Source organism: Triticum dicoccoides, chromosome 4A (assembly GCF_002162155.2).
Source record: "Triticum dicoccoides isolate Atlit2015 ecotype Zavitan chromosome 4A, WEW_v2.0, whole genome shotgun sequence".
Lineage (NCBI taxonomy): Eukaryota > Viridiplantae > Streptophyta > Magnoliopsida > Poales > Poaceae > Triticum > Triticum dicoccoides.
Genome location: NC_041386.1, coordinates 238,655,614 through 238,727,702, shown reverse-complemented (window position 1 = coordinate 238,727,702; position 72,089 = coordinate 238,655,614).

Here is a 72,089-nt window from a genome sequence, read left to right as displayed (position 1 = left end):
CAAGAATCAAGCCCACCAAAACTACCTTTAAAGGAGTAATACTTGGTGTAGAGGCCCGCTGCACGGGCTCAATAACATTGGAAGTCATCTTTGATTCGCCAGACAACTTCCGAAGCGAAGAGTTGATCTTTGCCATCGTCCCCTTCCGCAGTGGATACCACGCACTGCTCGGACGAACTGCTTTTGCCCGTTTTAATGCGGTCCCGCACTATGCTTATCTAAAGCTCAAAATGCCCGTCCCATGTGGCATCATTACAATCAATGGAGACACAAAACGCTCCCTCCATACTGAGGATGATACCGCGGCCATCGCGGCCAAAGTACAGAGAGGCCCTATCAAGCCGCACACCTCATCGGCCATCAAGCTGCCGGACTTTATTAAACAAGACCGGTCAGTTCCGCATGCTCACAACTCGATAATTCCAGAGCTGGACTGGCAGTTTAGCCTCCGTCGATCGCCACACACATCCGTGAAATTCGTATCGCGCGTGCATAATCATGCACTCGAAATACCTTGGGCATCAACGGAGGCACAATACGGACAGGCCCATAGTACGATTCAACCCTATATGGCCTTCCCCTTTTCCTTAATTATATTTTCTCTTTTACCACAGGTGAATTAAAACCTATTCCTCCTACAGACTTACAAAGACTCTTTCCGATCCCGGTTTCGTATAAATATCCGAAGACCATTCCTCTCAAGGAATCTCTCTCTCCAAGGCGAAAGCAGCGTAGACGTGTGGTAGGAGGTCCAAAGGATTTTGTAGACCGAAACTTTATTCAAGAACCTGCATAGAGCTTTTCCCCTTCTTCTTAGACCCCTGGCATATAAAATGGCCTTGGTGATTATGGTGCCCTCTATAAGATCACGTTTTGACGTATCAATCAGATTCTAGTGAAAACAATTTTTATTTGGTATCGCCTTTATTCATAGACTGTATGCCATCTCCTCAGTTGTCTCACTCACACACCTCGACACAAATTGCCAGGGGCATGGCCACACATGTGTCGCCGAACAAAAGTGCGAATAGTTTTATAGAACAATTCGGCGTCCCGAGCTTGGCATTATATGCATCGGCTCCGAATCATGTCTTTGGTCAATAGTTGGGTTGACCGGCTCTTGTGTTTGCTACCTTACGTTCCGTTTGTTCGGCTAGGGTAGTAAAGGGAGAACTATTGTGATCGTGTTTCTGGATCGTCGGGTCAAGCACCTCAGTAGAGAAAGCCAAAAACTGACTGTCATGATGAGGTGAGAGCTGGTCAGCCATTCGGCGACTTATTAAAATATTTAACGATTGTTTCCGTATTATACGAAGGATAATTTTTTCGGTCACATATGTAACGCATCCGCATCCGGATAGCCGCGTACATACCAGGGGCTATCCTCTAGCCCCATCATCAAACTCCTATGGCTAAGTGAGAGTGGTAAAGCCACATAGTCCGATTGCCTGGTTCGCCGCACTGACACCTCCTTCACGGACCAAGACGTTGGGTCAAGTGTGATCTTGTGCTATTCCGAACACCCCGGTAGTATCTACGTGGGGGCCGAAACCGACGACTGGGAAACTGCCAGGAACACAAAATGGCTGCACATGAGGGAAGAACTTTCAGACAAAGGCACAAATATGTTACAAAGCCTTGATATATAATAAAAACGCCTGGATAATTCGGGTACATTTATTCGATCATAATGTCCTCTGAGCATTGACCCTCTATCAAGCGGGCACCCTCTAGAACATCCTCTAAATAGCGCTCCGGCGTGCGGTGGTTCTTGTCTCCGGGAGGGCCCTCGACAGCCACTTCGGTAGCCTTCATCTTCGCCCAGTGCATATTGACGCGGGCGAAGGCCATCCGTGCACCTTCTATGCACATCGACTGCTTGATTGCGTCAATTCAGTGCACTGCATGGACAAGTCGCTGCGCCAGGCCGAAATAGCTGCTCGGAATGGGTTCACCTGGCCATAGCCGAACTACGACGTCCTTCATGGCCGCTTCGGACATCTTATGCAACTTGGCCCACTATGCCATTTGGTCGTTCAGCAGCGCCGAGCGCTCCCGCACCGCGAACTGTGACCAGAACAACTTCTCCGTCGCATGCCCCTCCTAAGCCTGGAAGAATTGTGCGGCATCAGCGCACTCTTCGGAAGATCCGCAAAAGCGTCTGGAGAACTCCACAGTAATTAAGCAAGGCATATCTTTGATCTCCAAACTTAGTCTGTAAAAGAACGGGCTTACGAGCCGCTATCTGTCCGGCCTGCCGGACCTCCTCACGAGCCGCCCTAGATTCGGACCGCGCATCTTTGGCATCCTCAAGGGCCTTGGTGAGCTCGGTTGCTTTGGCTTTATTCTCCTCCTCAAGGGACTTGCACTTGTGGGTGGCGTCCTTGAGCTCTTGCTCTACTATAGATACCCGCTCCTCGACCTGGCGCCGGGTGGCCTGTTTGGCCTTCAAATCTGCAGCCGCTTTATCAGCAGCCGCATTGCTCACTCTCGCCTCCTACTTGGCCCGGGGAAGTTCACCCCTGAGGGTCTCGACCTTAGTAGCGCCATCTGCAACTTCACACATAACAGAGTCTAAGTTTCAACTTTGCATTCGCACATTCATATAGGCACAAACGGGATGTTTGCAGCATACCGTGTGCATCGTTGAGCCATTTGCTAATAAGGACAATGTCCTCATCGGCCTGCTTCAGTTGGCATTTCAGTTCGAAAACCTCTGCGGCTTGGGCGGTTGACGCTAACAGTGAAGCCTGTTTTTTCAGCCAAATAAGTATGTTAGTTCCTGCAGATTTATATATATCCTCTGTTCACCCTTCTTCATGGGCCGACCAGAGTCTCAGGGGCTACTATCTATATACAGGCATATTTTCCACATGGAAAGTGGCTAAAGACATTACACCGCGTACCTCAAAGCCTGTTAGCAGGCTCGTAAAGGCTTCATTCAACCTGCTTTTAGCGGACTAAATCTTCTCAGCCACCGTACCCATCAAGGTACGGTGCTCCTCCAAGATGGACGCACTCTGCAGTTCGTCCCTCAGCATGTTTGGCACCTCCGGATTTATGGAGGTCATCACAAGAATAGGCGCTCCCCCTCCCTTGAAGGGGGCCGCTCACTTGACTCCGGATCCGCCTCTGGAGCGGTATTTGGCTAGGGTCTGAACAATCCAGGGCCCCCATCCCCAGTCTTCATGGGGGTCGCATCCCCTATGTCCTCAATGGCCGAGGTATTACCCTCCAGTGCCGTATTGATGGTCCCCTGCACCTCTCGATGATCCAAAGAAATCCTCTAGATGACACCTCGACGTCATCCACCCTAGGGGGCGAGGAAACTTGCGGAGGCATCTCGCTCTCCATCATCTCCGGCGGCAAATCCCCTGACGAGGAGGATTGTTGAGGGAGATCACGGGCCAGACTGAAACACATGATTTAATATTATTCTCACAATTCATAAAGGAGTGGATGTATGCAAAGCGTCCTCAGGCACTTACGATTCGGCAAGGGGCTTGGTCCGGGGGCGGGGCTTGGGGATATCCTCGGTGCCTGAATCTGAGTCATCCAAAAGGGATAACTTTCCCCTCTTAGACGCCCTCGCCTCCGGGTCTGCGGAGGCCTCCCTCCTTTTTCCTTTGAGAGGAGGGTTATCTTCTTCCTTCTCCTCCTCCTCCTCGTTTTGGTTTCCCTCGTGAGAGGAGGGAGCTTGGGTCCCTCCGGACATAGCGTCTGAAGTACCTTCATGGTGGGGGCCACTTTCGGCCTCCTCCTTCTTCTTCTTCTTGTCCTTCTTTACCGGCATCTGGTATGGCGGCGGGACTAGCATCCTCATTAGGATAGGATTGGCTGAGCCCTCGGGAAGGGGGGTCAGACACCTGATCCGCTCCGCCTTCTTTGTATAGACATGTTTAAAAGAAGGAATAGTTAGTGTATCCACTTGGATTAACAAACCAAGCAATAGGCAGAAGCTTAGCCCTTACCGGGGGGGATGGTTTCAGTCAAGACCAACGTCTTCGGACGTCTCCGTCCACGACTTTTGAGATTTAAAGAGCATTTGTAGATCTCTTTGTGCGTCGTGCCTAAGAATTGTTGTAGACTTCACGGCCTTTCCGGATTAAACTCCCACAGACGGAGAGGCCGTCGTTGGCAGGGAAAGGTTCGGCGGATGAGCATCACCTGAATCATGTCGGTGAGGCGGGTGTTCTTCTCTATGATACTTTTGATGCACTTTTGCAGCATCAGCACCTCATCGGTCGATCCCCAGTCTGGACCCTTGTTGGTCCATGACTCGAGTCGTAGAGGGGGTTCGGATCTAAATGCAAGAGTGGCCGCCCACTTGGTACCGCAGGGTTCGGTGATATAGAACCACTCATGCTGCCATGTCTTGACGGTATCCACAAAGGCCCCTTTAGGCCAGATAGCATGAGGAAGCTTGCTCAGCATGGCCCCGCCGCAATCCGCATGCTCCCCATCGACCAGCTTCGGCTTCACATTGAAAATCTTGAGCCATAGGCCGAAGTGTGGGGGATGCGGAGAAATGCCTCGCACATGACTATGAACATCGGGATATGGAGGAAGGAGTTCATGCTAGGTCGTGAAAATCTAGCCCATAGTAGAACATGAGGCCGCAAACAAAGGGGTGAAGGGGAAACCCTAACCCGCAGAGGAAGTGGGGGATGAACATGACCCTCTCACCAGAATCTGGAGTAGGGATGATTTTCCCCTTTGTTGGAAGCCTGTTGCGATTTCGGTGGTTAAGTACCTCGCCTCCTGGAGTCCCTGGATATACTTCTTCGTCACGGAAGAGGCCACCCACTTGCCTTGAGAGCCGGATCCAGACATGGTCGGGGGACGTGGTGGCAATGGAGAAAGATTGAGACTTGGGCACTGGAGCTCAAAGATGGGAGGGCTAAGGAAGGAGAAGGCATGGTGTAAAAGATGGGTTATTATCCCTTTAAAAGGTAACGAATATCAAACGACCTCGCGCAATCCTTAAAATTTGCCTATTCCCAAGGGGTCGAGCGGATGGCATGGTTGGATTACCCAAGCCCTCATTGATGAAAATCCCGCAATAAGGGGACACGATCTCTGCTTTGACAAGACGTCCACTGGGAGTTGCGTCTCGAAACATGAAATGGGAGGCTGGAAAAATGGTTCGAAATAATAATAAGGCCAGAACACAATACCTCGCCGAAAAAGTTGTCAAAAGACATAACCTATTTTTGTTTAAGTATTTTGCCCTCGCGGTTCAGGGTTGTAACTATTGTACCGAGCCGGATATAGTTCTTTTGATCAACTACTTTGGAGTATTCGGAGGAGGAACCCGCCTTGCAATGTCGAAGACAATCTGCGCACTAGACACGTCGTCATTGAAGCCTGGTTCAGGGGTTATTGAGAGAGTCCTGGATTAGGGGGTCCCCGGGCGTCCGAGCTATGTGACATGGGCCGGACTGCTGGGCCGTGAAGATACAAGATAGAAGGCTTCCCCCCGTGTCTAGATGGGACTCTCCTTCGAGTGGAAGGAAAGCTTGGCGTTCGGATATGAAGATTCCTTTCTCTGTAAACCGACTCTGTACAACCCTAGCCCCCTCCGGTGTCCACATAAACTAGATGGTTTAGTTGGTAGAGGCAATCATAATCATACAGGCTAGACATCTAGGGTTTAGCCATTATGATCTCAAGGTAGATCAACTCTTGTAACCCCTATACTCATCAAAGTCAATCAAGTAGGAAGTAGGGTATTACCTCCATTAAGAGGGCCCAAACCTGGGTAAACATCGTATCCGCTGCTGCTACCTCTTGAGCACTGTGTTGGTTTTCCCGTGAAGAGGAAAGGGTGATGCAGCAAAGTAGCATAAGTATTTCCGTCAGTTTTGAGAACCAAGGTATCAATCCAGTAGGAGGCCACGCACGAGTCCCTCGCACCTACACAAACAAATGAAATCCTCCCAACCAACACAATAAAGGGGTTATCAATCCCTTCACGGTCACTTACGAAAGTGAGATCTGATAGATATGATAAGATAATATTTTTGGTATTTTTATGATAAAGATGCAAAGTAAATAAAGAAAAATAAAAACGGAAATAGAAATGGCTTGTTAACGGGAGATTAATATGATGGAAAATAGACCCGGGGGCCATAGGTTTCACTAGTAGCTTCTCTCAAGAGCATAAGTATTACGGTGGGTAAACAAATTACAGTTCAGCAATTGACATAATTGAGCATAGTTATGAGAATATCTAGGTATGATCATGTATATAGGCATCACGTCCGAGACAAGTAGACCGACTCCTGCCTGCATCTACTACTATTACTCCACACATCGACCGCTATCCAGCATGCATCTAGAGTATTAAGTCCAAAAGAACAAAGTAACACTTTAAGCAAGATGACATGATGTAGAGGGATAAACTCATGCAATATGATATAAACCCCATCTTGTTATCCTCGATGGCAACAATACAATATGTGCCTTGCTGCCCCTACTATCACTAGGAAAGGACACCGCAAGATTGAACCCAAAGCTAAGCACTTCTCCCATTGCAAGAAAGATCAATCTAGTAGGCCAAACCAAACTAATAATTCGAAGAGACTTGCAAAGATAACCAATCATACATAAAAGAATTCAGAGAAGATTCAAATATTGTTCATAGATAAACTTGATCATAAACCTACAATTCATCGGCCTCAACAAACACACCGCAAAAGAAGAATACATTGAATAGATCTCCACAAGAGAGGGGGAGAACATTGTATTGAGATCCAAAAAGAGAGAAGAAGCCATCTAGCTAATAACCAAGGACCCGAAGGTCTGAGGTAAACTACTCACACATCATCAGAGAGGTTATGGTGTTGATGTAGAAGCCCTCCGTGATCGATGCCCCCTCCGGCGGAGCTCCGGAAAAGGCCCCGAGATGGGATCTCATGGGTACAGAAGGTTGCGGCGGTGGAATTAGGTTTTTGGCTCCATATTTGGTAGTTTGGGGGTACGTAGGTATATACAGGAGGAAGAAGTACGTCGGTGGAGCAACGTGGGCCCCACGAGGGTGGAGGGCGCGCCTGGGGGGGGGGGTAGGCATGCCCCCTACCTCGTGCCTTCCTGGTTGTTTCGTGACATAGGGTCCAAGTCCTCTGGATCACGTTCGTTCCGGAAATCACGTTCTCGAAGGTTTCATTCCGTTTGGACTCCGTTTGATATTCTTTTTCTGCGAAACTCTGAAATAGGCAAAAAACAGCAATTCTGGGCTAGGCCTCCGGTTAATTGGTTAGTCCCAAAAATAATATAAAAGTCTATAATAAAGCCCAATAATGTACAAAATAGAATATAATATAGCATGGAACAATAAAAAATTATAGATATGTTGGAGACGTATCAAGGATCCCCAAGCTTAATTCCTGCTCGTCCTCGAGTAGGTAAATGATAAAAATAGAATTTTTGATGTGGAATGCTACTTGGCATAATTTTAATGTAATTCTCTTAATTTTGGTATGAATATTCAGATCCAAAAGATTCGAGACAAAAGTTTAATATTGACATAAAAATAATAATACTTCAAGCATACTAACTAAGCAATTATGTCTTCTCAAAATAACATGGCCAAAGAAAGTTATCCCTACAAAATCATATAGTCTGGGTATGCTCCATCTTCACCACACAAAGTATTTAAATCATGCACAACCCTGATGACAAGCCAAGCAATTGTTTCATACTTTTGGTGTTCTCTAACTTTTTCAATCTTCACGCAATACATGAGCATGAGCCATGGACATAGCACTATATGTGGAATAGAATGGTGGTTGTGGAGAAGACAACAAGGAGAAGATAATCTCACATCAACTAGGCGTATCAACGGGCTATGGAGATGCCCATTAATAGATATCAATGTGAGTGAGTAGGGATTGCCATGCAACGGATGCACTAGAGCTATAAGTATATGAAAGATCAACAGAAGGAACTAAGTGGGTGTGCATCCAACTCGCTTGCTCATGAAGACCTAGGGCATTTTGAGGAAGCCCATCATTGGAATATACAAACCAAGTTCTATAATGGAAAATTCCCACTAGTATATGAAAGTGATATCATAGGAGACTCTCTATCATGAAGATCATGGTGCTACTTTGAAGCACAAGTGTGGTAAAAGGATAGTAGCATTGTCCCTTCTCTCCTTTTCTCTCATTTTTTTATTTGGGCCTTTTCTCTTTTTTTATGGACTCTTTTTTTATTTAGTCCGGATTCTCATCCCGACTTGGCAGGGAATCATAGTCTCCATCATCCTTTCCTCACTTGGGACAATGCTCTAAAAATGATGACCATCACACTTTTATTTACTTACAACTCAACAATTACAACTCAATACTTAGAACAAAATATGACTCTATGTGAATGCCTTTGGCGGTGTACCCGGATATGCAATGAATCAAGAGTGACATGTATGAAATAATTATGAACGATGGCTTTGCCACAAATACAATGTCAACTACATGATCATGCAAAGCAATATGACAATGATGGAGCGTGTCATAGTAAACGAAACAGTGGAAAGTTGCATGTCAATATATCTCAGAATGGCTATGGAAATGCCATGATAGGTAGGTATGGTGGTTGTTTTTAGAAAGGTATATGGTGGATGTATGATATCAGCGAAAAGTGCATGGTATTAGAGAGGCTAGCAATGGTGGAAGGGTGAGAGTGCGTATAATCCATGGACTCGACATTAGTATAAAGAACTCACATACTTATTGCAAAAATCTGTTAGTTATCAAAGCAGAGTATTACGCGCATTCTCCTAGGGGGATAGATTGGTAGGAAAAGACCATCGCTCGTCCCCGTCCTACACTCATAAGGAAGACAATCAATAAATAAATCATGCTCCGACTTCATCACATAACGGTTCACCATACGTGCATGCTACGGGAATCACAAACTTCAACACAAGTATTTATAAAATTCACAACTACTCAACTAGCATGATTCTCATATCACCATCTCCATATCTCAAAACAATTATCAAGTATCAAACTCCTCATAGTATTCAACACACTCATATGATTTTTTACTAGTCTTGAATGCCTATCATAATTAAAGAAAATTACCACGCTGTTTTGTAGGACTCTCAAAATAATCTAAGTGAAGCATGAGAGAACAATTGTTTCTATAAAACAAATCCACCACCGTGCTCTAAAAGATATAAGTGAAGCACTAGAGCAAAAACTATATAACTCAAAAGATATAAGTGAAGCACATAGAGTATTCTAATAATTTTCAAATCATGTGAGTCTCTCTAAAAAGGTGTGTACAGCAAGGATGATTGTGGCAAACTAACAAATAAAGACTCAAATAATACAAGACGCTCCAAGCAAAACACATATCATGTGGTGAATAAAAATATAGCTCCAAGTAAAGTTACCGATGGAAGTAGACGAAAGAGGGGATGCCTTCCGGGGAATCCCCATGCTTTGGCTTTTAGGTGTTCTTAGATTATCTTGGGGTGCCATGGGAATCCCCAAGCTTAGGCTCTTGCCACTCCTTGTTCCATAATCCATCAAATCTTTTACCCAAAACTTGAAAACTTCACAACACAAAACTTAAAGTAGAAAATTTTGTGAGCTCCGTTAGCGAAAGAAAACAAAACACCACTTCAAGGTACTGTAATGAAATGATTCTTTATTTATACTGGTGTTAAACCTACTGTATTCCAACTTCTCTATGGTTTATAAACTATTTTACTAGCTATAGATTCATCAAAATAAGCAAACAACACAAGAAAAACAGAATCTGTCAAAAACAGAATAGTCTGTGGTAATCTGTAGCTAATGCAAACTTATGGAAACCCAAAAATTCTAAAATAAATTTCTGGACGTGAGGAACTTATCTATTAATCATCTTCAAAAATAATTAACTAAATATCACTTTCCAAATAAAAATGGCAGCAATTCTCGTGAGCGCTAAAGTTTCTGTTTTTTACAGCAAGATCAAAAAGACTTTCCCCAAGTCTTCCCAACGGTTCTACTTGGCACAAACACTAATTAAACACAAAAAACACAACCAAAACAGAGGCTAGATAAATTATTTATTACTAAACAGGATAAAAAAGCAAGGAATAAAAATAAAATTGGGTTGCCTCCCAACAAGCGCTATCGTTTAACGCCCCTAGCTAGGCATAAAAGCGAAGATAGATCTAGGTATTGCCATCTTTGGTAGACAATCCATAAGTGGCTCTCATAATAGATTCATATGGTAATTTTATTTTCTTTCTAGGGAAGTGTTCCATGCCTTTCCTTAACAGAAATTGGAATCTAATATTCCCTTCCTTCATATCAATAATTGCACCAATCGTTCTAAGGAAAGGTCTACCAAGAATAATAGGACATGAAGGATTGCAATCTATATCAAGAACAATAAAATCTACGGGCACATAATTCCTATTTTCAACAATAAGAACATCATTAATTCTTCCCATAGGTTTCTTAATGGTGGAATCCGCAAGGTGCAAGTTTAAAGAGCAATCATCAAAATCACGGAAACCTAGCAATACACACAAAGTCTTTGGAATCGTGGAAACACTAGCACACAAATCACACAAAGCATAGCATTCATGATATTAAATTTTAATTTTAATAGTAGGTTCCCACTCGTCATAAAGTTTTCTAGGAATAGAAACTTCCAGCTCAAGTTTTTCTTCATAAGATTGAATCAAAGGATCAACGATATGTTTAGTAAAAGCTTTATTTCGACTATAAGCATGTGGAGAATTTAGCACAGATTGTAACAAGGAAATACAATCTATCAAAGAGCAATTATCATAATTAAATTCCTTGAAATCCAAAATAGCGGGTTAATTGATATTTAAAGTTTTGATCTCTTCAATCCCACTTTTAACAATTTTAGCATCAAGATCTAAAGACTCCGAATTTTTGGAATGCCTTCTAGGTAAAGGTGGATCATATTCAGTCCCATCATTATCTAGATTCATATTGCAAAACAAGGATTTAATAGGGGGCACATCAATAACCTTTAGATCTTCATCTTTATTTTCATGGAAACTAGAAGAACACGCTTTCACAAAACAATCTTTCTTAGCACGCATCCTAGCGGTTCTTTCTTTGCACTCATCAATGGAAATTCTCATGGCTTTGAGAGACTCATTGATATCATGCTTAGGTGGAATAGATCTAAGTTTCAAAGAATCAACATCAAGAGAAATTCTATCAATATTACTAGCCAATTCATCAACTTTAAGCAATTTTTTCTTCAAGCAAAGCATTGAAATTCTTTTGGGAATTCATAAACTCCTTAACACTAGTCTCAAATTCAGAGGGCATCTTATTAAAATTTCCATAAGAATTGTTGTAGGAATTACCATAATTATTAGAGGAATTACTAGGATACAGTCTAGGATTAAAATTACCTCTATACGCGTTGTTACCAAAATTATTCCTACCAACACAATTCACATCCACAGATTCATTATTATTCTCAATTAAAGTAGAGAAAGGCATATCATTAGGATCAGTAGGAGCACTCTTATTAGCAAACAATTTCATAAGTTCATCCATCTTTCCACTCAAAACATTAATCTCTTCAATTGCATGCACTTTTTTATTAGTAGATCTTTCGGTGTTCCATTGAGAATAATTAACCATAATATTATCTAGGAGTTTGGTAGCTTCTCCTAAAGTGATTTCCACAAAAGTGCCTCCCGCAGCCGAATGTAAAAGATTTCTAGAAGCAATATTCAATCCGGCATAATTTTTTTGTATAATCATCCACAAATTCAAACCATGTGTAGGGAAATTACATATCATTAATTTCATCCTCTCCCAAGATTGTGCAACATGTTCATGATCAAGTTGCTTAAAATTCATAATACCGTTTCTAAGAGAGATGATCTTAGCGGGAGGTAAATACTTAGAGATAAAAGCATCTTTGCACTTATTCCATGAATCAATACTATTTTTAGGCAAAGACGAAAACCAAGCTTTAGCACGATCTCTAAGCAAAACAGGAATAGCTTCAATTTAACAATATCATTATCCACATCTTTCTTCTTTTGCATATCACACAAATCAACAAAGTTTTTTAGATGGGAAGCGGCATCTTCACTAGGAAGGCCGGAAAATGGATCTTTCATGATAAGATTCAGCAAAGTAGCATTAATTTCACAAGATTCAACATCGGTAAGAGGACCAATCGGAGTGCTGATAAAATCATTATTGTTGGTATTAGTAAAGTCCCACAATTTGGTATTATCTTGAGCCATCGTGACAGGCAAGCAATCCAACACACAAGCAAACAAGAAACGGGCAAAAAGAGGCAAATAGGGAAACAGAAGGAGGACGGAGAGAAAAACGAGAGGCAAATGGCAAATAGTGTAATGCGGGAGATAAGGGTTTGTGACGGGTACTTGGTATGTTGACTTTTGCGTAGACTCCCCGGCAACGGCGCCAGAAATCCTTCTTGCTACCTCTTGAGCACTGCGTTGGTTTTCCCTTGAAGAGGAAAGGGTGATGCAGCAAAGTAGCGTAAGTATTTCCCTCAGTTTTTGAGAACCAAGGCATCAATCCAGTAGGAGGCCACGCACGAGTCCCTCGCACCTACATAAACAAATAAAATCCTTGCAACCAACGCAATAAAGGGGTTGTCAATCCCTTCACGGCCACTTACGAAAGTGAGATCTGACAGATATGATAAGATAATATTTTTGGTATTTTTATGATAAAGATGCAAAGTAAATAAAGCAAAGTAAAAACGGCAATAGAAATAGCTTGTTAACGGGAGATTAATATGATGGAAAATAGACCTGGGGGCCATATGTTTCACTAGTGGCTTCTCTCGAGAGCATAAGTATTACGGTGGGTAAACAAATTATTGTTGAGCAATTGACATAATTGAGCATAGTTATGAGAATATCTAGGTATGATCATGTATATAGGCATCACGTCCGAGACAAGTAGACCGACTCCTGCCTGCATCTACTACTATTACTCCACACATCGACCGCTATCCAGCATGCAACTAGAGTATTAAGTTCAACAGAACAGAGTAACGCTTTAAGCAAGATGACATGATGTAGAGGGATAAACTCATGCAATATCATATAAACCCATCTTGTTATCCTCGATGGCAACAATACAATACGTGCCTTGCTGCCCCTACTGTCACTGGGAAAGGACACCGCAAGATTGAACCCAAAGCTAAGCACTTCTCCCATTGCAAGAAAGATCAATCTAGTAGGCCAAACCAAACTGATAATTCGAAGAGACTTGCAAAGATAATCAATCATACATAAAAGAATTCAGAGAAGATTCAAATATTGTTCATAGATAAACTTGATCATAAACCCACAATTCATCGGTCTCAACAAACACACCGCAAAAGAAGATTACATCGAATAGATCTCCACAAGAGAGGGGGAGAACATTGTATTGAGATCAATAAAGAGAGAAGAAGCCATCTAGCTAATAAATATGGACTCGAAGGTCTGAGGTAAACTACTCACACATCATCGGAGAGGCTATGGTGTTGATGTAGAAGCCCTCCGTGATCGATGCCCCCTCCGGCGGAGCTCCGGAAAAGGCCCCAAGATGGGATCTCATGGGTACAGAAGGTTGCGGCGGTGGAATTAGGTTTTTAGCTCCATATCTGGTAGTTTGGGGGTACGTAGGTATATATAGGAGGAATAAGTACGTCGGTGGAGCAACGTGGGCCCCACGAGGGTGGAGGGCGCGCCTGGGGGGTAGGCGCGCCCCTACCTCGTGCCTTCCTGGTTGATTTCTTGACGTAGGGTCCAAGTCCTCTGGATCACGTTCGTTCCGAAAATCACGTTCCCGAAGGTTTCATTCCGTTTGGACCCCATTTGATATTCTTTTTCTGCGAAACTCTGAAATAGGCAAAAAACAACAATTCTGGGCTAGTCCTCAGGTTAATAGGTTAGTCCCAAAAATAATATAAAAGTGTATAATAAAGCCCAATAATGTCCAAAACAGAATATAATATATCATGGAACAATCAAAAATTATAGTTACATTGGAGATGTATGACCTGCCTCATGTTACCTTCGATCCTTAGAAGCACAGTTCGGGACCCCCTACCTGAGATCTGCCGGTTTTGACACCGACAGCAGGTGCGCCTCACCGTCACCTTCTGCAGCCGCAAGAACTACCAGAGCGAGCTCATCGACTTCGACGTGGTGCACATTGGCGTGCCCCACAATGCAATCTTGTGCTACCCCGTGCTCGCCAAGTTCATGGCGGTGACCCAACATGCCTACAACACTGTCAAGAGGCCGAGCTGCAGCAGGACCATAACCATCTGCTGGGATGAGAAGGACGCGATGCGCAACCTCGAGCACGCCTACAAGGCTGCTTCCACCGCGTAGCCGACAGACGAAGATGAGGCGGGCCCCTTCGAGGTCGCCTCCGTGAAGAAGCCACACTTCTCCAGGGGCCGCACAGAAACGAAGAAGGTGTCACTAGAAGGCAGCACCTCGGGCCCGTCCCTCACCATCAGGGCCGGTCTCTCTCCCAAATAGGAAGACGTGCTTGTCGCCTTCCTCCGGGCAAATGCTGATATGTTTGCATCGACAACATCATACATCTCCGGTGTACCGAGGGAGGTGATCGAGCACCACTGATGTCTACTACACAACCTTTTTCTTGTAGACGTTGTTGGGCCTCCAAGTGCAGAGGTTTGTAGGACAGTAGCAATTTTCCCTCAAGTGGATGACCTAAGGTTTATCAATCTGTGGGAGGCATGGGATGAATATGGTCTCTCTCAAACAACCCTGCAACCAAATAGCAAAGAGTCTCTTGTGTCCCCAACACACCCAATACAATGGTAAATTGTATAGGTGCAATAGTTCAGCGAAGAGATGGTGATACAAGTGCAATATGGATGGTAGATATAGGTTTTTGTAATCTGAAAATATAAAAACTGCAAGGTAACTAATGATAAAGGTGAGCGAAAATGGTATTGCAATGCGTTGAAACACCTAGGATTCATACTTTCACTAGTGCAAGTTCTCTCAACAATAATAACATAATTGGATCATATAACTAACCCTAAACATGCAACAAAGAGTCACTCCAAAGTCACTAATAGCGGAGAACAAATGAAGAGATTATTGTAGGGTACGCAACCACCTCAAAGTTATTCTTTCTGATCGATCTATTCAAGAGTCCGTAGTAAAATAACACGAAGCTATTCTTTCTGTTCGATCTATCCTAGAGTTCGTACTAGAATAACACCTTAAGACACAAATCAACCAAAACCCTAATGCCACCTAGATACTCCAATGTCACCTCAAGTATCCGTGGGTATGATTATATGATATGCATCACACAATCTCAGATTCATCTATTCAACCAACACAAAGAACTTCAAAGAGTGCCCCAAAGTTTCTACCGAAGAGGCAAGACAAAAACGTGTGCCAACCCCTATGCATAAGTTCACAAGGTCACGGAACTCGCAAGTTGATCACGAAAACATACATCAAGTGGATCATGTGAATATCCCATTGTCACCACAGATAAGCACATGCAAGACATACATCAAGTGTTCTCAAATACTTAAAGACTCAATTCGATAAGATAACTTCAAAGGGAAAACACAATTCATCACAAGAGAGTAGAGGGGAGAAACATCATAAGATCCAACTATAATAGCAAAGCTCGTGATACATCAAGATCATGTCGAATCAAGAACACGAGAGAGAGAGATCAAACACATAGCTACTGGTACATACCCTCAACCCCGAGGGTGAACTACTCCCTCCTCATCATGGAGAGCGCCGGGATGATGAAGATGACCACCAGAGAGGGATTCCCCCCTCCAGCAGGGTGCCGGAACAGGTCTAGATTGGTTTTCGGTGGCTACAGAGGCTTGCGGCGGCGGAACTCCCGATCTAGGTTATTTTCTGTAGGTTTCAGTATTTATAGGAATTTTTGGCGCCAGTCTCACGCCAATGGGGTCCCCGAGTCGTCTATGAGATAGCGCGGCACGCCCAGGGGGTAGGGCGCGCCCCACCCTCATGGACAGCCCGGGACTCTTCTCGCCCAACTCTTTTACTTCAGGGGCTTCTTTTGGTCCATAAAAGATCATCAAAAATTGGCACGTCAATTGGACTCCGTTTGCTATTCCTTTTCTGTAAATCTCAAAAATAAGGAAGAAACAGAAACTGGCACTGGGCTCTAGGTTAATAGGTTAGTCCCAAAAATCATATAAAATAGCATATAAATGCATATAAAACATCCAAGATTGATAATATAATAGCATGGAACAATAAAAAAATTATAGATACGTTGGAGACGTATCAACCACTTAGATGTGTTTCCCAACGCACGCCCTGTGAAGCAGAAGGTGCGGCGCCAGGCGCCGGAGAATCAATAGTTTATCGTTAAGGAGGTCGAGAAATTGCAAGAGGTAGGAATCATTCGTGTGGTGCCCCACCCTGAGAGGATCACCCCTCCATTGTCGTCCCCAACCGCATCATCATTCATTGTGGTTCACAGTTCACCAGCAACCTCTTCAAGTCGTACTGCGCCAGCATCGTTTCGCTTGGTCCACCATGCCTCAGTGGTGCACTTGAGGAGCAGCAGCCAGGCAACGCATGCTAACCCTGAACTCCTCAAGGGCCTCAAGACAAGGAGCTTCAAGAAAAATCTCGCGACCTGTGGTGAGGGCTGGCTCGGTGAGCTCCGCCCATAATGTGGTCAATTCGCACGACCGTCACCAAGCCTGCCGGTGAGACACCATTCTTTCTCGCCTACGGGGATGAGTCGTGCACATCTCCCGGCCTGGCGTGGCGCGTCTTGGAACGGAGGAGGGTGTTCCGGTACAAAACACATGGAACATCCAACACCACCGCAAGTTCTATTCGTGTCTGCACGGATACGAGCAAAGTGGAGTTGTACACGCTCCAGAGCCTCCTGTGTGTTGCCACTAGCCGTAAGAGCTCCCGCCCATAGCCCAATGGAAGTCCCATGCACAGTCATGGCAGAGTGACTACCTGATAGGCCACCTGGCCATCACATCCTCAAGCTGCCCGTGCACATCATGACATCATGTATCTTCAATCATGTAATGACTTTTTCAGGCATCAGTAAAGCTCCGTTTCCCAAGTGCCACAAAATCTTGTCATAGATGCCCTTAGGTGGCATGCGCGCTCACAATCTTCCTTCTGGATACCACGCGAGTGGGGCTTTGGTATGGCACCTGTGCTTGGGCCAGACCCAACAACGCCACTAAACCCAAGCGACTGGGCTCTGGCTAGTGGGCCTACCCTCATGCACGTCACCTCACCAATGTCCTTAGTCCTTGTCTCGTCACATGGTACCCACAAGCAACCTCACGAGCACGTGCTGCCCCATTATTTGCAAAAGCTTAGTGGCAGTCTTACTAGTGTAGGGAGAGTGCCCCTGAGGCAACCCCGCAAGTGTCGCCTGACGAGGCGGCCGTCGCATCACCATCACTAGGTTCTGCGAGAGGCTTGGAGATGGATGCCTATCATGAGGCATAAACTGCAGATGACGATGCGACAAGAAGCGTACTCCAAAAAGCTAAGTCGAAATGCTCCGCGAGCCCTCTCTTAGCGTAGTCAGTGTTTTCCTCCCTTGTAGCCTTCTGAGTGCCAGCTTTCCCTCCCCACGCATGCTGCTTGTGCGTGAAAAGGGGGGCTTCGCGAGCATTGCGCCCCCGGAACCCTGGCCACCTAGCGGAGTCCTGCACCCTATGGCCTTTCTGGGCACACATCCTAGCATACCAGTGATGGCTGCAGTACGCTCGGGGCTGGGTCCTTATGACGTAGAGCATTAAAGAAGGCAAAAGGAAGAGAAACATGCCTCACAAGGAAACGTGCATGAAATAAAACACCACTAAGAAGTGAAATATAATAATACTTAGCATGAAACAAGGTGCCAGCAAAATGTCTTCACACCCAACGAGGCCGCTCCTACTCTATTATAGGGAATGGAAGGAAAAGACTCAAGCAGACGAGCCGTCGTCGCGGTTGTTGGCACCAACAATGACTCGATTTCACCAGGCTCCTCCCCAAAGGGTGGGAACCACTCCACCAAATTCGACAGGTTCTCTTCCATGTCCCTCGTGAGGCCATCTCGAAGCTCTTCCAGAATAGGGCGCAACACCCTACTGAAATTGAAGTCGGCGTCAACGCGCAGAACCTTGCTGAAGACATGGGTCGACGCCTGGCACAGGAGATCATGACACTCCCCGTCCAGAAACTCGTTCCATTGGGCGGTGCTGGCCTCCAGCCGATCCACGAGCTTGGTGAAGAATACCATGTAGCTAGCGTCGTCAGCCATGCAAGGATCCTCCACCCCCTTGTTTGAAAAGGCGGCCATGAGGGACGTGGATCCTCCAGCTCGCAAAGTCATCACCCGCCTTGCCTGGAAGCGATGGAAGCAATATCAACGCTGCAAGATGTTCTGGCCGGCCGTCGCTTTCGAGAGGTCTTGTCCCGGGCCTTGTCCACCATGCAGATAATGTCGCCAACCTTAGACTGAAGATCCTCCAACTCGTGGTGGGTCGAGGCCTAGAGCTCCACCGCACCCCACCTCTCAGCCTCTATCGCGCCAAGCTATCGCTTGAGGCTATCGATTTCGGCCTCTGATACGTCTCCAACGTATCTATAATTTTTGATTGCTCCATGCTATATTATCTACTCTTTTGAATGTTTATGGGCTTTATTATACACTTTTATATTATTTTTTGGACTAACGTATTAACCCAGAGCCCAGTGCCAGTTTTTGTTTTTAACATGTTTTAGGGTTTCGAAGAAAAGGAAAATCAAACGGACTCCAATTGACCTGAAACTTCACGGAACTCATTTTTGGAAGGAAAGAAGCCCAGAAGACTTGGAGTGCATGACGGGGGCTCTACGAGGAGTTCACGAGGCAGGGGGGCGCTCCCTCCACCCTCGTGAGCCCCTCATGGCCCCCCTGACGTACTTCTTCCGCCTATATATCTCCATATACCCTAAAAACATCCAGGAGCACAATAGATCAGGAGTTCTGCCGCCAGAAGCCTCCGTACCCACCGAAACCCAATCTAGACCCGTTCCGGCACCCTTCATCATCCCAGTGCTCTCCATGACGAGGAGGGAGTAGTTCTCCCTCGGGGCTGAGGGTATGTACCAATAGCTATGTGTTTTATCTCTCTCGCTCGTGTTCTTGATTTGGCACGATCTTGATGTATCGCGAGCTTTGCTATTATAGTTGGATCTTATGTTTCTCCTCCCCCTCTACTCTCTTGTAATGGATTGAGTTTCCCCTTTGAAGTTATATTATCGGATTGAGTCTTTAAAGATTTGAGAACACTTGATGTATGTCTTGCCGTGGATATCTGTGGTGACAATGGGATATCACGTGATTCACTTGATGTATGTTTTGGTGATCAACTTGCGGGTTCCGCCCATGAACCTATGCATAGGGGTTGGCACACGTTTTTGTCGTGATTCTCTGGTAGAACTTTGGGCACTCTTTGAGGTCCTTTGTGTTGGTTGAATAGATGAATCTGAGATTGTGTGATGCATATCGTATAATCATGCCCACGGATACTTGAGGTGACATTGGAGTATCTAGGTGACATTAGGGTTTTGGTTGATTTGTATCTTAAGGTGTTATTCTAGTACGAACTCTAGGGCTGTTTGTGACACTTATAGGAATAGCCCAACGGATTGATTGGAAAGAATAACTTTGAGGTGGTTTCGTACCCTACAACAATCTCTTCGTTCGTTCTCCGCTATTAGTGACTATGGAGTGACTCTTTGTTGCTTGTTGAGGGATAGTTTTATGATCCAATTATGTTAGTATTGTTGAGAGGACTTACACTAGTGAAAGTATGAACCGTAGGCCTTATTTCCACGCATTGCAATACCGTTTACGCTCACTTTTATCATTAGTTACCTTGCTGTTTTTATAATTTCAGATTACAAATACCTTTATCTACTATCCATATACCACTTGTATCACCATCTCTTCGCCGAACTAGTGCACCTATACAATTTACCATTGTATTGGGTGTGTTGGGGACATAAGAGACTCTTTGTTATTTGGTTGTAGGGTTGCTTGAGAGAGACCATCTTCATCCTACGCCTCCTACAGATTGATAAACCTTAGGTCATCCACTTGAGGGAAATTTGCTACTGTCCTACAAACCTCTGCACTTGGAGGCCCAACAACATCTATAAGAAGAAGGTTGTGTAGTAGACATCAAGCTCTTTTCTGGCGCCGTTACCGGGGAGGTGAGTGCTTGAAGGTATATCTTTAGATCTTGCAATCGAGTCTTTTAGTTTCTTGTTTTATCACTACTTTAGTTCATAAAAGAAAACTATAAAAAAATGGAATTGAGTTTGTCTCATACGCTTCACCTTTTTAATATCTTTCGTGAGTATGATGGAAATGATAATTGTGCTCAAGTGCTAGAAGAAGAAATCTATAAAATGTTTGGCACTAAATATTTGAATGATGAGCATGATTGCAATGTTGTTAGTATGAATTCCTTGAATATCCATGATGCTAATGATATGCAAAGCCACAAGCTTGGGGAAGCTATGTTTGATGAAGATGATATTTTTTGTCCCCCAAGTTTTGATGAGCAAATTTATTATGATGAAAGCATGCCTCCTATCTATGATAATTATTGTGATGACACGTATGCTTTAAAGTATAATGATAACAGTTAAACTTGTCATCTTGATTTCAATTTTCAATCCCATGATAACTATTTTGTTGAGTTTGCTCCCACTACTATTCAAGAGAAGAATTTTGCTTATGTGGAGAGTAATACATTTTCTATGCTTGTAAATCAAGAAAAGAATGCTTTAGGTGCTGGTTATATTGTTAAATTCATTCATGATGCTACTGAAAATTATTATGAGGGAGGAACATATGCTTGTAGGAATTGCAATAATATCAAGTTTCCTCTCTATGTGCTTAATTTTTTGAAGTTATGCTTGTTTTGCTCTCCTATGCTAGTTGACTATTGTTCCCATAAATTGTTTGCTCAAAAAATCCCTATGCATAGGAAGTATGTTAGACTTAATTGTGCTAGTCATATTCTTCATGATGCTCTATTTATGTTTCAATTCTTATCTTATATGTGAGCATCATTGAAATCATCATGCCTAGCTAGGGGCGTTAAACGATAGCGCTTGTTGGGAGGCAACCCAACTTTATTTTAGTTCCTTACTTTTTGTTCCTGTTTAATAAGAAATAATACATCTAGCCTCTGTTTAGATGTGGTTTTATGTGTTTAATTAGTGTTTGTGCCAAGTAGAACCGTTGGGAAGACTTGGGGAAAGTCTTTGCGATCATGCTGTAAAAAAACAGAAACTTTAGCGCTCACGAGAATTGCTACCATTTTTATTTGGAGAGTTCTATTTAGTTAATTCTTTTTGAAGATGATTAATACATAAATTACTCAGGTTCAGCAATTTATTTGAGGATTTTATGAGTTCCATAAGTATACGTTTGATCCAGATTACTACAGACTGTTCTGTTTTTGACAGATTCTGTTTTTCATGTGTTGTTTACTTATTTTGATGAATCTATGGCTAGTAAAAGAGTTTATAAACCATAGAGAAGTTGGAATACAGTAGGTTTAACACCAATATAAATAAATAATTAGTTCATTACAGTACCTTGAAGTGGTGATTTATTTCCTTATACTAACGGAGCTTACGAGTTTTCTATTAAGTTTTGTGTTGTGAAGTTTTCATGTTTTGGGTAAGGATTCGATGGACTATGGAATAAGGAGTGGCAAGAGCCTAAGCTTGGGGATGCCCCGGAAGGCATCCCCTCTTTCGTCTTCGTTCATCGCTAACTTTACTTGGAGCTATATTTTTATTCACCACATGATATGTGTTTTGCTTGGAGCGTCAATTTATTTTGTTAGAATTTGCTTACTGTTATTTAGAAAAATGTTTTTCATCTTTTATTTCAATAAAATTGTCATTGATAGTCTTTACTATGCCTATTTTAGAAGTCCACTTGTTGCTGTTTGAAAACAGAAAGTTTATCGCTGTTGCAATAATTCCCTAGAAAAGTCAGAATGTGATAAAATGTTGAAACCTTTTGCATATTAAGATCTGATAAATTTACTACAGTGGGAATTTTCTTTCATAATTTTGGAGCTAGGGAAGTATGGATGTTGCAGCATTCTTTACAGACTATCCTGTTTGGGCAGATTGCTGTTATGTTTGCATTGTCTGCATATGTTTGCTTCTTTAATGATTCTATTTGAGGATAGGACTATTAAATATGCAGAGGCATTTAGTATTCAATGTTGAATAATAATTTTAGTGATTTTCTACAGTAGAGTATGATAAGGTTTTTGCAATGGTTTATATTGACTTATCTCACGAGTCCTTGTTGAGTTTTGTGTGGATGAAGCTTTTGAGATTTAGGGAGACCGTGATATGAGAGGAATTAAGGAGACACAAAAGCTCAAGCTTGGGGATGCCCAAGGCACCCCAAGATAATATTTCAAGAAGTCTCAAGCATCTAAGCTTGGGGATGCCCCGGTTTGCATTCCACCTTTCTTCTTCAACAACTATCGGTTAGTTTCGGTTGATCCTAAGTTTTTGCTTCTTCACATGATGTTTGCTATTCTTAGATGTCATTTTATTTTGCTTTGCTTGCTGTTTGAATAGAGTACCAAGATCTGAAATTATTAAATGTTAAAGAGTCTTCACATAGTTGCATAATTATTCGACTACTCATTGATCTTCACTTATATCTTTCGGAGTAGTTTGTCATTTGCTCTAGTGCTTCACTTATATCTTTTAGAGCATGGTCGTCGTTTTATTTTGAAGAAATAGATGAACTCTCATGCTTCACTTAGATTATTTTGAGAGTCTTAAATAGCATGGTAATTTTCTTAAAATCCTAATATGCTAGGTATACAAGATTAATAATAAAATTCTCTTATGAGTGTGTTGAATACTAATAGAAGTTTGATACTTGATGATTGTTTTGAGATATGAGGATGGTAATATTAGAGTCATGCTAGTTGAGTAGTTGTGAATTTGAGAAATACTTGTGTTGAAGTTTGTGATTCCTGTAGCATGCACGTATGGTGAACTGTTATGTGATGAAGTCGGAGCATGATTTATTTATTGATTGCCTTCCTTATGAGTGGCGGTCGGGGACGAGCGATGGTCTTTTCCTACCAATCTATCCCCCTAGGAGCATGCGCGTAGTACTTTGTTTCGATAACTAATAGATTTTTGCAATAAATATGTGAGTTCTTTATGAGTAATGTTGAGACCATGGATTATACGCACTCTCACCCTTCCGCCATTGCTAGCCTCTCTAGTACCGCGCAACTTTCGCCGGTACCATAAACCCACCATATACCTTCCTCAAAACAGCCACCATACCTACCTATTATGGCATTTCCATAGCCATTCCGAGATATATTGCCATGCAACTTTCCACCGTTCCGTTTATGACACACTCCATCATTGTCATATCGCTTAGCATGATCATGTAGTTGACATCGTATTTGTGGCAAAGCCACCATTCACAATTCTTTCATACATGTCACTCTTGATTCATTGCATATCCCGGTACACCGCCGGAGGCATTCATATAGAGTCATATTTTGTTCTAAGTATCGACTCATAATTGTTGAGTTGTAAGAAAAATAAAAGTGTGATGATCATCATTTTTAGAGCATTGTCCCAAGTGAGGAAAGAATGATGGAGACTATGATTCCCCCATAAGTCGGGATGAGACTCCGGACGAAAATAAATAAATAAATAAAAGAGGCCAAAGAAGCCCAAATAAAAAAAGAGAAAAGAGGCCATAAAAAAGAGAAGGCCCAAATAAAAAAATAAAAAAATAAAAAAATGAGAGAAAAAGAGAGAAGGGACAATGCTACTATCCTTTTACCACACTTGTGCTTCAAAGTAGCACCATGATCTTCATGATAGAGAGTCTCCTATGTTGTCACTTTCATATACTAGTGGGAATCTTTCATTATAAAACTTGGCTTGTATATTCCAATGATGGGCTTCCTCAAAATGCCCTAGGTCTTCGTGAGCAAGCGAGTTGGATGCACACCCACTAGTTTCTTTTGTTGAGCTTTCATATACTTATAGCTCTAGTGCATCCGTTGCATGGCAATCCCTACTCACTCACATTGATATCTATTGATGGGCATCTCCATAGCCCATTGATATGCCTAGTCGATGTGAGACTATCTTCTCCCTTTTTGTCTTCTCCACAACCACCATTCTATTCCACCTATAGTGCTATATCCATGACTCACTCTCATGTATTGCGTGAAGATTGAAAAAGTTAGAGAACATCAAACGTATGAAACAATTGCTTGGCTTGTCATCGGGGTTGTGCATGATTTAAATATGTTGTGTGGTGAAGATGGAGCATAGCCAGACTATATTATTTTGTAGGGATAACTTTCTTTGGCCATGTTATTTTGAGAAGACATAATTGCTTAGTTAGTATGCTTGAAGTATTATTATTTTTATGTCAATATTAAACTTTTGTCTTGAATCTTATGGATCTGAATATTCATGCCACAATTAAGAAGAATTACATTGAAATTATGCCAAGTAGCACTCCGCATCAAAAATTTTGTTTTTATCATTTACCTACTCGAGGACGAGCAGGAATTAAGCTTGGGGATGCTGATACGTCTCCAATGTATCTATAATTTTTGATTGCTCCATGCTATATTATCTACTGTTTTGAATGTTTATGGGCTTTATTATACACTTTTATATTATTTTTGGGACTAACCAATTAACCCAGAGCCCAGTGCCAGTTTCTGTTTTTACCTGTTTTAGGGTTTCGAAGAAAAGGAAAATCAAATGGACTCCAATTGACCTGAAACTTCACGGAGCTCATTTTTGGAAGGAAAGAAGCCCAGAAGACTTCGAGTGCATGCCGGTGGCTCTGTGAGGAGGTAACGAGGCAGGGGGGCGCCCACCCCCTTGGGCATGCCCTCCACCCTCGTGAGCCCCTCGTGGCCCCCCTGACATACTTCTTCCTCCTATATATCTCCATATACCCTAAAAACATCCAAGAGCACAATAGATCGGGAGTTCCACCGCCAGAATCCTCCGTACCCACCGAAAACTAATCTAGACCCGTTCTGGCACCCTGCCGGAGGGGGAATCCATCTCCGATGGCATCTTCATCATCCCGGTGCTCTCCATGACAAGGAGGGAGTAGTTCTCCCTCGTGGCTGAGGGTATATGTACCAGTAGCTATGTGTTTGATCTCTCTCTCTCGTGTTCTTGATTTGGCACGATCTTGATGTATCGTGAGCTTTGCTATTATAGTTGCATCTTATGTTTCTCCTCCCCCTCTACTCTCTTGTAATGGATTGAGTTTCCCTTTTGAAGTTATATTATCGGATTGAGTCTTTAAAGATTTGAGAACACTTGATGTATGTCTTGCCGTGGATATATATAGTGACAATGTGATATCACGTGATTCACTTGATGTATGTTTTCGTGATCAACTTGCGGGTTCCGCCCATGAACCTATGCATAGGGGTTGTCACACGTTTTCGTCGTGATTCTCCGGTAGAACTTTGGGGCACTCCTTGAGGTCCTTTGTGTTGGTTGAATAGATGAATCTGAGATTGTGTGATGCATATCGTATAATCATGCCCACGGATACTTGAGGTGACATTGGAGTATCTAGGTGACATTAGGGTTTTGGTTGATTTGTATCTTAAGGTGTTATTATAGTACGAACTCTAGGGCTGTTTGTGACACTTATAGGAATAGCCCAATGGATTGATTGGAAAGAATAACTTTGAGGTGGTTTCGTACCCTACCATAATCTCTTCGTTCGTTCTCCACTATTAGGTACTTTGGAGTGACTCTTCGTTGCATGTTGAGGGATAGTTTTATGATCCAGTTATGTTAGTATTGTTGAGAGGACTTACACTAGTGAAAGTATGAACCCTGGGCCTTATTTCCACGCATTGCAATACCGTTTACGCTCACTTTTATCATTAGTTACCTTGCTATTTTTATAATTTCAGATTACAAATACCTTTATCTACTATCCATATACCACTTGTATCACCATCTCTTCGCCGAACTAGTGCACCTATACAATTTACCATTGTATTGGGTGTGTTGGGGACACAAGAGACTCTATGTTATTTGGTTGCAGGGTTGCTTGAGAGAGACCATCTTCATCCTACGCCTCCTACGGATTGATAAACCTTAGGTCATCCACTTGAAGGAAATTTGCTACTGTCCTACAAACCTCTGCACTTGGAGGCCCAACAACGTCTACAAGAAGAAGGTTGTGTAGTAGACATCAGCCTCGAGCTCGCCGGGCCTCTTCGCAAAACGGTCCTCCTGCTTCCTAGGCTCATGGAGTGGGTGGTGCTGAGTGCTTGGGTCTGTCGGTTGACCTCGTCTTGGGTCTTCTAGTCGGCCTCAGGCTTGTATCTCGTCTCCCATTCCTCAAGCTGGGCATTGGCCTTCACTATGGGGGCGACGCAGGAGGCCTCGTCGGCTGCCATAGTGCACTCCAGGTTCTCAAGGCGCTCTCACTCCTTCTCCAGCTCAGAGGCCGTCAGCAAGGGCTGACGCTCCCAAATCCCCTTGTCCAGCTCTAGGGCAGACACCATGTTCTCACGCCTGGAGAGTGTCTCCTCACGAGGGGCGAGCCGGGACTCATGAGCTGCTACATGTTCCATGAAGGCGTTCTCCTCGGGCTCCACATCAGCAAGCCATAGGGCAGCCTCGTCCGTGTGTCTGATCGCCCCATCAAGGAGCTCCTTTCCCTTCCGAGTAGCCTCTTCACGTTTCTCCTATGTGGCTCCTACGCACCAGTGCCCCAACTTGACGGCCACATTTAGCTGCCGTGAATCCGCCGCCAAGCGTGCCTGCTCCTATCGGAGGTTCACCTCCTCATCCACGAGGTCGGCCTCAAGGCTGGAGAGGGCTGATCTAGTGTGATGCAGAGTCCCACGCCGCAACAGGGTGCTGCCGCCTATGAGCGCCAGGGCCCAGGATGCACCCGACCCCTCTTGCCCCTTCATTTCTACCAGCTGCAATGGCCCGAGGGCTGTGGCCCCTCCTAGCCTAGTAGGATCGTTGCCTGTGGGAGCCTCCTCCCTCACTAGGGACGGGATGATCCCCTCAGTCCAGGCCTCCACCCCAGTGGAACCGGGGCTCGGTGTAGCCACCTCCGGCGCTTGCCGCTGCGGCGAGTGCTCGTGGTCTATCAGGAATGCTCCATCAGAGCCCGCCACCCTTCTTGGTGCAAGGTCCTTTGAGGGGCACGAGCTCCAGACGCTCCCTAGTGCATCGCCTTCCCCTGTGTTGGTCACCTCCGATGCTACCTCCCCACCATGGGCCACCACTAGGGGCCCGCTTGCTTCAATGGGCAGGGCTACTTGCTCGCACAGCTGTGGGGTCGCGGGCCACCCGCTCTCACCAACCGCCCAAGGACCCTCCATACTAGGCGAGGGTGCTAGCAACCCTTCAGCTCACGCCTCACACGGAGGCACAGTCGTGTTCTCGGCCTCATCTGCCCTGGAGTCCGTCTTCTTCTCTAAGGAGGGCCCCTGCGAGGCCAGGAAAATTCAGCCCGACTCTCTCTCTTGGGGGGGGGGAGTAATTACTAATGAAGGTACAGAGTGAGGAGAACTTACTCGTCTGGCGGAACTCACTTCCCCTTCTTCAGTGTCTGGGTGGAGTAGCTGCCGCTACCGTGCGTCCGTGGCCTGCTCGGGCTGGCCCTTGAAGCGCTACCGTGGGACCCGTCAGGGCCCCCTCCTGGGGCGCCAACTGGAACGTCGCCCTCACGAAGCATGTCGCCATGGTCCAGGACCTCCTCGTCCTCCGGAGGTGCAGCTCGGGAGGGCGCGATCCGAACCTCTCGAGGTTATTAACATCGTCATTGCTGGTGTCAAGTATGAGCCGGTGTGGCCGCCGTGGCACCGCCCCCACGCTCTCTGCACTGATGCCTAGTGCCGACGCCACCCCCAGGCCCAGGAGCACCTGGAAGGTGTTGTCGTGAGGCCCCATGAGACCCTCGGGTAATAACCCCCATTGGTCGAACCGTGACATGCCCGCTCACACATCTTCTTGGTTCCTCAAGTAGTATACCGGAGCCGCGATGACTGTGGGAAAGGTCTTCTCAATGGCGAAAAGGACACCCATCCACCCATCCACCACTTCGGGCGCAAGGCGATCAGCACACAGCCTCATCGGGTCCTCCAAGCCAGTGTGGGTCCACACGGGACGTGTGCACTTCTGGAGGGGGATGATGAGCTTGCGCACAAACTCTTAGCGATCATGCCCACGGTAAGCCTGCCGGCCCACAGTACCTGCATCCTCACTATGACCGGCTGCAACACAACATTATCAAAACTGGTGTGCTCCCACACGAAGCTCGGCACCATGGGCTCCTCCTGAGCCTGGAGAAGGGGGCTATATTGGCGCGCATCCATGAAGATCCTACGCTTCTGAAAGCCTTCCACCTCCTTGGGGATGCAGATGTCGATAATGTGCTCACCCACGCCGCTGAGCATGAGGAACGACACGCATGCGGATCACTGGTCTGCCACGGTCAGTTGAAAACTTAAGAATTTTCGAAGAATGCCACCGAGGGCATCACCAAATAAAGACCTCGCACAGGTAGGCAAATATGGAAAGGAGGAGGATGGAGTTCGGGTGCAAATGCAGCGTGTGGATCTGATAGTCGCTGAGTATGGCACTGAAGAAATCCAAAAAGGGCAGCAACAACTCAGCAAAGACAGAGTGGAAGCAAAAGGGGAAGGTCGTGCCCTCCGGCAGGGTGGATGGGCGTAATGCCAACCAGATCTTCACTGCCCCGCGCTCATTATGGGCGCTGGCTGTCATCGCCCACACCTTATCCAGGCCCTCTTCTTTGAGGATGACGGACTTCAACAGGGCCAAGCCCGGCCCCGATGGAATCGACAGCTGAGGAAAGATAGCGTAGAGCTTCCTCTTTGGGGCCATGGTGGCAGCAAAGATCAGAAGCAAAGGAGCAGTGTGCGGAAGGCGAAGAAGGAGTCGAGAAGCAATGATGCGCCCGCATCGCATGCAGGCAGGCTTTATGGCTAAAACGGTGGTTATCGAGGCATCATGGCGAGTGGGGGCATCCCTGTCCCATCGTGCTGCCACACATCCCTGTCTCATCGTGCTGCCAGGCATCCCTATCTGGGCCTAGGAGTATTAGGCCTCGTGTTGTTTCGCCCCTCCTCAACGGGTAGAGCATGGGCGCCGCGGGCCCAAGGGCTACTATTGTCCTAGTGGGAACCAGGGTACTACGGGCCACCTGCCTACAACCCAGGAAAGACAGCTTGGCCCAAATCATAAGGCAGCACGAGCCAGTAGCCTCACGAGGACCCTGCCTCACGAGCGGCTCCCTTCCATGGAGGACTTCACCGATTCCACTACCACTACAAGCGGCCTCGTGAGCCCCCCCTCACAAGGCACCCTATCTTGAGGCCTCCGAGGAGCCATCCAGGGTAGATGCTACCTGTCACGTGAGTGACATCGATAAAGTAGGCGCCAACCTGCACAGCTAGGATAGTTTCCCCTTTGGTGCTAAGGGAGAAACTGTGCCAACCTGCCCCCAAAGCAAGTCCCAAGAGTTTCCCCTTTGGTGATAGAGGACCAAGACAGTGGTGCGGCAGGATGGAGGTCATCATGGAGCCCCTAGCGCGTCATGGATAACACCTTTTGTATGCGAAGACCACCTTTTGTTGGGGGAAGCACCGACGCCTGTCCCCTTTCAAATGCCGCCCTGTGGTAGCCCTTTCCCGCTCATATTTTCGGGGAAGAGGCTCAAGGCATCTATTTAAGGGTCAATGCAGCTACCATAACAAGGGATCGGCTCATCACCTCTTGCCTAAACCCTAGTGCCATTGCTAGCACTCTCAAGCTTTGGCTCATCGTGTAGCTCCAGGAGCACTGTCCACAAGCAAATACAACCAAGCAACAGTAGGCTATTACACCACAAGGTGGCCCGAACCTGGGTTGCCCATTGTGTCCTCACCATGCCTAGATCGTAGCCTCGAAGATGGAAAGCCGGCCCCCGAGAGCTTGAACTAGGGTTTTTGGAGGATTTTTCGTGGCTCGGAATCAATCCCCCAACAGCAAATGGTCTAAAAAAATGTGTATATTAACATGGTGCACTTTATTTTTGTGATGTCCTGAGTCCGACGCACCAGGTGTCTTCCAGTTATTCGCCATCTTTGCCATGTCATTCGCTTGCGTGTTGCATCTTGCCATGTCATCATGTGCATTGCATCATCATGTTTTCAAACTTGCATCCGTCCGGGTCTCCCCGTTCCTTCCGTTGTCAGTTCTGAGCCCAACCACACTCGCTCGCGCCCGCGGCATGTCCGAAATATTATTTAATAAGTGTCAGAAAAATGTTCTCGGAATGGGATGAAAGCTAGCATGCGGTGTTGTTATGTTGTTAGTAGACCACCTTCCAAGTTTCATCGCATTCAGAGTCTGTTTGATAGCCCAACCGTTAAACTATAGCGGCAATATAGTCGGTCAAATCGTCGGACATTTTCGGTCTACGAAAACTGTTGCCGGACTTTCCCTCTCTTTCCTCCCTAGACCGTCTACACAATCCATTACTTACCTCCAGGCCCAATCTAACCACTCTCATCAGCCAGCGACCCTCCTCGCGCACGCGTCCGAAAGCTATCCCGAACCCGACCCGGACAGTCGTCACCCTTGGATTCGGTTCATCCCCAAACATCTACAAAGCATCTCCGTTTCCTTATTTGAGCTCACCTAGTCTATTTTTCTCAACCAACCGATTTCGATCGGAGGGTCCGAATCTACCCTAAACTTCACCTCTTTCCTTATATAAGAGAACCCTAGCCCTTTTAAACCAAACCCTAAAATCTAGGAAGTTTGTCCCTGCCGCCGCCGCACTCATCTCCCACCTCGGGATCCCCTTCGCTCGAACCCATTCCATCCCCTCCTCGTGTTCACCACCACACCAAACGGTAGCCTCCACCTCCTCCCTTGGGTTTTGCCACCGCCCAATCCGCCCCGCCTCCTTCTTCCCCGAGCCCATGCAGACCTCCCCGTCTCCCTTGTCGCGAGCCAGGGAGAGGAGCCCTGCTGCCGGCGACCTCGACCACCAGGCCGCCCCTCTGCTCCTTTCCGCCCTTCCATTTTTCCTCTCCTTCTCCCTCTCGTATCACATCTGTCTATCTTTTGCTCCCAGGGAACCGAATGAAGCTCCATCATGGAATGCCCTCTCCATCACCAGAGATCCTCGAGTTGACCGGAGCCATGGGTGAGCACCTCCACCGCATCTTCCTGCCTTTTTTCCCCTTGTGATGCTGCTGATTTTCCCCGCCCCGTCATCATTTTGTTGCACAGGAGAGCAGCCATGGTCGCGGGCAACGAGCTCCTCCACTCGCGTCTGTGGCTTCGTCAGCCCATGGGCCCCACCTCCGGCCACGTCCACAACCTGCCTCCGCACCGTCCCGGCGTCCCTGTCGACCCTCGCCGGAGTTGCGCCAAGTTCCCCTGCATCGCGCGTGCGTTGAATGCACCTCTGCCTCGCTCGCCGGCCTCGTCTGCTTCATCTATGAACCAGCTCCCTCGACCGATCCCCACGTTGACCCTGTCGAGTGCCCGTGTGGACCTCCTGCGCCAAGCCAACCAGGCTGACCCGGTCTAGCCGTTCCCGCCGCCAAGTGTCATCGTCGACCTCCATCTCACTGCATCGCGCCTCTGCTCGCACTGCTGCCAGATCAAGCGAGAGAGGAGAGCGCTCGCGTTGACCGCACCCACTCAAAGCCGCGGCCCAGCCCAACTCTCCTCTGCTCTGGCCCGAGGCCTTTGGTGAGCAGCCCAACGCCTTTCCTCTGTATCTCGCTGCGAGCGTGATATTGTAAGGTTGATCTTGCTTCTATTTCAGCCCAGTCCAGCTCAGATTCGGCCTAATAGTATATTTTTTCCCTACTGCGAATTTGTCTAATTTCCAGAGAAAGATAGTTTTATAGAATAGTCCCTCTAGTTCATGCATATCGTAACTCACAAACCGTGTATCACATGTAAAAACTTCATATATGAAAAATGCTTAAAATCTTGTCTAGTTTCATAATATGCCACTTTCTTCCATGTTAAAAATGTTTAAAATGATGTGTGAATATATTTTGCTTAAATGCCATGTTAAAATGATTTAATTCATAACTAAATAACTGTAGCTCCAAATTTAATAAACTTTATGTGTAAATGGGGTAGAATAATGCCTAGTTTAACATGGTGCACACATCTTGCATGTTTAACAACTCTAAAAATATGTTTTAGGGCAGAACAGTACCAAATCTAATATATGCTCATGAGGATTTTTCCGGACTTGTTGCTTGTTGTTCCGGCCTCATTTAAACTTGCCTAGATAGATAGTTTCATATGCTTCACCTCTTCCCATGCTAACCAACATTTAATATTGTTGAGTACATAAATGGGAGAGAACTAAATAAGTCACGTGGTGTTTCGTCAATATGCAACTCGTTGCATATTGAGCTCCGCTTAATTTGCACTTTGCCATGCCATGCCTCTTTAAACCAGACATGCATCATACTTGGTTGTGCATCATGCCATGTTTATGTGATGGTTGTTTACTATGTTGTTTGCTTCTTTCCGGGTTGCTTCTCTCGTTAGCTTCGATTTCGTTCTGGAGTTGTGAGGTTCCGTTCGACTACGTCCGTTTGTCTTCTTCATGGACTCGTTCTTCTTCCTTGCGGGATCTCAGGCAAGATGACCATATCCTGGAAATCACTTCTATCTTTGCTTGCTAGTTGTTCGTTCTATCGCTATGTCGCGCTACCTACCACTTGCTAAATCATGCCTCCCATATTGCCATGTCAAGCCTCTAACCCACCCTCCTAGCAAACCGTTGTTTGGCTATGTTACCGCTTTTGCTCAGCCCCTCTTATAGCGTTGCTAGTTGCAGGTGAAGTTGAAGTTTGTTCCATGTTGGAACATGGATATGTTGGGATATCACAATATCTCTTATTTTAATTAATGCATCTATATACTTGGTAAAGGGTGGAAGGCTCGGCCTTATGCCTGGTGTTTTGTTCCACTCTTGCCACCCTAGTTTCCGTCATACCAGTGTTATGTTCCTTGATTTTGCGTTCCGTACGAGGTTGGGTGTTATGGGAATCCCTTGACAGTTCGCTTTGAATAAAACTCCTTCAACAAGGCCCAACCTTGGTTTTACATTTGCCTAACAATCTATTACCCCTTCCCTTGGGTCGGCCAACCCGAGGGTCATCTTTATTTTAACCCCCCGGGCCAGTGCTTCTCTAAGTGTTGGTCCGAACCGAGCCGCCTGCGGGGCCACCTCAGGGAAACTCGAGGGCTGATTTTACATGTAGTCTATCTCATCCGATGTTGCCCTGAGAACGAGATACGTGCGACTGCTATCGAAATTGTTGGCACATCGGGTGGCTTTGCTGGTCTTGTTTTACCATTGTCGAAATGTGTTGTAACCGGGATTCCGAGACTGATCGGGTCTTCCCAGGAGAAGGAATATCCTTCATTGACCATGGGAGCTTGTGATGGGCTAAGTTGGGACACCCCTGCAGGGTTTGAACTTTCGAAAGCCGTGCCCGCATTTATGTGGCAGATGGGAATTTGTTAATATCCGGTTGTAGATAAATTGACACTTAACTTAATTAAAATGAATCAACCATATGTGTAGCGGTGATGGTCTCTTCTCGGCGGAGTCCGGGAAGTGAACATGGTTCTTGTGTTATGCTTGAACATAAGTAGTTTCAGGATCACTTCTTGATCACTTCTAGCTTCACGACCTTTGTGTTGCTTCTCTTCTCGCTCTTATTTGCGTAAGTTAGCCGCCATATATGCTTAGTGCTTGCTGCAGCTCCACCTCATTACCCTATCCTACCCGTAAGCTTAAATAGTCTTGATCTCACGGGTGTGAGATTGCTGAGTCCTCCTGACTCACAGATACATCCAAACAGTTGTAGGTGCCGATGATACCAGTGAAGGTGACACAACTGAGCTCAAGTGGGAGCTCGATGAAGATCGTGTTCATTGTGTTGTTTCATTTCCTATTGATCAGTAGTGGAGCCCAGTTGGGACGATCGAGGATCTAGAATTTGGGGTTGTCTTCTTTTATTTTGGTTCCGTAGTCGGACCTTGGTTGTATTCTGGATGATGTATGTTTTACTTTTATTTGTGTGAAGTGGCGATTGTAAGCCAACTCTTTATCCCTTTCTTATACAGTACATGTGATGTGTGAAGATTACCCCTCTTGCGACAAGCCTACCATGCAGCTATGCCTCTAAGTCGTGCCCCAACACGTGGGAGATATAGCCGCATTGTGGGTGTTACAAGTTGGTAATCACAGCCATCCCCGACTTAGGAGCCCCCTGCTTGATCGAATCGCTGATGTTGTTGAGTCTGGAACAAAATGTTTTGAGTCTTAGGATTATATATATCCAAGAGTAGGGTTCTTTTTACTCCTCAGTCCCTTCGTCGCTCTAGTGAGGCCTCCTAACGTAGAGTTTTGACTCTTCTCTCCTCAGATTTCACGATTTTTTTTAGGATCATGCGGGTATCTTGGAATTGTTCCGATAGTTTTGTGACGAGAACATTGTTCTTGGTGCCACCTGACATTTAGGGGTTGTGGTAGTGTCCTGGGGAGTTGAGCTCCGAGGTGTTGTCGTCACAATTTTTTCGTTGCAATTCCGGAATACCTGAGTTCGCCGACATTGAAAATCTCTTTTATGCAGTTGTTGGTGAGATAACCTCGACGCCACCTAGTACTGGGGCAGGAGTTTGGGAGTATTGCCATAACTCGTATAACGGATGCTTTTCGAAGGTTGAGGTAAATGATTTCGGAAGGTTTCTTGGTTATGTGTTGAAGGATGGATACAGCTGGATGTAGGAATTGTTAGTTTGGGTGAGATATTATGCTTCCCCCGTATCCCCAACACCTGATTGCATAACCGGAAAGTTTCGGGAGTTTATAAGTGGGAATTCAAGTATCACGTAGGATATCCTTCCAACAGACACATGATATGATATGGGGTCTATCATATGTTTGTTTCCGGCTTATTCTGCAAGCCAAATCCTTTGTTTTGTTTTGAGTTGTGGTATTCGAGTTGCTTCAATGTCAAGTGTTGATTCCATACCTTTTCTAAGTGGCGTTCTCACACTTCTGTGGCAATACTAATCCTTCATGATAATCAAGATTGTCATGTCAATCCTTTTCAACCGGCGTGTTTCTCTTCAAGTGGATCCAATCATTTCAACATCCGCAAGATCACCTCTCGGTTTTTCTCAACGGTGTTTATTTCATCCGTCCCAAGTTGCATTTGTTTTCCCGCCCTCCCACCCTTTTTGCTTCAAGGACTCAGATTTCTGAATCAGGTATCCATCTTATGGATGTGAAGTTTCTTCATTCTTTCCTCAATGTTCTTATCCGGTGATTCTCAGGAAGATACTAACAAAGCTTCAAGTTTATTATTCTTTGTTTTTTTCTTCTCCGATGGATTCAAGTCAAGCTTTTGGTGTCGATCATATCTTTTCCGCGTTTCAAATGCTTTCTCATGCCGGTGCACCTCTTACTCATTCACTTCTCGCTATTCATTGTTCCGGAGTGCTGAAGATATCTCAGGAGATTCGTGTTTTCATTCTTAATCCGTTCAACATATCTTGAGGTTGTTATCGTATTCAAGCCATTAATTCAAACCGGCGCAATCTCTATTTTAAATAGTTCAACGACGTTTCTTTTGAGTGGGCCCTAACCCATAGGTCTTTTCCCAGGATCTTACCTGACTCTTCTAATTTTCCCGGAGCTTCTCAAATTCTTTCAAAGTTGACGTAAGAATGAATTATCATCAGTCATATATTTCTCCAAGATCTGTCAAATTCTTTTCATTGTTGATTCAACATTTATATTATTCATTATTCCGGAGTGTCTCAACAATTCATGGTGGTGTTTCTCGTCGTCATTCTCTGATTTTGAAGACCGAAGAAGAGTTTTTCCTCCAAATCTTATCCGTCCTCTCAGTGATGCGTAGTTCAAGCTTGCTGCCATCCTCTCATATTTGTTTTCGATTGTGAGAATTCTTTTCACCCATCTGGAGCAATTCATGAGTCTTTTCAGTTTGATTCTCCGGAGGCCATCATTTCAGAAGATTTATTCGTTCTTTCCAATCTTACCGGCGAATCATTCAAATATCCTCTAATCAGTTCATGATCTCTCTGTTCTCATATATCTTTTTTTAGAAAAGGAGGATTACCCCCGGCCTCTGCATCTGGACAATGCATAGAGCCATTTTATTAATTATTCACAAAGACCTTACAAAGTAGTACATTAGGTAGTCTGAAGCCACCATCTTAGCAACAACTGTCGCTACTCCTATCCACCTGATGAAGGGGTGCCGATAGTCCGAGCCTAATACCAAACACACATCGCACAAATGCCTAACATCTAAAACAGAGGCCCCAGCCAAGCCACATACTGGGTTTGGGGCACAAACTGGTCCGACGCACTCTCTGTGTCGTTGCCGCCATCTTCCACCAATCCATCTTCAGAACAACAACTAATGCATCGACCTTGCCAGGCCTCTTCTGCCATCGACATAACCATGACGTCAGACAACATCCTCCTCCTATGCGAGTCCATCTCTGTGCATCGGACTCCGAATCTCCACAGCGCCACGCCGCCGAGATCCGCCGCCATCAATGTATAAGATGAAGTACCGCTCCACCAAAGAAGCCGTCCTCTGTTCCCCGAGCCCGTGTGTACCTCCATGAATGATGCCCCAAGGGGGAAACGACACCAGAACGCCGCCGTCATCCGATCAACTGATCTAGGATTTCCCCCGGAGGTAGCAGAGAGTGGACTTGAACTTCTCCACAACGATGCCTTCAAGAAGGGAACGACGCAGACAAAGCCGCCACCGCTGGCCTTTGCAGTAGTCAAAAGCAAGTTTTCACTTATATCTGTTTGAAGAAACTCCATCTCTCGTGCACGGGCCGCCACGTCCTGCAATGTCCCCGGGAGCGGGATCCCAAGATCCGCCGCCACCGGCGCGGCCACAAGGACCCACCACCCGGCCGTCATCCCTAAAGGGGACGGCGCCACCACCGTGCTCGAATCCGGCATCACACCAACGCCTTCAGCCGCCCCAATCACATCAGTGAAGGACGATAGCCAACGTGAGCGCCCACCACCGCTTAGGACCGCCGGACGGCGCCCGAGCGCGACCACTCGAAGGAGAGCCGATATGGGATGGGAAACCCCGGATCCGCTGCCGCCAGCCCCCGCAGCGCCGCCGGGATCCCATCGGGCCGCCGGCCGAGCGCGCCAACTCCGCCTCCATGCTGTACGCCCAGGGACGCCGACGCATCTCAGCCCGAGGATCCCCTCATGAGGAAAGGAGGAGGGCCTGCCGTCCACCGGGCGAGCTTCGCTCGCCGGCCTCCTTCGCTCGCCGGCCTCCTTAGGCGGCGGCTGGGAAGAAGAGGAGGAGGGAGGTCGAGGGCGGCGGCGGTTGGGGCGCCCGAGTCGCCCCCTGGGGGCGACGCGAGCGAGACCTGGGCTTCACCTGGAGGGTGATCTGAATCCCCTCAAGTATCTTCTTTCGTTTTTCCAATTCTTCCCAGTGAATTGTGCCTCTGCTACTTCCAATTCTTACGGTGGTTCGGTCAATATTTCTCTTCCTTCGTTTTCATATCAATTTATTCGTTGTTTCAATCCTACCGGTGGTTCGTTGAAGACCTTCTTAAGATTATGCTATATCTCTCTTAATCCTTTCTACGAGAATAAGTACTATGCCAAATCCATTGCTTATCATCATTTTAAATTGGTGAAGGATATGCATAACATAATTCTTATTCTTGCTTCATCCAAGTTATTGATTCATTCTTCCGGAGTTTATTCACGATGAGTAAATTCTCGGTTCAAGTGCTACATACTTTTCCCAGAGTTCCAAGCTCTCATCATCACGAAGATCGATCTAAATCACTGCAAGGCTTCACCTTTTGTTTTCAACTTCTCTTTCTTTCTATCATCCTTTTATTACCAGAGTTCTTTCAGCTTTCCGTCCTTTTGATCATTCTTTTATTACCGGAGTTCTTCATGGAGTTTCTACGTGGTGGTTCATAAAGGATTCTTTTCATTCTTCAATTGTTCTTCAAGATTTCTCTCGAAGTTACGATCCGCCAAGCGTTACTCAAAATTAAACATGGTGCTCAACACATGTTTGTTTTGAGGAGTTCAAGTGTTCTTCATTGTGCATTCCAAAGTGTGATTATTTCTACCTTATCTTTTGAGGTGGTGCTATATCTTTTCTTGAAAATCTCCATTCTTGTTTCGCGATTCACGTGTTGTCAAGAATGAGGTACTTTAAATCCATCAACCTCTTCATTGGAGTTATCTTGGGTTATATTACACCTAAAGCCTTCCCTAAGGAATGTTGCTATTGTGGTGCTTATCAATAATCCAAGTTTCCTCCTATTCTCGCGATGAAAGAAGTTTTCATCTCTTCGTTGCTCTCAAGCAAGCAATTGATTTCCGTTAGTGGCAGAATTTCACTTCATAATTTTGAGAATCTTCCCATAAGCCCACTACAAGCTTATTCATTTTGTTGTTGGTTCTCCAACAACTCCATTATAACCTTCTCGGAAGGGTGTTTTCCAAGCTCATTTGTGGCAGAAGTTGTCATTTTCTTCTCAATTCTTTCCTTTCCAACGATCCAACTTCTATTCTTTCAGTCCGGAGGCATTGTGATGTTGCTCTCTTCACTCATCATCTCGGATTGTGAGGACCATGTTCTTTTCGTGCTTATCCATTCAAGCGGAGTGTCGGGTCCTCTTTTCAAGTATCCTCTCATCTTGTCAAGATCATGTTCAATTCCTTCCATTTACAGTCGGAGTGCTGTCCAAATTATATCATTCTTATTCCTTCTCTATCTTGTTTTAACCGGAGTGTTGTGTCATCTCTTCAATTTCTTTTCATCTTATCAAGTTTTCTTCTCTTTTCTATCGGAGTGTTGTCCAAATTCTGGCATTCGTGCTCCTTGGCTATCTCATTATATCGGTGTGGTCATATTCTTTTGGTTCTTGAAGCTCTTATTTCATGTCTTTCAACCTATAAGGCTCTAGTAAGGTTCCTTGTTCCTCTTTTCTAACAGAGTGTTTTCAACTTTGTTCATCTTCGTTGTATTATTTCTTTCAATTTTTTCAACCTCGCAAGGTTCTTTGGTTTCACTCATTTGTCAAAGAAGCAACTTAGTTTTACCTCTTCTCTTCCTCTTCTGTTTCTCTCCGGTGCCATCCTAGATCTCGGGACGAGATCCTCTCGTAGTGGTGGAGTGTTGTGACGCCCCGAGTCCGACACGCCAGGTGTCTTCCAGTTATTCGCCGTCTTTGCCATGTCATTCGCTTGCATGTTGCATCTTGCCATGTCATCATGTGCATTGCATCATCATGTTTTCAAACTTGCATCCGTCCGGGTCTCCCAGTTCCTTCCATTGTCAGTTCTGAGCCCAACCACACTCGCACGCGCCCGCGGCATGTCCGAAATATTATTTTATAAGTTGCCGAAAAATGTTCTCGGAATGGGATGAAAGTTGGCGTGCGGTGTTGTTATGTTGTCTGTAGACCGCCTGCCAAGTTTCATCGCATTCGGAGTTCGTTTGATAGCCCAACCGTTAAACTATAGCTGCAATATAGTCGGTCAAATCGTCGGACGTTTTCGGTCTCCGAAAACTATTGCCGGGCTTTCCCTCTCTTTTCTCCCTAGACCGTCTACACAATCCATTACTTACCGCCAGGCACAATCTAACCTCTCTCGTCAGCCCGCGGCCCTCCTCGCGCACGCGTCCGAAAGCTGTCTCGGACCCGACCCGGACAGTCGTCACCGTTGGATTCGGTTCATCCCCAAACATCTACAAAGCATCTCCGTTTCCTTATTTGAGCTCACCTAGTCTATTTTTCTCAACCGACCGATTTCGATCGGAGGGTCCGAATCTACCCTAAACTTCCCCTCTTTCCTTATATAAGAGACCCCTAGCCCTTCTAAAGCAAACCCTAAAATCTAGGAAGTTTGTCCCTGCCGCCACCGCCGCACTCATCTCCCACCTCGGGATCCCCTTCGCTCGAACCCATTCCATCCCCTCCTCGTGTTCACCACCACACCAAACGGTAGCCTCCACCTCCTCCCTTGGGTTTTGCCACCGCCCAATCCGCCCCGCGTCCTTCTTCCCCGAGCCCACGCAGATCTCCCCGTCTCCCTCGTCGCGAGCTAGGGAGAGGAGCCCTGCTGCCGGCGACCTTGACCACCAGGTCGCCCCTCTACTCCCTTCTGCCCTTCCATTTTTCCTCTCCTTCTCCCTCTCGTATAACATCTGTCTCTCTTTTGCTCCCAGGGAACCGACTGAAGCTCCGTCATGGGATGCCCTCTCCATCACCGGAGATCCTCGAGCTGACCGGAGCCGTGGGTGAGCACCTCCACCGTGTCTTCCTGCCTTTTTCCCCCTCGTGTCGCTGCCGATTTTCCCCGCCCCGTCATCATTTTGTTGCACAGGAGAGCAGCCATGGTCGCGGGCAATGAGCTCCTCCACTCATGTCTGTGGCTTCGTCAGCCCATGGGCCCCACCTCTGGCCGCGTCCGCAACCTGCCTCCGCACCGTCCCCGCGTCCCTGCCGACCCTCGCCGGAGTTGCGCCAAGTCCCCCTGCATCGTGCGTGCGTTGAATGCACCTCTGCCTCACTTGCCAGCCTCGTCTGCTTCATCTACGAACCAGCTCCCTTGACCGATCCCCGCGTTGACCCTGTCGAGTGCCCGTGTGGACCTCCTACGCCAAGCCAACCAGGCCGATCCAGTCTAGCCGTCCCCGCCGCCAAGTGTTGTCGTCGACCTCCATCTCACTGCATCGCGCCTCTGCTCGCGAGCTGCCAGATCGAGCGAGCGAGGAGAGCGCTCGCGTTGACCGCGCCCACTCAAAGCTGCGGCCCACCCCAGATCTCCTCTGCTCTGGCCCGAGGCCTTTGGTGAACATCCCAACGCCTTTCCTCTGTATCTCGCCGCGAGCGTGATATTGTAAGGTTGATCTTGCTTTTGTTTCAGCCCAGTCCAGCTCAGATTCGGCTAGATAGTATTTTTTCCCCACTGCGAATTTGTCTAATTTCCAGAGAAAGATAGTTTTACAGAATAGTCCCTCTAGTTCATGCATATCGTAACTCACAAACCGTGCATCACATGTAAAAACTTCATATATGAAAAATGCTTAAAATCTTGTCTAGTTTCATAATATGCCACTTTCTTCCATGTTAAAAATGTTTAAAATGATGTGTGAATATATTTTTCTTAAATGCCATGTTAAAATGATTTAATTCATAACTAAATTACCGTAGCTCCAAATTTAATAAACTTTATGTGTAAATGGTGTAGAATAATGCCTAGTTTAACATGGTGCACTCATCTTGCATGTTTAACAACTCTAAAATATGTCTTAGAGCATAACAGTACCCAATCAAATATATGCTCATGAGGATTTTTCCGGACTTGTTGCTTGTTGTTCCGGCCTCATTTAAACTTGCCTAGATAGACAGTTTTCATATGCTTCACCACTTTCCATGCTAACCAACATTTAATATTTTTGAGTACATAAACGGAAGAGAACTAAATAAGTCACATGGTGTTTCGTCAATATGCAAATCGTTGCATATTGAGCTCCACTTAATTTGTAGCATTGTTTGTTGCACTTTGCCATGCCATGCCTCTTTAAACCGTACATGCATCATACTTGGTTGTGCATCATGCCATGTTTATGTGATGGTTGTTTACTATGTTGTTTGCTTCTTTCCAGGTTGCTTCTCTCGTTAGCTTCGGTTTCGTTCTGGAGTTGTGAGGTTCCGTTCGACTACGTCCGTTTGTCTTCTTCATGGACTCGTTCTTCATCCTTGTGGGATCTCAGGCAAGATGACCATACCCTTGAAATCACTTCTATCTTTGCTTGCTAGTTGTTCGTTCTATTGCTATGTCGCGCTACCTACCACTTGCTAAATCATGCCTCCCATATTGCCATGTCAAGCCTCTAACCCACCCTCCTGGCAAACCGTTGTTTGGCTATGTTATCGCTTTTGCTCAGCCCCTCTTATAGCATTGCTAGTTGCAGGTGACGCTGAAGTTTGTTCCATGTTGGAACATGGATATGTTGGGATATCAAAATATCTCTTATTTTAATTAATGCGTCTGTATACTTGGTAAAGGGTGGAAGTCTCGACCTTATACCTGGTGTTTTGTTGCACTCTTGCCGCCCTAGTTTCCTTCATACTGATGTTATGTTCCTTGATTTTGTGTTCCTTACGAGGTTGGGTGTTATGGGAACCCCTTGACAGTTCACTTTGAATAAAACTCCTGCAGCAAGGCCCAACCTTGGTTTTACATTTGCCTAACAATCTATTACCCCTTCCCTTGGGTCGGCCAACCCGAGGGTCATCTTTATTTTAACCCTCTCGGGCCAGTGCTTCTCTAAGTGTTGGTCCGAACCGAGCCACCTGGGGGGCCACCTCGGGGAAACTCGAGGGCTGGTTTTACTCGTAGCCTGTCTCATCCGGTGTTGCCCTGAGAACGAGATACGTGTGACTCCTATTGGGATTGTCGGCACATCGGGTGGTTTTGCTGGTCTTGTTTTACCATTGTCGAAATGTCTTGTAACCGGGATTCCGAGACTAATCGGGTCTTCCCGGGAGAAGGAATATCCTTTGTTGACCGTGAGAGCTTGTGATGGGCTAAGTTGGGACACCCCTGCAGGGTTTGAACTTTCGAAAGCCGTGCCCGCGGTTATGTGGCAGATGGGAATTTGTTAATATCCGGTTGTACAGAACTTGACACTTAACTTAATTAAAATGAATCAACCGCGTGTGTAGCCGTGATGGTCTCTTCTCGGCGGAGTCCGGGAAGTGAACACGGTTCTTGTGTTATGCTTGAACGTAAGTAGTTTCAGGATCACTTCTTGATCACTTCTAGCTTCACGACCATTACATTGCTTCTCTTCTCGCTCTTATTTGCGTAAGTTAGCCACCATATATGCTTAGTGCTTGCTGCAGCTCCACCTCATTACCCTATCCTACCCATAAGCTTAAATAGTCTTGATCTCGGGGGTGTGAGATTGCTGAGTCCTCTTGACTCACATATACTTCCAAACAGTTGCAGGTGCCGATGATACCAGTGCAGGTGACGCAACTGAGCGCAAGTGGGAGCTCGATGAAGATTGTGTTTGTTGTGTTGTTTCGTTTCCTGTTGATCAGTAGTGGAGCCCTTTGGGACGATCGGGGATCTAGCATTTGGGGTTGTCTTCTTTTATTTTGGTTCCATAGTCGGACCTTGATTGTATTCTGGATGATGTATGTTTTACTTGTATTTGTGTGAAGTGGCGATTGTAAGCCAACTCTTTATCCCTTTCTTATTCAGTACACGGGATGTGTGAAGATTACCCCTCTTGCGACAAGCCTACCATGCAGCTATGCCTCTAAGTCGTGCCCCGACACGTGGGAGATATAGCCGCATTGTGGGTGTTACAATTTTGCTGTCTAACAACATTAAAATTGTGTTTTAGGCAGAACAGTACCAAATTCAAAAAATGCATATGGGGACTTTTGGAATTGTTATTTGATGTTTTCGGCCTAATTTAAACTTGCCTAGATAGGTAGATTACATATGCTTCAACTCTTGCCATGTTAACAAACATTTAATCTTGTCATGTACAAAACGAAGTGAACTAAATAATTGAATGTGGTATTTTGTCAATATGCAACTCATTGCATATTGAGCTCCACTTAATATGTAGTATTCGGTTGTTGCATCTTGCCATGCTTCATTAAACCGGACATGCATCATACTTGCTTGTGCATCATGCCATGGTTATGATATGTGTGTTTACCGTGCCATTTGTTTGCTTCAGGATTTGCTTCTCCTCGCTAGATTTTCGAAATGTTTCGGTGTGTGAGGATTCCTTCGACTATGCCCGTTCGCCTACATTACAGACTCAGTCTTCTTCCTAGCAGAATTTTAGGCAAGAAGATCATTATCTTGGATATCACTACTACCTTTGCTTGCTAGTTGTCTCAATGCTATCGCTATGTCTCGCTACGTACTAGGTGTTTGTCAAAGCCTCCCAATATGCCATGATAAGCCTCTAACCTCCATCATCCTGGCAAACCGTTGTTTGGATATGTTACCGCTTTGCTCGGCCCCTCTTATAGCTTTACTAGTTGCAGGTGTATTTGAAGTTTGTTCCATGTTTGGACATGGATATCATGAGATATCATAATATCTCTTATTTGATTAATTCATCTATATACTTGGTTGTGGGTGGAAGACTCAGCCTTTTGCCTAGTGTTTTGTTACACTCATGCCACCCTAGTTTCCATCATACCGGTGTTATGTTCCTTTATGAGAATTTCTCACACATGTGGGGTATTATGTGCCCCCTCATCGTTTGATTAGGATAAAACTCTTCCAGCAAGGCCCAACTTTGGTTTTACATTTGTCTAGTAACAATTAAAACTTGCATTGGGACTTATTGGTACCCACGGATAATTAATCAACCACCCTAGGCCAGTGCTCCTCCTCATGAGTGTTTGTACAAACTGGACGTTCTCCGGTGCCCCTGGGCAACTAGGGTCTCAACCAACTAGACGTTTGTCCCATATGGTGTGCCCCGAGAACGAGATATGTGCGACTCCTATTAGGATTGTTGGTACACCAAGAGGTCTTGCTGGTTTAGTTTCAGCTTTGCTGAGTGGCTTGTCTATTGGGATTCCTTTTCATAAGCATCATGTAATCATGGTGTGTAACACCCTCGATGCGGCTATATCTCCCACGTGTCGAAGCACGACTTAGAGGCATAACCGCATTGAAAGCAATGTTGCAAGTGAGGTAATCTTCACACAACCCATGTAATACATAAGGTAAAGAGATACATAGCTGGCTTACACTCGCCACTTCACACAATACATGAATAAAGCATTACATTCATCCAAATACACTCAAGATCCGACTACGGAACCCAAAATACAAGAAGACTACCCCAAATGCTACACAGATCCCCGATCGTCCCGACTGGGCTCCACTACTGATCAACTAGAATGAAACAACATAGAGGACAAGATCTTCATAGAGCTCCTCCTTGAGCTTGGTTGCGTCATCTGCACGGTTCAATGGCCCCTGCAAACTGGTTTTGGAAGTATCTATCAGTCACAGGGACTCAGCAATCTCACACACTCGTGATCAAGACTATTTAAGCTTAAAGGTAAGGTAGTGGTATGAGGTGGAGCTGCAACAAGCGACTAGCATATATGGTGGCTAACATACGCAAAAGAGAGCGAGAAGAGAAGGCAAAGCGCGGTCGAGAAACTATGATCAAGAAGTGATCCTAGAACAACCTACGTCAAACATAACTCCAACACCGTGTTCACTTCGCGGACTTCGCCGAGAAGAGACCATCACGGTTACACATGCGGTTGATGCTTTTTAATTAAGATAAACTTCAGGTTTTCCACAACTGGACATTAACAAATTCCCATCTGCCCATAACCACGGGCACGACTTCCGAAAGTTCAAATCCCTGCAGGGGTGTCCCAACTTAGCCCATCACAAGCTCTCACGGTCAACGAAGGATATTCCTTCTCCCAAGACAATCCGATCAGACTCGGCATCCCGGTTACAAGACATCCTCGACAATGGTAAAACAAGTCTAGCAAAGCCACCCGAATGTGCCGACAAATCCCGATAGGAGCTGCACATATCTCATTCTCAGGGCACACCGGATTGTCCAAACTTCCGGTAGGCCAGCCCAGAGTTGCCCCTGGTGGCCACCGGCGGCTGACAAGGTGGACCAACACTCAGAGGAATACTGGCTCGGGGGGTTAAAATAATGATGACCCTTGAGAGGGCGACTCCCAAGGGAAAAGAAAAGGCTCGGTGGAGAATGGTAAAACCAAGGTTGGGCCTTGCTGGAGGAGTTTTATTCAAAGCGAACTATTAAGGGGTTCCTATTATAACCCAACCGCGTAAGGAATGCAAAATCCGGGAACATAGCACCGATATGACGGAAACTAGGGCGGCAAGAGTGGAACAAAACACCAGGCATAAGGCCGAGTCTTCCACCCTTTACCAAGTATATAGATGCATTAATTTAATAAGAGATATTGTGGTATCCCAACAAATATTCATGTTCCAAACATGGAACAAGCTCCCATCTTCACATGCAACTAACAACGCTATAGGAGGGGCTGAGCAAAGTGGTAATATAGCCAATCAACAGTTTGCTAGGACAAGGTGGGTTAAAGGTTTGGCTTAACAATATGGGAGGCATGATAAGCAAGTGGTAGGTATCACAGCATAGGCATAGCAAAAGAGTGAGCAACTAGCAAGCAAAGGCAGAAGTGATTTCGAGGGTATGGTCATCTTGCCTGAAATCCCGCAAGGAAGAAGAACGATCCCTTGAAGCAGAGAAACGGACGAAGTCGAATGAATCCTCACAACGCAACGTTATAGGAACTAACCTGAAGAAGAAACACCGGAAAGAAGCAAACAACATAGTAAACAACCACCACATAAACATGGCATGATGCACAACCAAATATGATGCAGGTCCGGTTTAAAGATACATGGCATGGCAAAAGTGCACAAGCAATCCTACAAATTAAGTGGAGCCCAATATGCAAAGGTGCATATTGACGAAACACCACGACAAGTTATTTAGTTTGATCTCGTTTATGTACCCAACAATATTAGCTGTTGATTAACATGGTAAGGGGGTGAAGCACAACAAAACTACCTATCTAGGCAAGTTTAAATGAGGCCAGAAACAACGAACAACGATTCCGGTAAAACCTTATATGCATATTTTAAGGTTTGGTACTGTTCTGCCCCAAACACAATTTTAGAGTTGTTAAACATTCAAAGTAAAGCCACCATGTTAAACTAGGCATTTTTCTACCCCATTTACATATAAAGTTTATTTAAAACGGAGCTACGATTATTTAGATATGAATTAAACCATTTTAGAATGTCATTTATGTGAATTAAAACAAACATCAAGTTAAACATCTTAAACATGGATGAGAACAGCATATTATGAAACTAGATGAAATTCTAAGCATTTTGCATAAATAGTTTGTTTAATTTGAATGCTTGCATGATTAGTTATTAGCAATACAAAACAGGGGCATTTTCTGTAAATAAGAATGCATTGGATAATGCTAAAATACAGACTGGGAAAAAAATGCACGGGCCCGAAGCATTACGGTGCAGCGGCCCAGAGGAGGATTCGGCCCAAGCAGCTGTGGGTGTGTGCAAAGAAATAAAAGAACAGAGCAAAAGAGGGGCGCCTGGGATTTGATCCCAGGACATCCTGGCTGTGAGCGCGAGGGTGGAACCACTGGGCTAGCTTACTGTTCTCGATACAAAGAGCTCCCATGCTCTTTTGAGCTCAATAACAGGTCGAGCTTGGCCATGGCTGCACGGCGACAACCGACAGTGATGGCAAGCACAAACGACGGCCATTGGGGTTAAGGACCTGCGGCGGGCGTGCGGAAACTGAAGTCAGTGCACGCGTGCTTGCGGAGAGCTGCAAGAGGGGCCGGGAAATGACATGAGCAAGGGCTCAAGAACAAGCTCAGGCAGGAGCTCCTCTCGGCCATGGCAGCGAGGCAGTGGCAATGTGCATGAGCACATGTGCTGACGGGTATGTGTGGATCATGCTAAAGAGGAAGCTCGGCTCTAAGAGAAGCAGAAGACGAACCGGAGAGAAAAACAAAGGCCGGACTTCCGGGTCGAGGCGCTCGGCCATGGCACGGCGGGCGTGCAGCGAGGCGGTGGAGGGGGGGTTGTGCTCGAGCACTAGCGTGGCTCGGCTCGGGCGTGCGGCTGCGGCGAAGCGCGTGGGCGCAGAACATATCATGTGTGGGCGGCGGCAGCATGTGGGTGTGGCGGAGGAAAACATCCTCTGTTGGCGCGTGGTAGGACAGAAGCAGGAGTAGGAAGCTTCACGAGCTTGTGCTCGGGACGGGCACAAGAGCACGAGTGCATGACGACCGTGGCCTCGACCTGATGCGTGCAGCGGATGTGGCGAGGTGAAGCGAATCACGGGCCCGAGCGAGACGAGCGGGGACAAGATCCGGACGGGTCACGGCAGCGTTTCTCTGAAAGTTTTCAGAGATTCGCCGGAGCAGCGAGGGCACGACGATGGCATGGATCTAGTAGTGACTCTGGTGACCTAAACGCGACAGGAATAAGAGGGAGGGAAGCAGGTATACCTAACTCACCCTAGGATACGGCTACAGCCAGGGAGACGAACCGGCGGTGACACGGACGAGCTCTGAACCTGACGCGGTTCCTGTCCGAGGAAGAAGGAAGAAGGGGAGGACGCCAGGCGCGGGACTTGGCGACGCAGAGGAAGTAGACAAAGTAGAGGATGAAGATCGCGGCGCCCTTGGACCCTCCTGGCTCCTGGCCTTGAAGAAGACGAAGAATACGGCATAGTCGAGTCGACCCGGAGCGAAGAAGACGATGGAGGATGGCTATGGCCGCAGCGAAGCCATGGGAGTGCGTCGGTAGCTCTCTGGTTTCTGCCTCTTGAAGAAGAAGGAGAAGCAGGAGAAGGAAAAAGGGTGACGACGGCGAGAGGGAAACCCTAGGGGGCGCGGGATGCTGGCTTTATAGGAGAGGCGTGACGTGAGCTCGTCCACAGTGGCCATGTGCGGGCGCCCCTGGAGGTTTTACTATGAGAGAAAAAGATTGGGAGGAGGAAGAAAAACAGGGGAAGGAGAGGCTGCAGGTGGGGCCTGGAGGGAGAGTGGAAGAAGGCTGCGGGAGGAGAGCTGGGCCGCGGGAGGCGCTGGAGCTGGGTCGGGCTGCTGCTGCGCTGGGCTCTTTTCCCTTACGCAATTTCTTCAAACAGAAATGCAAGAAAAGGCCAAGGAGTTTGGAAAGGAATTAGGATGAGATAAAAACATATCTGGGATTCTGGATTTATGTAGACTTTGAATAAATTGCTTTGGGCATTTTTAGAGGTAGAAAAATAAAACAAGTTTGAATTAAATTCAAACTTGAGCCATTTTTGACCCCAACCAAACCAACTCCAAATGGGATGAAACTTGGCAGAGAGGTGTAAAGGCATTGAGTAAGATCATCAGGAAATAAAAGAACATTAATGGAGGAGGGAATAATGTCACTTGCAAAAACATGAACGAAGAAGGAAGGGAGAGGTGATGATACATGGGCATAAGGCTGGAGAAAGATAGCAAGGGCTGATGCACACACACCATGAAGAATGCAACCCACATGATGAGCATGATGAAATGCAAAATGACAAGGTTACAATGCAACATAACAAGTGAGATGAGCATGGTGCAAGATGCAAATATATGACAAGGCACTCAACATAATCGTGGCATAAACATATAGGAATGAAATATGCAAAACAAATATGATAATGCAAAAAACATAAAACAACACACGGCAACAACTAAAAATAAAAGGAAGGCAACTCGAGCATCGGATCCGGGGCGTCACAACACTCCACCACTACGAGAGGATCTCGTCCCGAGATCTAGAATGGCACCGGAGGGAAAACAGAAGAGGAAGAGAAAAGGTAAAACTAAGTTGCTTCTTTGACAAACGAATGAAACCAATGAACCTTGAAAGGTTGAAGAACTTGAAAGGAATAAAACCACGGAGGTGATCGAAGTTGAAAAAAAACACTCCGTTAGAAAGAGGAACAAGGAAGAACAAATTCAGGCAGCACTCCGATTGAAAAGTAAAGGTATTGAATAGGAACTTGATAAGATGAGAAGATACTTGAAGAAATCACAACACACTGCCTCCGTAACTATTGAAAGAATGGGACAAGGGGTAAGAAAGATCTCAGACAGCAATCCGGTTGAGAAGGGAGGTAAAACTTGATAAGATGATAGAAATTGAAAAGAGGGCACGACACTCCGGTTAAATGGATAAGCATGAAAAGAACATTATCTTTCATGAAACGAGATGATGGTTGAAGAAAGCAACATCACAATGCCTCCGGAACAAAAGAATAGAAGATATATAATCGAAATAGGAGAATTGAGAAGAAAATGCAAACTTCTTTCACAAAAGAGCTTGAAAAGGCATCTTTTGGAGAAGGGTCGAACGGAGTTGTTGACAAACCAACAACGAAAAGAGTAAGCTTGTTGTGGGCTTATGGAAAACATCTCAAAACTACGAGGTGAAATTCTGCCATTAACGGAAATGATAAATTGGATTGATATGAACAAGGAGACGAGAAGATTATTTCACCGGGAGGATAGATGAAGAACTTGGATCATATATTATCACCATAAATAGCAACAAACCTTAGGGAAAGTTTTAGGTTGAAAATAACCCAAGATAACTCCAACGAAGAGGTTGATGGATTTAAAATATGTCATTCTTAACAACATGTGAATCATGGGACATGAACTCAAATTATCAAGAATGACATAATACCACCTCTAATGATACGTAAGAAAGAATTGCACTACGGATTACAAGATGAAGAATGCTTGAGCTCGTCTGAAAAGAATCTTGATGAACACTTCGAGAGGGAATTAAATCCTTAATGAACCAACATGTACAGCCTCCATGAAGAACTCCGGTAATAAAAGAATGATCAAACAAAAGGAAAGAGAAGTTGAAAACACAAGGTGAATCCTCGCAATGATTAGATGGATCTTCATGATGAGAAAATTGAGAGAGCTTGGAATTGCGGGAAGAGAAGATGAACCAATTGAAACCGAGAATTTTGATGAGGCTCCGGAATAAGGAATTGAATTTAGTCGATGAAACAAGAATAAGAATTACATTATGCTTATCCTTCAACAATTAAATTGATGACAATCAACGGATTTGGCATATTACTTATTCTCATACAGAAAATTAAGAGAGATATAACATAAACTTGGGAATGTCTTCAACGAACCACCGGTAGGATAGAAATAACAAATAAATTGATATGATAAACGAAAGAAGAGAATCTTAAATGAACCATCATAAGAATTGAAAATGAACAATGAAAAATATAAAGAAACACCGGAAAGAATTAGCAAATGAACGAAGAAGCTTGAGGGGATTTAGATACATGAGAACAAAGAGATCAAGAACTGATTAGAGGATATTTGATCGATGCACCGGTAAGATTTGGAGAATGTGAGCTGCCAGCTAAAATGAATAATATTTGAAAAGATGGTCCTCGGAGGAAAGAAATGGAAAACAACTCATGAAATGCTCCGGATGGGTGAAAAGAATTCTCACGATCAAAACAATTATGAGAGGATGGCCTCGAACTAGAACCACGAGTCTCTGAGAGAACGGATAAGATATGTAGGTAAAACTCTTCTTCGGTCTTCAAATGTTGAGAATGACGATGAGAAACACCACCATGAATTGTTGAGGCACTCCGGAATGAAGAATGGAAAGGTTGAGCCAACAATGAAAAGAATTTGGGAAATCTTGGAGAAAGACATTTGACTGATGTCAATTCATTCTTATGTCAAACTTTGAAATGTATTTGAAAAAACTCCGGGAAAATAAGAAGAGTCAGGTAAGATCCTGGGAAAAAACCTGTGGGTGAGGGCCCACTCAAAAGAAACACCATTGGAATGATTTAGAAGATAGATTTTGCCGGTTGAAATAAATGGCTTGAATGAGGTAACGTCCTCGAAAGATCTTGAATGAATGTAGAGTGGAAACACGAATCTTCGGGATATATTGAGCACTCCGTAACAAATGAATAGTTAGAAGTGAATTATTATGAGGTGCACCGTTATGAGAAGGCATTTGAAGCAAGGAAAAGAATATGATCAACACAGAAAACTTGAATCCACCGGAGAAGAAAAGAATGAAGAACGACAAACTTGAAGCTCCATTACAATCTTCATGAGAATAGCCGGATAAGAACATTGACGGAAAAAGAATGGAGAGGCTTCTCATAAATAAGATGATACTAGATTAAGAAATCTTAGTCCTTGAAGAAAAAGGGTGGGAGGGTGGGAAAACAAAGACAACTTGGGATGCATGAAACAAGCACCGTTCAGAAAGCTGAGATTGGATCTTGTGGATGTTGAAAAGATCGGATCCACTTGAAGAGAAATATACCGGTGAAAAGGATTGAAATGACAATCTCGATTATCAAGAAGGATTAGTATTCACATCGGAGTAAGAGAACACCGCTTGTGGAAGGTATGGAATCAACATTTGACTTCGAAGCAACTCGAATACCACAACTCAAAACAAAACAAAAGATTGGCTTGCGGAATAAGCCGGAACAAACATATGATAGAGATTTCGTCCGAAGTTTTCATGGTGGGGCCCACACAGGCTCGATCGTACAACACCATCATGTACAAAGCAGTGCACATGACATACGAAGCGTCCCCAAGTCGGCATAGCCAAGGACTCTTTAAGATACAATGAGACCACTGTAAAACCAACCGTGGAAGGCGGACCACTAGACATCGAACCCCAATTTCATATCATACATCTGTCGAAAAGATATCCTAAGAGCTACTTGAATTCCCACTTATAAACTCCCGAAACTTTTTGGTTATGCAATCTGGTGTTGGAGATACAGGCGAAGCATAATATCTCAACCAAAACTAGCAAATCCTACATCCAGCTGTATCCATCCTTCAACACATAACCAAGAAACCTTCGGAAATCATTTACCTCAACCTTCAAAAAGCATCCGTTATACGAGTTATGGCAATGCTCCCAAACTCCCGCCCCAGTACTGGGAGGCGTCGAGGTTATCTCACCAACAACTGCATAAAAAGAGATTTTCGATGTCGGCGAAACTAAACTCAGGTATTCCAGAACTGCAACGATAAAATTGTGACGACAACACCTTAGAGCTCAACTCCCCGGGACACTGCCACAACCCCTAAATGTCAGGAGGCACGAAGAACAATGTTCTCATCACAAAACCATCGGAACGATTCCAAGATACCCGCGTGATCCTAATTTTTTTAGTGAAATTTGAGAATAGAAGAGTAAAAACTCTACGTTAGGATGCCTCACCAGAGCGACGAATGGACTAGGGAGTAAAAAGAAGTCCTACTCTCTGATATATAATCCTAAATGACTCAAAACATTTTTCTAGACTCAACAACGCCAACGATTCGATCAAGCATGGGGCTCGTAAGGTTGGGGAAGGCTCTGATTACGAACTTGTAATGCCCTCAATGCGGCTATATCTCCCACGTGTCGAAGCACGACTTAGAGGCATAACCGCATTGAAAGCAATGTCGCAAGTGAGGTAATCTTCACACAACCCATGTAATACATAAGGGAAAGAGATACATAGCTGGCTTACACTCGCCACTTCACACAATACATGAATAAAGCATTACATTCATCCAAATACACTCAAGGTCCGACTACGAAACCCAAAATACAAGAAGACTACCCCAAATGCTACACAGATCCCCGATCGTCCCGACTGGGCTCCACTACTGATCAACTAGAACGAAACAACATAGAGGACAAGATCTTCATAGAGCTCCTCCTTGAGCTTGGTTGCGTCATCTGCACGGTTCAACGGCCCCTGCAAACTGGTTTTGGAAGTATCTGTGAGTCACGGGGACTCAGCAATCTCACACCCTCGTGATCAAGACTATTTAAGCTTAAAGGTAATGTAGTGGTATGAGGTGGAGCTGCAGCAAGCGACTAGCATATCTGGTGGCTAACATACGCAAAAGAGAGTGAGAAGAGAAGGCAAAGCGCGGTCGAGAAACTATGATCAAGAAGTGATCCTACAACAACCTACATCAAACATAACTCCAACACTGTGTTCACTTCCCGGACTCCGCCGAGAAGAGACCATCACGGTTACACACGCGGTTGATGCTTTTTAATTAAGATAAACTTCAGGTTTTCTACAACTGGACATTAACAAATTACCATCTACCCATAACCGCGGGCACGGCTTTCGAAAGTTCAAATCCCTACAGGGGTGTCTCAACTTAGCCCATGAAAAGCTCTCACGGTCAACGAAGGATATTCCTTCTCCCAAGACAATCCGATCAGACTCGGCATCCCAGTTACAAGACATCCTTGACAATGGTAAAACAAGTCCAGCAAAGCCACCCGAATGTGCCGACAAATCCCGATAGGAGCTGTACATATCTCGTTCTCAGGGCACACCGGATTGTCCAAACTTCCGGTAGGCCAGCCCAGAGTTGCCCCTGGTGGCCACCGGTGGCTGACATGGTGGACCAACACTCAGAGGACCACTGGCCCGGGGGGGGGGGGTTAAAATAATGATGACCCTCGAGAGCGCAACTCCCAAGGGAAAAGAAAAGTCTAGGTGGCGAATGGTAAAACCAAGGTTGGGCCTTGCTGGAGGAGTTTTATTCAAAGCAAACTTTCAAGGGGTTCCCATTATAACCCAACTGCGCAAGGAACGCAAAATCCGGGAACATAACACCGATATGACGTAAACTAGGGTGGCAAGAGTGGAACAAAACACCAGGCATAAGGCCGAGCCTTCCACCCTTTACCAAGTATATAGATGCATTAATTTAATAAGAGATATCGAGGTATCCCAACAAATATTCATGTTCCAAACATGGAACAAGCTCCCATCTTCACCTGCAACTAACAACACTATAAGAGGGGCTGAGCAAAGAGGTAACATAGCCAAACAACATTTTGCTAGGACAAGGTGGGTTAAAGGCTTGGCTTAACAATACGGGAGGCATGATAAGCAAGTGGTAGGTATCGCAGCATAGGCATAGCAAAATCGCAAGCAACTAGCAAGCAAAGATAGAAGTGATTTCGAGGGTATGTTCATCTTTCTTGAAATCCCGCAAGGAAGAAGAAAGAGCCCATGAAGAAGACAAACGGACGAAGTCGAACGAATCCTCACAATGCGACGTTATCGGAACTAACCCGAAGAAGCAACAACGGAAAGAAGCAAACAACATAGTAAACAACCACCACATAAACATGGCATGATGCACAACCAAATATGATGCATGTCCGGTTTAAAGATACATGGCATGGCAAAAGTGCACAAGCAATCCTACAAATTAAGTGGAGCTCAATATGCAAATGTGCATATTGACGAAACACCACGACAAGTTATTTAGTTCGATCTCGTTTATGTACCCAACAATATTAACTGTTTATTAACATGGCAAGGGGGTGAAGCACAACAAAACTACCTATCTAGGCAAGTTTAAATGAGGCCGGAAACAACGAACAACGATTCCGGTAAAACCTTATATGCATATTTTACGGTTTGGTACTGTTCTACCCTAAACACAATTTTAGAGTTGTTAAACATGCAAAGTAAAGCCACTATGTTAAACTAGGCATTTTTCTACCCCATTTACATATAAAGTTTATTTAAAACGGAGCTACGGTTTTTAGATATGAATTAAACCATTTTAGAATGTCATTTATGTGAATTAAACAAACACCATGTTAAACATCTTAAACATGGATGAGAACAGCATATTATGAAACTAGATGAAATTCTAAGCATTTTGCATAAATAGTTTGTTTAATTTGAATGCATGCATGATTAGTTATTAGCAATACAAAACAGGGGCATTTTCTGTAAATAAGAATGCATTGGATAATGCTAAAGTACAGACCTGGAAAAAAATGCACGGGCCCGAAGCATTACGGTGCAGCGGCCCAGATGAGGATTCGGCCCAAGCAACTGTGGGTGTGTGCAAAAGAAATAAAAGAACAGATCAAAAGAGGGGCGCCTGGGATTTGATCCCAGGACCTCCTGGATGTGAGCGCGAGGGAGGAACCACTGGGCTAGCTTACTGTTCTTGATACAAAGAGCTCTCAGGCTCTTTTGAGCATTCAATAACAGGTCGAGCTTGGCCATGGCTGCACGGCGACAACCGACGGCGATGGCAAGCACAAACGACGGTCGTTGGGGTTAAGGACCTGCGGCGGGCGTGCGGAAAATGAAGTCAGTGCACGCGTGATTGCGGAGAGCTTCAAGAGGGGCCGACAAACGGCATGAGCATAGGCTCAAGAACAAGCTCAGGCAGGAGCTTGTCTTGGCCATGGCAGCGAGGCACGGTGAGGCAGTGGCAATGTGCATGAGCACGTGTGCTGACAAGTATGTGTGGATCATGCTAAAGAGGGATCTCGGCTCTAAGAGAAGCAGAAGACAAACCAGAGAGAAAAACAAAGGCTGGCCTTCCGGGTCGAGGTGCTCGGCCATGGCACGGTGGGCGTGCAGTGAGGCGGTGGAGGGGGGTTGTGCTCGAGCGCGAGCGTGGCTCGGCTCGGGCGTGCGGCTACGGCGAAGCGCGCGGGCGCAGAACAAATCATGTGTGGGCGGCTGCGGCATGCGGGTGCGGCGGAGGAAAACATCCTCTGTTGGCGCATGGTAGGACGAAAGCAGGAGTAGGAAGCTTCACGAGCTTGCGCTCGGGCACGGGTGCGAGAGCACGAGTGCACGATGACCATGGCCTCGACCTGATGCGTGCAGCGGATGTGGCGAGGTGAAGGGAAGCACGGGCCCGAGCGAGACGAGCGGGGACAAGATCCGGACGGGTCGCGGCAGCGTTTCTCTGAAAGTTTCAGAGATTCGCCGGGGCAGCGAGGGCACAACGATGGCATGGATCTAGTAGTGACTTCGGTGACCTAAACACGACAAGAATAAGAGGGAGGGAAGCAGGTATACCTAACTCACCCTAGGACACGGCTACGGCCACGGAGACGAACCGGCATCGACCCGGACGAGCTCTGAACCCGACGCGGTTCCTGTCCGAGGAAGAAGGAAGCAGGGGAGGACGCCAGGCGCGGGACTTGGCGATGCAGAGGAAGTAGACGAAGTAGAGGATGAAGATCGCGGCGCCCTTGGACCCTCCTGGCTCCTGGCCTTGAAGAAGACGAAGAATACAGCGTAGTCGAGTCGACCCAGAGCGAAGAAGACGATGGAGGATGTCTATGGCTGCAGCGAAGCCACGGGAGTGCGTCGGGAGTTCTCTGGTTTCTGCCTCTTGAAGAAGAAGGAGAAGCAGGAGAAGGAAAAAAGGGTGGCCATGAGCTCGTCCACGGTGGCCATGTGCGGGCGCGCCTGGAGGTTTTACTGTGAGAGAAAAAGATCGGGAGGAGGAAGAAAAATAGGGGAAGGAGAGGCTCCAGGTGGGGCCTGGAGGGAGAGTGGAAGGAGGCTGCGGGAGGAGAGCTTGGCTGCGGGAGGCGCTGGAGCTGGGCCGGGCTGCTGCTGCGCTGGGCTCTTTTCCCTTCCGCAATTTCTTCAAACAGGAATGCAAGAAAAGGCCAAGGAGTTTGGAAAGGAATTAGGATGAGATAAAAACATATCTGGGATTCTGGATTTATGTAGACTTTGAATAAATTGCTTTGGCCATTTTTAGAGGTAGAAAAATAAAACAAGTTTGAATTAAATTCAAACTTGAGCCATTTTTGAACGCAACCAAACCAACTCCAAATGGGATGAAACTTGGCAGAGAGGTGTAAACGCATTGACTAAGATCATCAGGAAATAAAAGAACATTAATGGAGGAGGGAATAATGTCGCTTGCAAAAACATGAAGGAAGATGGAAGGGAGAGGTGATGATACACGGGCATAAGGTTGGAGAAAGATAGCAAGGGCTGATGCACACACACCATGAAGAATGCAACCCACATGATGAGCATGATGAAATGCAAAATGACAAGGGTACAATGCAACATAACAAGTGAGATGAGCATGGTGCAAGATGCAAATATATGACAAGGCACTCAACATAATCGTGGCATAAACATATAGGAATGAAATATGCAAAACAAATATGATATTGCAACAAACACAAAACAACACATGGCAACAACTAAAAATAAAAGGAAGGCAACTTGAGCATCGGATCCGAGGCGTCACATGGTGTGAGTATGTTCCATCGGATGTGTGTAGTAATTTATAATGGACCACTTGGAGCACCCCTGCATGGTTAAATCTTTCAGAGATCTGTGCCCATGGTTATGTGGCGACTTAGAAATTTATAATATCTTGTTGTAGAGAACTTGACAATAAACCCAATTAAAATACACCAACCACGTGCGTAACAGCGATCACGCCTTTTCAAGAGAGTTCTGGAAGGAAACACAATGGGGTTATGTTTGACTCGCAGTAGTTTAAGATTAGTTCTTGATCATTACTAGCTTGAGACCATTATGTGTAGTTTACTATTCTTATTCTTATACTCGCAAGTTAGCCACCATACACATGCTTAGTGCTTGCTGGAACCTCACCATTTAACCTTTCCATACCCATTAAGCTTTGCTAGTCTTGATACCCATGGTAATGAGATAGCTGAGTCCTCGTGGCTCACAGATTACTACAACAATAGGTGTAGGTAGAGTTAACATGATGATTTGATGTGAGAGCGATCCTTAATATGTTTGGTGTTCTTCTTGTGCTTCTTCTTCTCTATCGATCATAGGATGGGTTTCGGGTCAGGAGCCTGGGATTTGCAATGTGGATGTTGTTCTTCTTTTTTGTAACATCCCAAATTTTCAATTTGGAATGTTATACATTAGATCATCATGCATATCTTATTTTCTTGCATTTTGGTCGATCCTAGAAGTTTCACGCAACTCAAGGACCTTCGGAGAGAGTTGGAGATTTCGTTATTTTCATATTTGAGAGTTTTCTCGAATTTGAAAAGAGGATCATTTGATTTATTTATTTCATCTTCAATTATTTTTCCAATATCAAAATATGAGAGGGGGAATAATATGACTTTCCGAAAATATAGGAAAAATGAAGATTTAATAAATAGATCAAATTTCGTTTTCCGGTGTTTGTTTGTTTTTCTTTGGATAGGGAAAAATGCGCGTTTTCGAAAATTGCATTCTAGGCCCGGAGAAAAGTTCATTTTGTTCGACTCATTTTTAGGAGTCGGGGAAAATTTACTTTAGAATTTTTGGAGTTCGTTTAGATAGTTTTTCTTTTGTTTTTCTGCGTGCGAAACCGATTTAAAAAAAAAGGGGAGCCAGCCGCCGCCCCAGCTCCCTGTGCGCTAGCGCCAGGGGCTTCGCTCGCCGAGTCCCAGCGGGACTCCAGGAGCCGGCGGCCCCTCCCTTGCCCCTTGGCCAAGTCTTTAGCCCCCCTTTTCCTTGTTTCGTTTTTCCTCTTTCCTACTCTATTTCTTGTCCCCTACCCCAAGTAATCTCTCCCCTCTCCTATATAAATACCCCCATAGACCCCCCCTCTCCTCACACCAAAAAACCCAAACCCCCTCACCTCCCCAAGCCGCGCCCCACCCCGCGCCCCACCCCGCGCCCCTCACCCGCCGCCACCGCCCCTATAGCGTCGCCGCTGCCGCCCTAGCACGCCGCCGTCGCCACCGTTCGCCCCGCCTCACCGGAGGTAGCCCCGCACCTCTCTTTTTCTTCCCCATGGTTCGGTTCTTTTAAAAGAAACCGTTCCGGTTTTCTTTTCCGGTTTTTCTCTCCGATTCTTCGTTTCGGTTTCTTTTCCGAAACCCTAGATCGGTTTTCCGTTTTCTTTTTCGGTTTTTTTCCGAAAACCCTAGATCGGTTTTCGTTCTTCTTTCGGACCGTTTGTCTCAACGAACGTGATCACCGATTATTCCCGGTTAACGACGCCTGTTTGTTTAACCGTTCGTCTCTTTCTTTTCGTCGGATTTATTTCGCGATCGCGATCTCAGATCCGATCTTCGTTCTAGTTTATCTTCTCGCCCGTTTATCGAAATCAGGTGATTCAAGCGCCTGGAGTTTCGTCTCGAAACCGCCGTTCCGTCTAATCAACTTGAACAAGTTTTTTCTATGGAAAAATTTGACCTAGTTTCAACTTGCTAGAACCGAGTTGTTTTCTTCCGCCGTTTGTTTTCCGTCGTTTGTTCGGTTCGTTCTTTCTTTGCAACCGGAGTTCTTAAGTTGAACTTTCTGGTTCGTCCTCTCATTCGAGTTTTACTTGTGCATTAGATGAGTACTTATTGTGTGGTTACTATTGTTTGCTTACGATAGATTGACCGGAGTGTGACGAGTAGATCTATCAAGAGTTTTAAGTACGAATCATCTTCATCTACATTGCAGGCAAGTTCACACTTTGATCATACCTTTTCTACAACCCAGTTTTATTGCATTAGATCAATCCTCACACATTGCATGATTAGGATCTAATTAAATTGTGGGATGGGAAGTAGATGAGGTAGTACCTATCACCTGTATTATTATGAAACCTTTGGGAGTTACTTCTACGTTTGCTTATTATGCCATGCTATGCTAGTAGACGTGGATTGGTGAGTGATATCCATGACAGATGTGAGTTGATAATTTTAATGGTTTATCTAAGGTGGCAACTTAAACACACATCTGGGTGGATTAAGGCACCTGATGTCTATCAGGACTTGCCTGTTTTTTTGGACCGCCACCCAGGCTCAAAGGGATCATAAGATAATTCATGCTAGAAACTTCCGTGTGCAGCCACATGCTACTATGGGCTCTGGCATAGTTGACTAAGTTGTGCAAACTCTTACGGGGTGGACTAGCAGATGTAGGGGTTGTAGGTGGTACGGTCTACCCCACATGTAAGGTGCTAGCGCTTCTGAAAGACTATGTCTCGGTCATCCGTTTATCAAACACCATGTAGTGCGAGAAAACAAACGGAGGCAATCGAGTCATGTGGGGAAAAGTGCGCAAACCTCTGCAGAGTGTACAAACTAATCATGATTAGCCGTGTCCTCGGTTATGGACAACTTGAGTATCTAGTACTTGAATATCATGTGAATCTCATCACGTTACCTCTAATTAATGTTGTTGGGTTTAATTATTTTTAATTGGGATTGAGAATGCTGTCAACCATTCTCAATGTTTCACAACCACCATGATAGCTAAATAAATTTATTCCTTTGCAGTAGGGAAAAATTGGCTTTTCGCAAAAACCTTATAACCATAGAGCTTTTCCACCAGCCATATATGCATATAGTGATAGCCATTGTTCATCATTTTCTCTATGGTGTGAATTTGCCAGTACATTCAATGTACTGACCCGTTTCGGGCTGCAACGTCTCATGTTGCAGGATTATCTTACGACGAGTAAGTGATACGTTAGGGTTACGGATTCTACACTCAACTTTGCCGTTGGTGTTGATGGGAATCCACAACCTTGTTGCTTCCGCTTTATGGATTGAGGTAATAGTATTTACGTTACTTTATACATGTGATTTACCTCTATTATAAATCCTTCCAGTACTGCGTGTGTCAGCATACCGATCCAGGGATGACACTTAAGCACAGAGACTTGACCCATTCAGGTCGGGTCGCTACAAGAGGTATTAGAGCACATGTTGACTGTAGGACGTGACCCTAGAAACTGGCAAGTCCATAGCAAAGATTTTTCTCTACAACTTTCCCTTTCAAAAAGATCTTTTACCTCTCTTCTCTTCTGAGCTTATTCAAATATTCCCTTTTAGTTAGACCATACCCCTTTCCCCTTTTTGACCACTCGAAGATTCCACTGATGAGACCACTCCAAGAAGTACAAGATATCGGACAACTACGACCATTACAGAATGAAGAGTATTTTCCGTGCATCTGAATAACGGAAACTACAACGGTTGAAGACTCCGAAGACTAGGAGAATTGAAGGCTCTGTAGAATTCCCAGATTGAGTATGACCTAGGAAGGCTACCCTTATGGAACTTGGCAGACTATGGAAGTTGTCAATACCCGAGATCAAGGTGTATCGGAGAAAGACTGAAACAAGGAGCATGAGAACTCAAAGTTTTGTCGAGAAAACCCTAAGGCAGGAGATATCAACTATGGAATGATAGCTCATGGAAATGACAAGAGCAGAAACACATCTATCCAAGAAGTTATCTCGCGCTGATGCTATTGTCACCATGCTGAGTTAAGGATGCATGTCATCAGAATGGATTTGATGGAAGAAGGCTGATGGAGCACCTATTAGTAAGATGAAGTTTTAACCTTAGCCGGTGTATCACCAGGATCTGGAGTAGTACATAAAGAAGTTTAAGGTGGAGCTCCATGAAAGCATATTAGACAAGGAAGCATTTCGTGAAGAACTCAGGAACCAAAAGCTGAAAGTAGCCAAGATGGAGGAGCTACAACCTCGAGATACCGGAGATTTGTCAGGAACTGAAGGACAGTATGACCATGGCTCATGCCAAGGATGTTGAAACCTAGAAGTTTGGAATGCAATTCTAGAATATTCAAGGATGTCACGAGAGACTTCGCGTCAACCGAGTTGATCTGGCAAAAGAACTTGAGAAGACAAGCACGATGGCAAGAAGCCATCAGAGACATGACCAAGACTTGAAGAGTTGGAGACATTGAAGATTTATTGACCTTTAGAGGACCAAACCCCTGTTATATACCTACGTTAGATGCGACGTTTGTGCGCTGTCATTTGTTTGATGTTTTTCCCGACAGCCACAAATAAAATCTTTCTTTTCAAAACTGTTGTTTGCATTGTGTGCATCCCTCCCTATTTCTGTTATCTCACCCCAAACCCATGGACCCAATAGATGATGAATGGAGATGAGCTTGTATTTTCTGGACCGATGAGTCAATTGGAGACAGACCGATGGATTCGGAACATGGAGGATCATATGGAGAACAACCCTATCGTCGGAAAGGATATGGCCCAGCATGCTCTTCAATGCTTTGAAAGAGGTGCTGCTACTTGGTGGAGGATGTACCAAACCATGAATGGATGGCAAGGAGTAAGCACTTGGAGAGAATTAAAGTTGACTCTACAAAGATATCACCTTGTGTCCCAGAAGTTGAAGTCTTATGGAAAGGATATAAGGAAACCTTGTGCATGCAAGATTTGTGGAGAAATAGGCTACACCCATAAAGCAGACAAGGATGAATGCATTAACTGTGAAGGAAGTCACCCAGTTGAAGAATGCCCAACCAGGAAGATTACTTGTTTCTTGTGTGAAGGGACTACCCACTATCCTGCTTAGTGTCACATTTACCCCATGGTACAACGAACCATCCAGCAGAAGAATGAAGTAATGAAAGGAGCCCTCATGGAAATTTTAGAAGAACCCGTGATGAAGGAAGATGTGGAAGACACACCTAAAGAGGACCCGAGTAAACCCTGCACTAAATCTTGCTATTCATGTGGAGAAGAAGGACACATCTCCCAAAATTGTATAAAGGGGGATCTAGTAGAATTCCCAACGGAGGAAGTAGCGTATGACCCACAGGAAATAGAAGCTCTGATTGGAATGGAAAAGACCAGGAAGAGAAACCGATTGGAGCCCAGGAGGAACCTGAGTCATATCACCTGTTACAGGTGCAAGGAGTCAGGGCACTACCTCAGCAGTTGCCCAAAAAGGAAACCTCGATACTTGTCAGAAGTAATATGTTTTAGTTGTAATAAAGCAGGGCACTTTGCCAGAGATTGTCCGAAGGAGAAGGAGACTTGTGATAAGTAGTTGATTTTGTAACAGAAGAAATATAGTCGTAGTAGTGAGAACATTTTCCTTTATATTGAGGTGTTGAGTTGAGGCATGTAATGGAAAAACAGGAGATTGTAATAAATTGAGAATCAATAAAGATAGCAGTGTTGGTACTGATTTGGGTTTTATGAGTTACTCTATGAGGAAAGATGTTGACCATTTTCAAGGATATGAGAAATATGGTCTATGGAATATTGGAGCATTTTAAGGGTGGTAGTACCCTGTAAGAACCGTTGACCCCTGGAAAAGATAAGGATACTCCACTGAGTGGATTTCGGACAAAATGAATACGAGTTTTGTCTCGATATGTGTGATGCCCCAAGAGTATGTGGGATGATGTTGGAGACCGTCGGTTGTTTGGACCAAATGTGATCAGGGAGTCAGAAGAGAATTTTAGGTTGATTCGAGATAGACTGAAGGTAGCTCAGTCCAGGCAGAAGAGTTATGCAGACTCAAAAACTCAAGGAGGTAGTTTATGAAATTGGAGATAGAGCATGTCTTCGTGTGACACTCTGCGAGGAGTTAAACGTATTGGAGTTAAGGGACAGTTAGCCCCGAGATTTGTAGGACCATACCGAGTTTTGGAGCGTATGGGAGAAGTGGCCTACAAGTTGGAGTTACCCAAAGGACTGTCAGGAGTTCAAGATGTGTTTCATGTTTCCTAGTTGAAGAAGTGCCATGCAGAGATGGCCAATATTCCCATGTAAGGACGCTTGACCTTGGAAAGGATAATGATGTTCCACGAAGTGAATATGGAATTCATTTTATCTCGATATGAGGGATATTCCACGAGAATGAAGAGATGAACTACTATTGGATATGAAGGAGATATGATGTCAGAAATATGGATCAATGGAAAACTCCATGATGAGTCTGAGTAATCATGTCCTAGTATGGTTCCAATAGAAGGAAGGAAGACAATACAATTGGATGGATTTAAGAATACTAGGAAGTTGGAAGTTGGACTAATGATCAGTTGCACAAAGATGAGTTCAAGGATTACAAGTGAGGAGATGGGCTATAACCCACAGGCTCCAGACCCTGCCAAGAAGCAAGCACATACTTGCTGAAGGAAGGACCCTGGAAGAGGATATACCTTTGCCGATAGACGATCTTATAGGAGTTACGCAAAACCTGAGAGTTGTGAAGGAACGATAGATGTTTGTTTGGCTTGCAGAATCTATGGATATATCCGAACTTGGTTCATCGATAAGAGAAATTCTGCAATGCTTGTGAGGATGACCAAGTGTTAGTATGCGAGATTCGCTAAACTGTATAAATGGTAATGATTTGGGTGCGGGATGGATTGATCACCATACCGACTTACTCTTATTATTCGCCTTGCTATATGGGATGGTAAATCTGAGTGACTTACCTATAGTAGAGAGACGGCGATATTAAACCTTGTTTAAACCTTAGAATGGTATAAGTATTTTTCCCTTGTACATGACAGTTGTGCAAACCGTAGGTTATACGGTGAGGATCAACCAAGACCCATTTCCTGCAGAAGAAACCATACATTGTTGACCACCATGAGATATCGATAGTTGTTTAGTTTTGGCGCTAGACCCATCAGCTAAGAAGACCCAATCTCGGAATAACCTTACTAAGAGGAAATGACAGAAGAATTGAGTAAAAGGTTATGCCACTACCTGAAGAGCCTAGAGAAGGAATCATCCTTACGATCTGAGAAGACGACACTGTCAAGAATAAGGATGGAGTATATGAGTTTTGATGAAACCATAACAATGATTCTAAGGGTGGTAGCACCCCAGACACCGTGTGATGATCGATGGATTTTGAGAAGACCCCCAAACCCTAACCTTTTCTTGCTAGCCTCTCCGAATCTCGAGGACGAGATTCCTTTTAAGGGTGGTAGGTTTGTAACATCCCAAATTTTCAATTTGGAATGTTATACATTAGATCATCATGCATATCTTATTTTCTTGCATTTTGGTCGATCCTAGAAATTTCACGCAACTCAAGGACCTTCGGAGAGAGTTGGAGATTTCGTTATTTTCATATTTGAGAGTTTTCTCGAATTTGAAAAGAGGATCATTCGATTTATTTATTTCATCTTCAATTATTTTTCCGATATCAAAATATGAGAGAGGGAATAATATGACTTTCCCAAAATATAGGACAAATGAAAATTTAATAAATAGATCAAATTTTGATTTCCGGTGTTTGTTTGTTTTTCTTTGGATAGGGAAAAATGCGCGTTTTCGAAAATTGCATTCTAGGCCCAGAGAAAAGTTCATTTTGTTCGACTCATTTTTAGGAGTCGGGGAAAATTTACTTTAGAATTTTTGGAGTTCGTTTAGATAGTTTTTCTTTTGTTTTTCTGCGTGCGAAACCGATTTAAAAAAAAGGGGAGCCAGGCCAGCCGGGCCAAGGCCCAGGCCAGCCGCCGCCCCAGTTCCCTGTGCGCTAGCGCCAGGGGCTTCGCTCGCCGAGTCCCAGCGGGACTCCAGGACCCGGCCGCCCCTCCCTTGCCCCTTGGCCAAGTCTTTAGCCCCCCCTTTTCCTTGTTTCGTTTTTCCTTTTTCCTACTCTATTTCTTGTCCCCTACCCCAAGTAATCTCTCCCCTCTCCTATATAAATACCCCCATAGACCCCCCCTCTCCTCACACCAAGAAACCCAAACCCCCTCACCTCCCCAAGCCGCGCCCCACCCCGCGCCCCTCACCCGCCGCCGCCGCCCCTATAGCGCCGCCGCTGCCGCCCTAGCACGCCGCCGTCGCCACCGTTCGCCCCGCCTCGCCGGAGGTAGCCCCGCGCCTCTCTTTTTCTTCCCCGCGGTTCGGTTCTTTTAAAAGAAACTGTTCCGGTTTTCTTTTCCGGTTTTTCTCTCCGATTCTTCGTTTCGGTTTCTTTTCCGAAACCCTAGATCGGTTTTCCGTTCTCTTTTTCGGGTTTTTTTTCGAAAACCCTAGATCGGTTTTCATTCTTCTTTCAGACCGTTTGTCTCAACGAACGTGATCACCGATTATTCCCGGTTAACGACGCCCGTTCGTTTAACTGTTCGTCTCTTTCTTTTCGTCGGATTTATTCCACGATCGCGATCTCAGATCCGATCTTCGTTCTAGTTTATCTTCTCGCCCGTTTATCGGAATCAGGTGATTCAAGCGCCTGGAGTTTCGTCTCGAAACCGCTGTTCCGTCTAATCAACTTGAACAAGTTTTTGCTATGGAAAAATTTGACCTAGTTTCAACTTGCTAGAACCGAGTTGTTTTCTTCCGCCGTTTGTTTTCCGTCGTTTGTTCGGTTCGTTCTTTCTTTGCAACCGAAGTTCTTAAGTTGAACTTTCTGGTTCGTCCTCTCATTCGAGTTTTTCTTGTGCATTAGATGAGTACTTATTGTGTGGTTACTATTGTTTGCTTACGATAGATTGACCGGAGTGTGACGAGTAGATCTATCAAGAGTTTTAAGTACGAATCATCTTCATCTACATTGCAGGCAAGTTCACACTTTGATCATACCTTTTCTACAACCCATTTTTATTGCATTAGATCAATCCTCACACATTGCATGATTAGGATCTAATTAAATTGTGGGATGGGAAGTAGATGAGGTAGTACCTATCACCTGTATTATTATGAAACCTTTGGGAGTTACTTCTATGTTTGCTTATTATGCCATGCTATGCTAGTATACGTGGATTGGTGAGTGATATCCATGACAGATGTGAGTTGATAATTTTAATGGTTTATCTAAGGTGGCAACTTAAACACACATCTGGGTGGATTGAGGCACCTGATGTCTATCAGGACTTGCCTGTTTTTTTTGGACCGCCACCCAGGCTCAAAGGGATCATAAGATAATTCATGCTAGAAACTTCCGTGTGCAGCCACATGCTACTATGGGTTCTGGCATAGTTGACTAAGTTGTGCGAACTCTTACGGGGTGGACTAGCAGATGTAGGGGTTGTAGGTGGTACGTTCTACCCCACATGTAAGGTGCTAGCTCTTCTGAAAGACTATGTCTCGGTCATCCATTTCTCAAACACCATGTAGTGTGAGAAAACAAACGGAGGCGATCGAGTCATGTGGGGAAAAGTGCGCAAACCTCTGCAGAGTGTACAAACTAATCATGATTAGCCGTGTCCTCGGTTATGGACAACTTGAGTATCTAGTACTTGAATATCATGTGAATCTCATCACGTTACCTCTAATTAATGTTGTTGGGTTTAATTATTTTTAATTGGGATTGAGAATGCTGTCAACCATTCTCAATGTTTCACAACCACCATGATAGCAAAATAAATTTATTCCTTTGCAGTAGGGAAAAATTGGCTTTTCGCAAAAACCTTATAACCATAGAGCTTTTCCACCAGCCATATATGCATATAGTGATAGCCATTGTTCATCATTTTCCAGTACATTCAATGTACTGACCCGTTTCGGGCTGCAACGTCTCATGTTGCAGGATTATCTTACGACGAGTAAGTGATACATTAGGGTTACGGATTCTACACTCAACTTTGCCGTTGGTGTTGATGGGAATCCACAACCTTGTTGCTTCCGCTTTATGGATTGAGGTAATAGTATTTACGTTACTTTATACATGTGATTTACCTCTGTTATAAATCCTTCGAGTACTGTGTGTGTCAGCATACCGATCCAGGGATGACACTTAAGCACAGAGACTTGACCCATTCGGGTCGGGTCGCTACATTTTTCATTTGATTTCATCCGTAGTTAGATCCTGCTATTTTGTATGATGATTGCTATGTATTGGTGTATCAATGTATTTATTCTGTAGCTTGTGGCGACTATAAGCCTTTATCTGGTATTCTCATCTATTCAGTACATGGTATGCTGTAATGATATCCACCTTGCTATGCGCTTGAAATGCAATTCTACCCCAATCATGAATTCATCACGTGATCGGGATAGAATTACCTCTTGGGTGCTAGATAGCGTGTCCAAGTCATCGATGCTAGCGCCACCACTATGAAGCTTTTTCCAGTTGACATGTGGCAGGTTGAGGACCTTCTGAGAAATCTAAAATGTACAAAATCACCTCTCCTAAAGCCTCCGAAGACTTTGGACTTGTTAGACTACATTAGCACAATGAATCTATATTTTCCAAAGATGGCAATCATATCAAGATCACAAAGAATTGAGACAGACATGAGGTTGTATCCTAGGGACTCGACAAGCATTACTTTTTCCATGTGTTGGTCCTTTGAGATAGCAACCTTACCTAGACCCAATCCTTGCTTTTTTCCTTTGTTACCGTAGGTGATATGCTTTAGATGAGACGGAGTAAGGGGAGCATCAGTGAGGAGATGCCTGTCACTAGTCATATCATCGGTGCACCCACTGTCTAGAACCCATTAAATAGCTTTTGGTATCATCCTATAGAAGCATTAGTCTCACTTACAAATTCATATACTTCAGTTTGACGAATATGATGATCAATTTCGTCAGTGAATTTCATCAGCATGAAATAACTAGTAGCAGACGGGATGTGTGAAATGAGGGATTCATTTCATCATAATTGGCTTGCATCCCAACAAGCATTATTTCAAGTCTTCTGCAAATTCGTTAGACATTTATTGCTGTCTTAAGACCTGACCCTACCTAAGAGATTAGTTCTTCTTCTTAACCATCCACATCTCAATGGGTGCCTGAGAAGCAATGTAGCGCAAAGCATTGATAGAGAACTTAGGTATTGATGAATATACATTTCTCTTCACAGGAGGGTTATAGTACTTGAAAGAATATGAAGAGAAATTCTTTGCAGATTTGTGCACATTGTGATTTCAAGAATAATGCACATATTCATCAGAACGCTGTTTGTTTCCCTGTGAAATAGAAGTATTATTGTGTGACGCCCCGAGACCGACGCTCCAGAAGCCTTCCTTGTTCTTCCTTGCCGTCGTGTGTTTTATTTTTTTGTTGTTGTTGCATTTCATCATGTCATCATGCATATTGCATCACATGTTTTTTAAACTTGCATCCGTTCATAGTTTCTGTTCATAGTTGCCGCTTCTTCCTTGTCTCTATTGACCCCCTCTCAGGTCAACCGGACCGCTCTCTTCTCTCTCTTCACTGAACCCATCAGACCCCATTGTCTCCGTGACCTTCATCAAACCTCTCACGCGCATCCGAAAACCTTACCTGAACCCGACCCGCTCAATCGTCACCATTGGATTTAGATGATCCCAAAAGATCCCCAGAACATCGTCGTTTTATTTATCGGACTCCCTAGTCTATTTTTTCCATCCGTCTGATTACGATCGGAGGGGCTAGATAGCCCTACCCATTTCCAACATGCTATTTAAAGAGATCAACCCCTAACCATAGGCTGTCCCATCCATTCCTCCCCAATCCCGAAGCCGCCGCCACCTGCTCTTCCTTGTTGTTCGGGAGTTTGTCCCATCGCCGCCAGATCCCTTCTTCTTCGGGGTCTTCTCTCGATGCACCCAACCAGCAAGCCTCCTCCTTTGAACTCCCCAGCCAGTCAACCCACGCCCCTATTCCCCTCCTCTCGATCCAACCACCTCGACCTCGCCGGAGCCACCGCCCGTTGCATCAGGCCGGCCCCCCCACCCCGAGCCCTTGTCTCTTCTCCCTTCCCTTCCCTTTATCTCTCTCCCTCTCACCCCCTGCTTCCTCTCTCCAGGGAACACAGGGGCACATGGAGCTCCATGGTCGCCCGATGCTCAAGTCACCACCAGGAACCACTCCTCCGCCTCGGGTCCGCCCAGATCGGGACCGTCCCGGCCTTCCCCGCACCTCCTGACGGCAAGTGACACCGGCTTGCCCTTCGCTGAGATGACAAGGACGAGGATGCCACGTCCTGTGCTCACCGTCGCCTCGCGTGGTCTTCTCGACCCTCCAGCAGCTCGCCATGGCCTTCTTCACGTCCGCAAACTCCGGCCTCCCTCGCCTTCCCCGCGTCACTTGAGCCCCGCGTCCAAGTCCCGCGCCCCCATGACCTCGCTACAGCTCAGCACCGCTACAAGTCCACGGCGTCGTTAGTCTCTGCTTCCTCTGCTCTAGATCGAGCGCCTCGCTCGCGTTGACCGACCGGCCTCAGCTCGTCCATGGCCGCGCCGCGCCATGGCCTTGTTGCTCCCTTCCGTCGCCTAACCCGGTTCCAGTTGTTCTGTGTTGTCCCCGCCGCCAAGCTTGATGACACCGAAGACCTCCAACACCACCGTCTGCCTCACGTGTCCGCGTGCCTGGGACGCCGCCCCTTCGCCCGTTGATCGAGAGCACGACCATCTCGAGTCGGTCCCCTGCCTCCTCGTCAGCCACGTCGCCAGCGACCAAGGCCACCAGGACCTCCTCAACAGTGCAACACCGCCGGCCACCACTCCGAGCAGAGCCGCCGGACCAGCAGCTGAGCCATGACCACCGCGACTGGCTCAAGCCTCCTCTGCATCGAGCTCTCCCCGTCGTCGGTTACCTCGCTGACCCGCCGCTTTTCGCGCCTGCCGACCCCACCATCTCGCCTCCGACCGCCGCCATCTTCTTCCCAGAGGTCCGACATCGTGCCCCCGCTTCCTCTGCTTCAAGGACGAGCCAGGTGCTCATGTTTGACCGACTCAAGGTCGACCACACCCGCGTGCACGCTGTGCTGAAGCTGCTTCCGGCCCGAGGCCCACAGTGGGCTCCCAGCCTTATCACCCGCTCCGAGCACTGCTTGCTAATCTGCGCTCACCTGTGCATTGTTGGGCTAGTTAGATATGGCCCCATGTGTTTTTTCCCTACCGCAAATTTTTCTATTATCCACAGGAACGTCTGTTTTACACAAAAATCCTCCTTGTTCATGCATTTAATATCTCACAAACCGTGCATCTTATGTAAATAATTTATACATGTAAAATGCCTAGAATTTCATGTACTCTCATAATATGCCACTTTCATCTATGTTTAAAATGTTTAAAATGATGTTTGCATATATTTTTGCATAATGGCATGCTAAAATGGTTTTTTTCATAACTAAATAACCGTAGCTCCAAGTTTAATAATCTGTATATGTAAATGGGGTAGAAAAATGCATAGTTTAACATGGTGGCATTACTTTGCATGTTTAACATATATAAAATATGAATTAGGGTAGAACAATACCAAATTCAAAATATGCACATGAGGATTTACCGGAATTGTTGTTTGATGTTTCCAACCTCATTTAAACTTGCCTAAATAGGTAGTTTAATTATGCTTCACCTCTTGCCATGTATAACAACATTTAATATTGTTGAGTACCTGTCGGTGGGAAACGACACCTATGGCATCACAAGAATCCCTACTGCGGTTGCGGGGCACGGGGTTGAGAGAAGAGCGGGTCTAACAGAGAGCACGCGGTTTGTTTACCTAGGTTCGGGCCGCGAGGATGCGTAAAACCCTAGTCCTGCTTTGGTGGATGTATTCCGAGTTCTTGAACTAGCTACAGGGTGCAACGAGCTCCAAAAAGCCGAATCCCTCCCCTCGTCGCCTTGGGCCTCCTTTTATAGAAAAAGGGGTTGCCACAGTGGCACACAGGAGGTGGAAAGGCAACATTGTTGCGAGGTTATCCTGGTACTACAGGACAAAGCACATTAAATGTGAG